The 54,737-nt window shown below is 46.9% G+C and overlaps 1 protein-coding gene across 4 annotated transcripts; it reads left to right on the top strand.

Moving 5' to 3' along the window:
- Positions 1-4,073: 4,073 nt before the first annotated feature.
- ZC3H4 (zinc finger CCCH-type containing 4) lies at positions 4,074-46,510 on the top strand. Of its 4 annotated transcripts, XR_006391220.1 has the most exons (18): positions 4,074-4,401; positions 13,887-14,097; positions 14,241-14,351; positions 16,294-16,513; positions 17,841-17,989; positions 26,134-26,221; positions 26,306-26,421; positions 26,959-27,060; positions 27,428-27,539; positions 28,707-28,816; positions 29,532-30,298; positions 30,391-30,611; positions 31,363-31,599; positions 34,055-35,113; positions 41,012-41,134; positions 42,858-42,981; positions 43,346-43,436; positions 43,716-46,510. XR_006391220.1 is itself a non-coding variant. In XM_044305557.1 (14 exons), exons 1-14 carry the CDS (start codon positions 4,310-4,312, stop codon positions 35,437-35,439), a joined length of 3,921 nt encoding a protein of 1,306 aa, XP_044161492.1. In that variant the 5' UTR covers positions 4,074-4,309; the 3' UTR covers positions 35,440-36,416. The 4 variants fall into 4 exon arrangements, 3 of the variants coding, with proteins under 3 accessions (XP_044161492.1, XP_044161493.1, XP_044161494.1); XM_044305557.1 differs by lacking the exons at positions 41,012-41,134; positions 42,858-42,981; positions 43,346-43,436; positions 43,716-46,510 and having other exon boundaries at positions 34,055-36,416; XM_044305558.1 differs by lacking the exons at positions 4,074-4,401; positions 41,012-41,134; positions 42,858-42,981; positions 43,346-43,436; positions 43,716-46,510 and adding an exon at positions 10,730-10,985 and having other exon boundaries at positions 34,055-36,416.
- The last annotated feature ends 8,227 nt before the right edge of the window (positions 46,511-54,737 follow it).

Genomic DNA, 54,737 nt, shown 5'->3' with positions numbered 1-54,737 from the left:
GAAGATAGGTCATAAAAATTCCGGAGAACCCCTTTAAAGTCTATAGTAAAATATAACACATGCCGCGTACAAAGAGGAATATTATCAACCCCCTCATACCAGAAACCGCGGGTTTGCCAATTTTTCAACACATTTTCCACAAATACAGTTTCGACACTGCCCTTACCTCTTTACGGATGGGGCATGGGCCTGGCTGATTTATCAGTTACATGACTAAAATCCGCGCTAGCTACGAGCCGCTCTTTGATTCCCCCTCTGCTGCTGAAGGATGCACCTAATTTATGTCGAGATATGCGCCTCCGTTCCCTTGGTGGTAAAATGACCCTAGCCCCTGACTGGAGTCGTTTTTCGCCAGCAGTTGCAGAGAAAGCAAAGCCTCTAGGTGTAATGACAACGCCCCCGTTGCTCCTAGAGGCTCATTTGCATATATTAAAGCATCATTTTTCTCAGCAATGCGGGCACATAGGAACATGGGACCAACACAGATGCCTTCAGCTGCACATGTAACATAGATGAGAACATAGTCCTACCACTTTACAAATCACTGGTCAGACCACACATGGAGGACTGTGTACAGTTCTGGGCTCCTGTGAACAAGGCAGACATAGCAGAGTTGGAGAAGGTCCAGAGGAGGGCAACTAAAGTAATAACTGGAATGGGGCAACTACAGATCAACATTAGGGTTATTCACTTTAGAAAAAAGACGACTGAGGGGAGATCTAATGACTATGTATAAATATATCAGGGGTCAGTACAGAGATCTCGCCCATCATCTATTTATCCCCAGGACTGTGACTGTGACGAAGGGACATCCTCTGCGTCTGGAGGAGAGAAGGTTTGTACACAAACATAGAAGAGGATTCTTTACGGTAAGAGCAGTGAGACTATGGAGCTCTCTGCCTGAGGAGGTAGTGATGGTGAGTACAATAAAGGAATTCAAGAGGGGCCTGGATGTATTTCTGGAGCGTAATAATATTACAGGCTATAGCTACTAGAGAGGGGTCGTTGATCCAGGGAGTTATTCTGATGCCTGATTGGAGTCGGGAAGGAATTTTTTTGCCCCTTAACCCTGGGTTCACACCTGAGCGTTCCTCAAACACGCGTTTTACGCGCGTTTTTGTCGCGCGTTTTTATGCGCGTTTTTTGTAATAGTAAACGCGCGTTTGCCGCGCGTTTGTGTCATTGACTGCAGTGTCCTATGGCCACAAACGTGCGTCAAAACGCCCCAAAGAAGCTCAAGTACTTGAGCGTCGGGCGTTTTACAGCGCGTTCGTACGCGCTGTAAAACGCCCAGGTGTGAACCCTTCCCATAGGGAAGCATTGGTTTTCATGTCTTAAGCGTTTTACAGCGCGTTTGAACGCGCTGTAAAACGCTCAGGTGTGAACCCAGGGTAAGTGGAGAAAATTGGCTTCTACCTCACAGTTTTTTTTTTTTCCTTCCTCTGGATCAACTTGCAGGATAACAGGCCAAACTGGATGGACAGGTGTCTTTTTTCAGCCTCATATAAACGATGTTATATGTAACAGCTCAGCCAGTTACGTAGGTACAAAGCTGCTGACAGATGCCCTTTAAGCAACTTTCTAAATATTCTTCATAAAAAATATAGAACTATTTTGTTTCAGGCATGTGGAAGTCCTGGACCTTCATCTAGCTGGTGGCGCTGCAGCATCAAAACCAGTGAAAGGGAGTGAGTTCAGGTTGGAAACCATAAGTTGCCACAAGGTCCGATATAGGGTCAGTTCTGCTAGGATCAGATCACAAACTGATTATCGGGGGGTCGGAGATTGGGTTGCCACCCGGCCGGTGTCTCAACAATATTTTAGTGGCCCTGCCAGTATTTTTTATACCCGCAATATTAATTGCCGGTGTTTTCCTATATGGACTGTTACTAATGAGCGCTTTCATTGTTGAGCGCTCATTAGTACAGCCTTTACCCCAAGCCCCCCTCCCCTAGGGTTAAGAAAAAATAAATAAATCACCTCCTCCATTTGATTGCGCCGCAGTGAACACTTGCTGCAGACTGGAGGACAGGACCTGCGAGACGTCATCAGGCTGGAGCACAGGTCCTGTCCGGAGCTTCCAGTCAGCAGCGAGTGTTCACCGCGGCGCAATCAAATGGAGGAGGTGAGGTTTTCTTGTGCAAAAGCAAAGAAGGGGGCACTAATGGGGGCACTACTCTTACTGGGGGCACTAACGGGGGCATTACTCTTACTGGGGGCACTAATGGGGGCATTACACTTACTGGGGGCACTAACGGGGGCATTACTCTTACTGGGGGCAATAATGGGGGCATTACACTTACTGGGGGGCACTAACGGGGCATTACTCTTACTGAGGGGCACTAATGGGGGCATTACTCTTACTGGGGGCACTACTCTTACTGGGGGGCACTAACGGGGGCATTATTCTTACTGGGGGCACTAATTGGGGCATTACACTTACTGGGAGGAACTAACGGGGGCATTACTCTTACTGGGGGGCACTAATGGGGGCATTACTCTTACTGGGGGCACTAATGGGGGCATTACTCTTACTGGGGGGCATTACTCTTCCTGGGGGGCACTAATGGGGGCATTACTCTTACTGGGGGGGCAATATTAATTCTGGTGCACACTAATGGAGACATTATTTTTTCTGGGGGGGGCACTAATGGGGACATTATTACTGGGGGGCACTAATGGGAACATTATTATTACTGGGGGGCACTAATAGGGGGGCATTATTCTTACTGGGGGCATTACTATTACTGGAGGCATTAATATTACTGGGGGGCACTTATGGGGCAATATTAATTATGAGGGGCAGTAATATTATTAGGGGCACTAATGGGGGGACTATTACTTCTGGGGGTGCTAATGGGGTCATTATTAGTACTGGAGGACACTGATGGGGGATTTAATATTATTGGGGGACACTAATGGGGGCATTACTATTACTTCGAGACACTTATGGGGGCATTATTAATTCTGGGGAATCATTATTAGTACTGGGGCATTAATATTACTGGGGGCACTAATGGAGGCATTATTAATTCTGAGGGGTGCTAATGAGAAGCATTATTATTATTGGGGGGGCTAAAGGGGGCATTACTATTACTGGAGGCATTAATATTACTGGGGGGGCACTATTAATTATGAGGGCAGTAATATTATTAGGGGCACTATTAGGGGGACTATTACTTCTGGGGGTGCTAATGGGGTCATTATTAGTACTGGAAGACACTAATGGGGGCATTAATATTATTGGGGGACACTAATGGGGGCATTATTAATTCTGAGAGGTGCTAATGAGAAGCATTATTATTATTAGGGGGCATTACTATTACTTTGAGACACTAATGGGGCACTATTAATTCTGGGGGATCATTATTAGTACTGGGGCATTAATATTACTGGGGGCACTAATGGAGGCATTATTAATTCTGGGGGCACTAAGGGGGTCATTATTAGTACTGGAGAACACTACTGTGAGCCACATTATGACATAGCCATGTTAAGCCACGCCCCCCCCACGCCCCCCCTTTGGGGTGTTGGCTCACTTGGCCAGTATTTGTTGTGGTAACCCTATTCCGAGATCAAACTAATGGGTGAGGATTACAGCCCGGCACTGCCCCCCAGCCCGCGTCCTGTGCACACATCTGTAACTCCATTCACTGTGGTGACGTCAGACACTCAGCTCTCATAACCAACAAGTCCAACAACACTTGTCTAACGTGACCTTCGGCTTATAAACTACAACGCCCCTGATGCTTTGCGTCGTGACGTCAGTCCGAACCCCACCCACCCCGACCACTAATCATCTTCTTTCTCCATAAGCTCCGCCCATCAGCCCTCGATGATTGGTCCCCTTCCACGCCACCCCTGAGCGACCCAATCACGACGCTCCCTCCGCTCGCCGCGCCCACCGTCCGGAAAGAACCGAAGCTGTTCGTCCCCTTCGGAAACCCGGCCTCGGTTGGCTTTGTGACGTCACCGTCGGAGCCGCCTCCTCCCAGTCCTGCGCGGTCGCCATCTTGAGTCTGTGTTCTTCTCACTGCGCCACGATACACGGAATCACCTTCTCCCAGGGACTAGCACCCCAAAACCCCCCCACCTGTTTCCCCCCTCGCAACCCCCCATCTCCCCCCTCATATCAACAACCCCTGCCCACCACCATCACCTCAGCAAAGTCTGTAGAGGGGCCGAAGTAGCCCCCCTCTCCTAAATTCGCCCCTTAGCCCACCTGGCCGCCGTGTTACAGTGCAAACCACACGTGGACTCATGTGATGTAGCCAAGTGACATTGTGTACAGACACTAAAGGGGGTAATAATGGCCGTGGAGGGCACCAGTGTCCATGAATCCTCCTCCCCAACATCAAACCATGAAAGTGAACACAACCTCCTCTTCCTCCCCGCCGAAAGGTCGAGTAACAACAGAGTCTGTGTCCAGAATAACCCTTGTGTCCACAGGTCTGGAGTGGGGGGCTGGGATGGGCTGAGGGGGGCTCCTCACGATTTTCAGGGGGTCTCACAGCAGGTAAAAAACTGTGCCATTGTCATGTCATGTCTCTCTTCCTGACACCATGGGGGTATTACTCCACGGTGTCTACCTGTAGTCATGGTGATCTTCTATGTCAGTATTTTAGTTTAGGGGGGGCAGCGAGAGGAGACCCCTGAAAGCTCAACCCATCCCCCTCATGAAGGGTTAATGTTAAATGTTATGTTGTGAAAAGGAAAAAAAAATTATATATTTATGGACTTGTTGGGGGAGGGGTGATGCAAGGGTTAATTGGGTGCTGGTCAATGTTGTACTCGTTTAATGCTGTAAATGTAAAATGGTGGAAAGGCTACTTTCACGCTTGCGTCGTTAATTTCCGGTATTGAGATCCGGCAGCGGATCTGAATACCGGAATTAAACGGATCCGTTTTGGATTTGCACGTCAGGAGGCGGTTGTGTGAAATCAGAAAAAAAAACAAAAAAAACGGATCCGTCCCTAAACACATTGAAAGTCAACGGGTGACGGATCTGGGTTTTTTAGGCTCCTGAACGGATCTCTTTCCATTACGAACGGACGAGGACTATTTCCGCTATTGAGATCCTCTGCCGCACCTCAATACCGGAAAACAACGCAAGTGTGAAACGGGACTTGAAAAAAAAAAATTGTGCGGTTTGATGATTGGAGATCACGATTTCCCAGGACTTGTCCGTGTACAGGACTGGAGGCTGGTTTTCGGAAGCAGCTCCGCTCCCGTCCACGGGTCATGGGTGATATTGGTTAAAGTAAATGGGCTTCAGCTGCAGTACCGCACGCGGCCTGTGGTCGGAGGGGGTCACTGCTGTTGGTTGATAGCAGACAAGTGTTTCTAATGACTTACTGTTCCTGGTTGTGGAGGACACCATACGGGTATGTCCATGCCTGCCCCGCGTCTAAGAGCAGCGACGAGGAGGACCCCATTAAAGGGTTTGTCCAGGGTTTTATAAGTGGCGGCCTAGGTGGTCGGTAGGGGTCTGACACCCTGCACCGCCACCGTTCAGCCGGTCTTTGTAGCTCTGTCAGCACCATCGACATTGTATCGGCGGGAGCTCGCCATACCGCACTGACTCCTGTGAGAGCAGCGCTGTAGTTGCAATGTAGGCATGGACATACCCTGGACGACCCCTTAAAGGGGTTCTGCAGTTTTCTTTAAACTGATGATCTATCCTCTGGATAGATCATCAGCTTCTGACCGTCGGGGGTCCGATACCTGGGACCCACGCCGATCAGCTGTTTGAGAAGGCAGCGGCGCTTCTCGCTGTTTACCGCCGGCCCAGTGACGTCATGACTAGTATCAACTGCCCTGGGTGCGGCTAAGCTCCATTCAAGTGAACCGAGCTTAGCCGCACCCAGGACAGTGATACTAGTCATGACGTCACTGGGCCGGCGGTAAACAGTGAGAAGGCCGCTGCCTTCTCAAACAGCTGATGGACAGGGGTTCCGGTTGTCGGACCCCTGCCGATCAGAAAACTGCAGAACCCCTTTAAGTGTATGTTCACATGGTTGAAAGGCACATTGGAAGTTGCCAGCATGTTTTTGCGAATCCGTGGTGTATCCACAGCGCCCTGCACTCGGGTTAATCCGCGTGCGACTCCTCGCGACCCTATGGTTTCCGCTTTAGGATGGGGATATGTCACAATGTAGATTTTCAACTTTGCGGCAGAAATCATCTGCACCATGTGAACTGTGGCGACAGTTCCCATTGAACTCAATGGGTCGGCGCATGCAAAATACCACTGTGTGAACTCCCCCTTATATGTTATATTCCATAATGTGACTAAGCTTGAAGCCGGCAACCCTGCCCCATGTACAATCTGACAAAATGCCAGTCGGTGGATTTGGATCGGGGCTCACTTTTACACCATTTATTCCAAAACGTTGTGCTCTGTTACCAGCTTGAATGCAGGATGTCAGAGTGACGGAGGTGCGTGCTGCAGCTGATGCCCGGATCGCTTACACCCTTCACATGACGCGTGCTTCCCCTTATATAAGGCCACTCCAGAGGGGCACAGAGGCCTTTTCTACTAGCACGATTCATGACCTTGATTGTTATTCACATGGGCCGGCACCCACCAGGGCACTGTCAGGGGTGCTGTGTGCGTGCCCATGGGTCGCCCAGAAGCAGTCGATTCCTAGAAATCTCTTCTGCCGTTATGTTTATTCTTTACATGATCTCATTGTTATTTCTGTAACATTGTAACAAATTGTATCTGTTCCGGGGAAAGCTGGTTGACAACGGACCCGGCCACCACCTCAGCTCCCGCAGGGTTGTCAGCCAGCTTCTGAGGGGATTTGGGGTGCTTTTTGCTTCCCTGTTCCGTTTTGTGGAGCTCACCCCTGGGGGCTGATGTAACCGCCGTGCAATAGTCAGGGCCTGGTGTAAGAGAACATGAGAGGCCGCAGAAGGAAGGAATCTGAATAAAGAGGCGGTGCAGAGATCAGAACCTGATTAAAGGGACGGTGCAGAGAGCAGAACCTGATTAAAGGGACAGTGCAGAGAGCAGAACCTGATTAAAGGGACGGTGTAGGGATCAGAACCTGATTAAAGGGACGGTGCAGAGAGCAGAACCTGATTAAAGGGACGGTGCAGAGAGCAGAACCTGATTAAAGGGACGGTGCAGAGAGCAGAACCTGATTAAAGGGACGGTGCAGAGAGCAGAACCTGATTAAAGGGACGGTGCAGAGAGCAGAACCTGATTAAAGGGACGGTGCAGAGAGCAGAACCTGATTAAAGGGACGGTGCAGAGAGCAGAACCTGATTAAAGGGACGGTGCAGATAGCAGAACCTGATTAAAGGGACGGTGCAGATAGCAGAACCTGATTAAAGGGACGGTGCAGATAGCAGAACCTGATTAAAGGGACGGTGCAGAGAGCAGAACCTGATTAAAAGGGACGGTGCAGAGAGCAGAACCTGATTAAAGGGACGGTGCAGAGAGCAGAACCTGATTTAGGGTTCATTTACACGTCTACAACTGTTTTGTGGTCCGAAAATTGCGCAAAACACGGACACCGGCCATGTGTGTTCCGCATTTTGTGCACCGCACATGGCGGCCACTATGATAGAAATGCCTATTCTTGTCCGTGGCTGCAGACAAGAATAGGACGTGTTCCATTTTTTTTGTGATGCCGCCCAACGGAGGTGCTGATGCGGCCCCATTGAAAATGAATGGGCATCCGTTCCGCAAAATTGCAGAACGGATGCGGATCCATTTTGCGGATGTGTGAATGGACCCTTAAAGGGACCTCGCTGTCAGTTACTGGAGGTAGCCCTCACACTGAGTTGTGCCTCTTCTGGTCTCTGTTCCCAAATACTGACAAGGTACTGACTGTGTGAAAGCAGACTAAGGGCTCGTTCACCCGAACGTATTTAGCGTTCCGTATACGGAACCATTCATTTCAATGGGTCCGCAAAGATGCGGACAGCACTCTATGTGCTTTCCGCATCCGTTGCTCCGTTCCGTGGCCCCGAAAAAATTGAGTCCTGTCCTATTCTTGTCCGTTTTGCAGAGAAGAATAGACATTTCTATAATAGGCCTCCTGTTCCGTTCCGCAAATTGCGGAAGGCAAACGGCCGCCATCCGTGTTTTGCAGACCTAAAAAAACGGCACGGTCGTGTGAACGAGCCCTAAGGCCCCTATCACACGGCGAGTTTTCCCGCGTGGGTGCAATGTGTGACGTGAACGCATTGCACCCGCACTGAATCCTGACCCGTTCATTTCAATGTGTCTGTACATTTTCACGCATCAGTTCTGCGTTGCATCAAAATTGCAGCTTGTTCTATATTCAGCGTTTTTCACATAGCCCTCACCCCATAGAAGTGAATGGGGCTTCAGTGAAAAACGCATCAAAGCGCATTGCACCCGCGCTGAAAAACCTGAATGCAATTGCAAACAAAACTGACTGAACTTGCTTGCAAAATGGTGCGATGTTCACTGAACGCATCCGGGCCTAATCTGTCACGCTCGTGTGAAAGAGGCCTTAGGGCTGACCTTTTATAGAAGTCCATAGAAAGCAGCAGGAAAAGTTAAAGGGGTTTTCCGGGATTATGGCCCTTGTAGTGCATGGTACCGAATATAAAAAAAATAAAATCACGCTCCGCAGCTCTCCTGTTCCAGCACCCTGGCTACCTTGGGCGATCTTCTGGTGCCGCTGCAGGCAGGGACAAGGCAGTGATGTCACACTTGGGGACAATTGGGAACATGCCGCCACTGAAGCCAGTCATTGGCTTCAGCAGTACAGGCGAACCCGTCTGGAAGTAAACGAGCAGAGGACTGGAACATCGCAGCTGTGGGTCACAAGCAAGTATGATTATTTTTTTTTTCATTGGATCTAATTAAAAAGGGTTATAATTTTGGAAAACCCCTTTAAGGGCCAGTTTCTTGCCGTAGTGGTTGCCTGACTTTTGGGATGTGGCCAGCACTGATCTTCTGCTAGTGTATGAGACAGGATCCCCTGACAGTAAGCGTATGAAACCCCAGCCTCCCCAATTATCCTTCAGGGAAACGGAGATCGAACGGGTTGCATTTTAACATGTTTAATAATTTTAGATAAGCGTGGCAGTGTTCTCAGGCAGCCCATTATCCCCCTCCAAATATGGCGTCTTATTTGTATTGGCAGATGTGCGCGGTAACCATTTACCTTGGCTCCTTTAACGCGGCAGAAGGTAATCTGCTATACGGGGATGGACGTAGCCCAGACAAGTGAACCGTCACGCTGTCAGTGAGCTCGGTGAAGCACAGGGCGGTTTTAGTTACCAGTATTTTTAATTTTTTTTTGCATCAAAGCCATCAGTAGGACCTAACGGAAGAGATGGTGATGTGTAGTACCGAGTAGGATGTATGATGGCGGACGGCGAGATGCGCAGGCCATTCCAGAGACGTTTCATTTGACCTTTCTGTTCTCATCTTTTGCTCAGGTCTCTGGCAGCTTCCTATATAGTCTCACATTAACGCTGGGTTCACACCTGAGCGTTTTACAGCGCGTTCCTACGCGCTGTAAAACGCACAACAGGCAAGAACCAATGATTCCCTATGGGAAGGGTTCACACCTGGGCGTTTTACAGCGCGTACGAACGCGCTGTAAAACGCCCGACGCTCAAACAAGTACAGGAGCTTTTTTTGGCGCGTTTGGGCCATAGACTCTTTGGACAACACTGCTGTCAATCACCCAAACGCGCGTCAAACGCGCGTTCACTATTTAAAAAAACGCGCATAAAACGCGCGTTTGAGAAACGCCTAGGTGTGAACCCAGCGTAAGGGCTCGTTCACACGGCCGTGCTGTTTTTTGCAGTCCACAAAACACGGATGGCGCCCGTCTGCCTTCCGCAATTTGCAGAACGGAACAGGAGGCCTATTATAGAAATGCCTATTCTCCTCAAAACTGATCATTTTTGCGGGGCCACGGAACGGATGCGGACAGCAGACAGAGTGCTGTCTGCATCTTTTGCGGACCCACCGAAATGAATGGTTCCGTATACGGAACGCAAAATACATTTGTGTGAACGAGCTCTAAAGCTGCATTCACACGACCGTATGTAATTTGCAGTCCGCAAAAAATATAGATGATGTCCGCATCACATCCGGAGAGGACATGCAGGGGCCACTGGACAGACGTGCGGATGCGGACAGCACGCGGAGTGCTGTCCACATCTTTTGTGGCCCCATTGAAATGAATGGATCCGCATCCGACCCAAAAAAAAACAAAAAAACGGATTGGATGCAAAGCAAAAATCCGACCATGTGAATGGGGACCTAAGTTTTAGTAGATCAGGCGGTGAATAGCGAGCGCCGAGTTGTGTTTGTCGGATTGTTGGGGACAATGTGATTTCCTGGGGTGTTTGTCCAGATCCCGGGCCGCCCAGGGGAACGCCCGTGGCCACGGTGTAAACTAAGGTGAAGATTTGGGCGCAGAAGTTAGAGCCGTCGGTGCTCAGAAGGGGTTAATCTGGCTCTCTGGTTACTTCTGCTTTTGTAAAATGGCAGCTGGGGGAGGGGGGGGGGCAGCTCATGAGATTGTCACCTCCCAGGCCTCCTCCTCCGCCCACCCTCCATCTTTATGACTAGTATTTGCAGCCATGAGGCCTCGCCCATGCCCACCGACCTTTGAACCAGCTTCTCCTTTCTTCTCTGATCCCTCCCTCCGAGCTGCGGCATTATTTAATTTTTTTTTTTTTTTTTTTACAATTTCTCCCTCCTTCAGATATAAGAACCAAGAAACAGCACCCAGCTATCTAAACCCGTGATTGCCCAACCCCACAGCTCCTGCTCTTATCACCCATTTGTCCTTCTGCTTGTCTCTCTCTTCTTTTTTTTTTTTCTTTCTTCTCTTTTGGTTAACCCTTGCCCTCCTGAATCTGTTTGGTGTCACTTCAGCCCCCTCATTCACCCCCCCACCCCCCTCACCTTGCCCAGATAACAGGAAAATCGAGAGGTTGCTAAACCCCCTAAGTGTTATTACTGTGATACTGAGGATGTGAGTATGTCTCCCCCACACTGAAATCTCTTTTCTCAGCAGCCCCCACATTGGTGAGAAGCGTCCCCAGCACCCAGCACCCACCACGCAGGGACCTGCCATGTTGCATGCCTCATCTCCTTTGCAGATTCCTGCGGGCGCGCCCCTGCAGCCTGTAATGCTGGATCGCTGCTTGGGCTGCAAAATAAAAAAAAGAAGTATTTATTAGGACAAGACCCCTGAGGAGGGGCAGAGCCAGCCTGGGGCTTGGATTTTACAGCGGACACCTAAGAGGCAGTCTTGTCCTACGTGTGGGGTGGGGGCAGAAATGTGCAGCTTTGACGTTACAGCACCCGGGTCCTGGTGATTTTCTGTCTTCAGTTACATGTATGAAGGTTTTGGAAGTGTAACGTGTCACAAGGCTGCGTGGTTTAACCCTGAGTGTGCTGGAGGATGCAGCAAACACTCCCCCTTTGGAAGTGCAATTAACTTGACGAACGCAGGCCGACGTGGCCCCCGCCGCGTTCGATTGGCAGGCTCGCCAGTGCATCGCTGGCTTCCTAGAAAGACCCGTGCGCTTTTGCACACTAGGCTGAGCCGCACCTGGCTCCTAAAGGAGAGTTATACATTCAACGTCTGATAAAATGCCCCTATATTCCGCAGCATGCGTTAGAGTATGTTGAGAGTTGTAGTTTCTCAACATCCGTAGATCGTTTACGCTAGCTTTAGTGTCCTATATGTGTGTTTCATGCTTTCCGGTCTTTTTGGGTCATTTTTGGCCAACTTTTTGTCCTGTGTATTAAGCAGCGTTTTGTTCTTGTGCCGCAAAATGAGCGTACAGCGACTTTCCCCTGCGGCGCCTCAGTATGTATGGGTGGACGCAGGCTTAGCTCTTCTGTTAGTATTCGAGGCATGTACAGTAAGGATTACACGGTGCAGCGTGCCGCGAGCGAGGCCCCTTTGCGCCTGTAATCGTGTGGAAAAGCGCAGCGATCCCGTCAGCCCGCCGAGACGTCCCTCTCTGTAGGATTGCTTATACTGTAATGCCGCCAATTAGCATAGGTATTAATGTCTTCACACGGGGCAGAACAATTTGTCTCGTTTTCCAGTAATTGAATAGCTTTTTCTCAGCAGCTTTTTGTGTCGCAAAGGAGCCGACGAGGGGAGCGAGCAGCAACAGCTGGATCAATGAGACACTTACGTACAGTTAGGGGGCGCACTAGTGGGGGGCTATATGGACTAAGCTGCATTGCATGATGTTACCACGTGCTCCTCAGCATAAGGCCTCCTGCTCATGACCGTAGCCGTTTCGCGGTCCGCAAATCGTGGATCTGCGAAATGCGGATGTGGTCCATGTGCATCTTGCAATTTTGAAGGGACCCACTGTAATAACAAAACAAAAAAAGAAGCCTATTCTTGTCCACAAGAAGGAACAGGACAGGGTCTATAATATGCGTCTTGGCCGGCCAGATGCGGGCAGTACACGGAGGACATCTGTGTACAGTCAATTTTCTTGTGGACCCATAGAAACAAATGGTTCCTGCAAAAAATGTGGATTGGACACGTTCCTGTGCGTAAGCCCTATTTTACACAAGCGATAGAGAATGACTCGGGGTCTGTTCAGGGAAAAAACGGATGGTTTTGCCTGCGTATTGAGTCTGTTTAGTCTGTGATTGCGTTCTCCAATTAATTTTTCTCCGCGGTGCTGCATTCCGTTTTTTATCTATTTTGATCCATTCTTGTAGAATATCCCTCAACAGCTCCTACTCCCCCCTATCGGTGAAAAACACATTGGATCCGGACAGCTTCTGTTTTTCACACAAGCCTCATTCACTTCTACGGAGCCAAATTGGTGAAAAACGTATAATATAGAACATGCTGCGATCTTTCCTGAACGCAGAGATGATCAGTGATAAACGACGCTCTGGTACACAGACCCGTCCGGGTGCTATCCGTTCGTAACAGGCATCGCGTCGCGGCCTCCTCCAATGACTGACTGCCCTTGTACATAATAACGTGTTGTCCGTAACGATCATCCCGCGCAGGAGGGAGCAGATGTAGTCAGCACTGGCATAAAGACGCAGGGGAATGTATTGTAGTTTTTTATATTTTTATTTTGGAGGAAAGCTGATGAAGGCCAAAAAGTTGAGGCCAACGCCGTGGTCGCTGTGAATGTCTTCACACGGACCATCGGAAACTTTTCAGTGTTCCAGACACCGTATACACGCGGGTGGCATCTGGGCACAGGCTGGTTTTCCTACAGAACCTATTCATCTGAAAATTGGCACAGGATGGTGGATTTTGCGATTTTTCTCTGCACACCTCAATGATCAACTTGTGTGAATTGCCCCATTGATGGTGGCCGTCCCAAACTCAGACAGCACCCGGACGAAGATATAGTTCAACCGAATGAGCCTGAGAGGCTTCCATGTCATAACTTAATTGTTTTTTTAACGCTAATTTGTATGGTCTGTTAGGCCACATGGATGTCCTGGTGGCAAGTCCTCTCCTAATAGCAAAGAGTCAGTGCAAACAATGGCACCCACTCCTGATTCCATGGTGGCACTTCGCATTACTGCATTACCAACCTCACGCTTTCCACAGCGGTGGTGTTCTTATAAGGTGTAGGGAATAAAGAAATGTTATTTGCTTGGCTTGGGAATGGTAAGCACGGGTCGTACAGTGGCTCAGTGGTTAGCACTTTTGCCTTGCAGCTCTGGGGTTTGGGGTTCAAATTCGTTTATATGTTCTCCACGTGTTTTTAGCTTGGTTCCTCCCGCACACCAGAAACATACAAATGTGATGACATTTTCTGTACAGGTCTGTGTGAATAAGTCGGCGCCATCTAACTGTATAAACTAAGTAAGGGTCACACCCTCTCCCCTGTATTGACTGGTCTTTTTGAACCTTCCTGTCTTATAGGGAAGATGGTGAATTGGAGGAGGGTGAGCTCGAAGACGACGGAGGCGAGGATGCCAGCCATGTTCCCGCCGAGCCTCTGCCTCCGAAGGAGAAGGAGGAGAAACATCACAGTGAATCTGAGGAAGAGAAGTCGCACCGCAAACTGAAGAGAAAACGCAGAAAGGAGAAAGAGAAGCGAAAAGCAAAGAAGAAAAGAAAGTCAAAGCATAAGGTAGGTAGATACGTAAAATGGCGGATGCCATGTTGACGCAGATGCGCATGGCACATATGGCGTGGCGGGTTTGCAACGTGGACGTTGTGAGGGAACCTAGGACTGGTACTTGTGTATGATGCACTGATTTTGTTCCTTTTTAGCGTCATGCATCCTCCAGTGAAGACTATTCTGACTATAGTGATGAGTCGGACTTCAGCCCGAGTGAAAAGAGTCATCGCAAATACAGAGATTACAGCCCGCCATACCCTCCGGTGAGTGCTATGTGCGTTTTTGTGACACACACCATCTCATTTCCAGAACATTTTATTGTACAGTACTCCACGAGATTACCACATTAAAGAAGCACTGTTTTTTCTTCTTGTGACCCCAATTTGTAAACTACACAAGGTAGAGGGGAGTGCATTTTGCAGAATAAAACGACTCTGTTCCCCGCTGCTGCATCACGTGGCCTGCGGTCCACTGGACTCGAACAGCGCCGTCTGTGTCCGATTAAAGTCTATGAGAGCATTGATGTGAATATCATAGACTTGCATCGCAAGCGTTGCTTCTAGCACAGCAGCTGCTGATGACTCCGGTGATCTTGGTTGCAAGTCGCATGATGCAGCAGTGATCAGGAAAACCTGGAAAAAAGAGCCTTTTTTAAAGTTCATTTAGGGATGAACCTTGTAAGTTGGAACTATTGTACCTTGAGACAATAACTATGGAAAACTAATAGTTCCAAAGCACCCAAAATGTCAACCCAGAATTTGAAAAAGTGAAGATAAGCAGGTAACTAACACAGATAAAGCAAGTCCGTACTTATACCTGTCAGGAATGACTGCTGGAAGCAAGAAATCACTCTGTGGAGGACAGGAGCTTCTTCAGGGTCCTGTCCACGACACACAGGATACCATAAAATGAAGGTGCCCTCAGCGGGCATCCACAGATGAAGGGCAGTACAGATCATGTAGTGCCGCACTGTATTGTAAGACAATCAGTGACTTCACTTCAGTAATACAGGTTTTCTACCAGTGAAATCCCCTTGCTGGGTTATCCCATGAAAATTATTTATCACTTATGGTTTGCTGGTGGGCTAACAGCCGGGACCCTCTGCAGTTCTGAGAACGAGGGGTCCTATCTAATAGAAAGTTAGTACTCAGGTCAGTCCACTGCTCCATTCACTTTTATGGGGCTCTGATGTTGTCCTAGCCTGTTCATAGGTGATAAAAGATTTTTTTGTGGAATAATCCCTTTTAATATCTATGGAACTGACAGAGATAGCAGAACGCTCTGCTCGGCTGTCTTTGTCAGTCCCGTAGACTGAAGGGAGTGGCATTCTGCTTATGTGAACACCGCTCCATTGTAACTCCTCCAGAACTGGAGCTGGGGACCCCCATTCTAGCAATTGGTGGGGCCTCCAGGAATCACACATTTGTCTCCTGTCCTGGGATAACACCTTTAAGTTGCCCATAGACATCAGGTTGAATTTGGCAAATCCACTGTTGTTTATGGTGATTAAAGGAGCAATTGAGTAACTAAAAGTTACCCCCTATATACTAGATGGGGGATAACTAACTGATCGTGGGGTTCTGACTGATAGGACCCCCACTCATCCAAAGAATGATGGTCCCGTACGCTTGTCATGATGAAGTGGCAGGTCATGTAGGCCCTTCTCTATGGGACCACCGGATAGACTGCTGTTTCCAGCAGTCCCATGCAGAGTGAATGGAGTAGGCAGGGCATATCCTTGAAATTAGTTAAACCATATACAGTGGCTAGGGGTTAACTTTTTAAGTACCAAAATACCGCTTTATACATAATTACTGGGGTTGTAGTTTTTCTGGGTCATAAGAATATTACTTGGTAAATGTTTGCATCTTTCTCTACCCGGTGAGTAGTAATGTGACATTGCTGAGGAAATGGTGCCAGTAAATGGTATTCGCTTGGCACTTTTCTTAGCACTGTCTGTATGGCTGCAGTTGGTCTCGCTCCATTTTATTCACAAAGGATGCATTTCCTTTCTTGCTCCTTTTCCAGGACCCATCAATATATGTATATTCTATATTCTGATGTCTATATGACATGCGTTAAGATAAGAGAGCGTTAAAGGAAGTGTGCGCAGCAACCAAAGGTCTTATAGCTAAAGCTGCCTATACAATATGTGTCCAACTCTGCTAAGGCTATTATTTTTAATATATTTAATTTCCTTTTAAGCCACACCAGCAGTACCCGCCACATAATGCCCCACCCCCCAAAAAGAGCTACCACAACATGGACAGCAAGAACTACGGCATGTACGACGAATATGAAAATGACCAGTATGGAGAGTATGAAGATGAGGAAGGAGATGATATGGGTAAAGAAGATTATGATGATTTTGCTAAGGAGCTGAACCAGTACAGAAGGGCCAAAGAGGGCAGCCATCGTGGCAGAGGTATAAAACACATGAAAAGAAAATGTCTTGGGATCAAAGTTGCAGCTTGCTGTTATCCTAATTCTCTGTCCTGTCTGTGATTTGGCCTTATCCAGCCTTGTCATAGAGACACATTTTGCTTGATGTCTCTTGTGTGTATTGGCATTGATTGATATGGCCCCCATGACAAGACTGAGTACAAAGCCTTGAGCACAGGGCATTACAGGGGTTTTCCGAGACTTCATAACTGATAACCTAGCCTCTGGATAGGTCATCAGTATCTGATAGGTGTCCGACCGTGGCCTTTTTTCAGGTTTCCCTAGGCCAGTGACGACACGTTTATCGGTCACATGGCCCGTGCGCAGCTCAGCCCCATAGAAGCGAATGAGGCTGAGCTGTGATGCCAATCACAGCCTCTGTACGGCGCTGTGCTTGGTGAGCACGAGAAGGCCGCAGCACTAACAGGAGTGCCAGTGCCTTCTCAAACAGCTGGGTGTCAGACCCTCACCGATCAGATACAGATGACCCATCCAGAAGATAGGTCATCAGTTATAAAATCCTGGAAGTCCCTTTTAATGAGGACCTTTCACCGCTCCTGACATGTCTGTTTTAATAGCTTCATGCATTCCCCATATAATACCAATTCTGGAGAATCTATTTGTATGATTCTAACTTGTGTTAATATTTTAGTATTTCTACTATAAGTTATTAATGAATTGCTATTAGCCTTCAGTAAGGGCACAGAGGGGCGGTAACAAGTTGGGTGTGTGTCCCTGACAGCACTGATTGGATAGAGTGAGTCTGTGCAGGTACACCCCCCTCCAACTGGTTACCGCCCCTCTGTGCCCTTACTGCAGACTGCTAGCAAATCATCCATAACTTCTAGTAGAAATAATAAAGGAAACGGTAGACCATAAAGCCATAAGAATAGATGCTCCAGAACTGTTATTACATGGGGAATGCATGACGCTATTAAAACAGACATGTCAGGAGCGGTGAAAGGTCCTCTTTAAGTACCTGTAGAATATAGTGGGCTCAAACTTTGATAACTAAAATTTCTAACGTGCACTAAGGGTACAGCAGAGTTTCCGCAGCAGAATTTCCACTGTGGATTTTGCCACGTTTCCGCAGCAGAAATTCCACCTTCAAATTTTACTCTGCATTGGAAAGTTTGAAATTTGCTGTAAAAATCTTGGCAACAGAAATTGACATGCTTTATACTTCAATAATTTTCTTTTGCGCCCTGTGAAGGAGATTTTTTATAAAATCTCATCTATTTTAGCATTAAATACAGCTGAATAAGTGTGTATAGTGCTGTATTGTAACTCCGTTACCGCTTTGCTTCTAGGAATGAGAGGACGGATTAAGTTGATCCGAGGTCGGGGAAGAGGGATGATGCGTGGAAGAGGAGGCTATAGGGGGAGGGGAGGCAGAGGGAGAGGTTACTCGGGAGAGGAACACCAAGAAGATGAAGAGATATATGATGAAGAAATGGAGGTGAGTGGCACATATGTTAGCGTGGTAACCCCTCCTATGATAAGTTTTTAATCAGTGTAAGAAATATCCCCTCTGTTTTAGTCCACGTGCACACGAATGTATTTTCGGTCCGTATTTGTTCTTCATTTTTTTGCGGATCAGATGCAGACCCATTCATTTCAGTGGGGCCACAAAAGATTCGGACAGTACATGGTCCATTCTGCGGTCCTGTAAAAAAAAGATAGAACATGTCCTATTCTTGTCCATTTTTTTTTTTTATTTCAATATTTTTTATTGAATTTTACATGTGTATATAATGCATAAAAGTAAAACAAAACCGTTACAGATGTACATAATGTCAATGGTAATAAATGACATTTGGAGAACTTGTACAAAGGAGAAATCATGATATCTGCAACTGTGAATGATATTACTGTCGTGTAGAAAAATACTGGGAATCAAAATAAAAGGTAATAAACAGTCAAAACAAATCTACTGGTCACAGAGGGCGTCTTGGTTTTGATTTAGTGCACTGTGTGCTGAGGATGTTATAGGCATAAAATTGAGCCAAGCCTGCCAAAACCAGTTAAACTTTTCAGGACTATGATCTTTGATAGCCACCATTTTTTCATATAGACAGTTTTGTTGCACCCGGTAGATAGTTTCTGACAAGGTCGGGACTTCGGTTGATTTCCAATACCTAGTAATGTTAAGCTTCCCGTTGGTATCCAACGGGAAGCTTAGTAACAATGAATAGATGAGCCATCGGGACCCTGTAAGGCCTTGGAATATCTTGCATATACATGAAAAGGAGGGCCCAATATTGTGAAGGTTCGAGGAGTAGGCCAGACCAAAGACACTGTCCCATAAGTTTGTTAGTTTAGGACAAGATCATAGGACAGAAGCGTACCTTTAGCTCCACATTGGCGCCAGCATAAATGGGATGTTCCAGGGAATATTTTGCTAAGCCTGTCAGGGGTTAAATACCACCTCAGGCAAGTTTAGATAGCTGCTTCATAGAGAGTCATACTGAAAAAGGTGGTTGAGATAAATCTCAAAGCTGGTATCCAACGGGACGCAGGAATTGAGTTATTCAAGTCCCTGTCCCATGCTAAAAAGGAGGTAGATTTTTGAAAGGATGATTTGTCACCCAAACTCATATATATTGGTTTAAGACCTGGGGCTTTCATGGATATTCTAGTGGATCCCCATAGCTCAAATAATTGCCTATTGTCGACAATTACACAAGGGTTATGTGATTGTAACAGATGACGGACTTGTAAGTATTTGTAAAAGTCAGTGCGGGGAAAAACCAAACTCTTGCTGAAGATCTGTAAAGGACTTAATAGTTGTGAAATCTACTGAAGACCTCGTCATCTCCAGGATAAGAGATCGGTATCGGGAAGTTTCATCTCTAATAATTGCAGGGGAGATATAGGTGATACATCGATAGTTATGGGAGCACTTCTGTGGTGAAATGTGTGCCAATGGTAGAGCGCCACTGCTAAAAGGTAGGGTAGGTTAGAAGATTTAGTTGAAGAAGGGTTCAAGCAGTCGATTAGTAGAGTTCTAAGATGTTTTGAGTGGGCTAAGGAGGATTCTATTTGAATCCATGGAATAGAAGGGTTCCTATCCAACCAGCCAAAAAGGAGGTTGACTTGTGTTGCCAAGAAGTAGTCTGCTAGATTCGGTAGTCCCAACCCACCTCCTCCTTTGGCTTTATTTAGTGATGAGGGGGATATTCGTGGTTTATGCCCTGTCCAGACAAATGAGTTGAGAAGACCTTGTGGTTTTGTAAAGAAGTGGGAAGTTATTTTGGGGACTATGCAAAAAATGAATAAAAGCTTAGGCAGAGTTATCATTTGAAAGGTAGCAATACGGCCTACCCATCAAACTTCAGATCTGCCATAGGTATCTTCTGTGATGATATCTAAAAGAGGGAGGTAATTGTATTGTAACAAAAGGGGAGTAGAGGCTGTTAGGTTGATGCCCAGGTATTGTATATGCGTGGTTTGCCAATCTAGTGGGAATTTAGACTTTAGTTCTAGTATTTGTTGGGAAGGGATATTAAAGTGGAGGAGTTGGGACTTATTTTCGTTCATTTTGTAATAAGATAGACGCCCAAATTCTTCTATAAGTGATAGGGCAGCTTCTAATGATGTTTGGGGAGAGGAGAGGGACAGAAGTATATTATCTGCATAGTGTTGTTTGTTATTAAACTTGACACCTGCGATATCAGTGTGTTGTCTGATAGCTTGAGCCAGGGGTTCAATGGCCAAAACAAAAATTCGGGGGGACAATGGGCAACCCTGACGGGTTCCATTAGAAATTGGGAAATTAGGGTACTTTCACACTTGCGTTTTTCTTTTCCGGCATAGAGTTCCGTCACAGGGGCGTTATACCGGAAAAGAACTGATCAGTTTTATCCCCATGCATTCTGAATGGAGAGTAATCCGTTCAGGATGCATCAGGATGTCTTCAGTTCAGTCATTCGTTGCATGCTACGGTTTTATCTCCAGTGAAAAATACTGAAGGCATGCCTGAATGCCGGATCCGGCATTTTTTCCCATAGGAATGTATTAGTGCCGGATCCGGGTATTCAAAATACCGGAGTGCCGGATCCGGCCTGCGCATGTGCAGACTGGTAAAAATGGGAAAAAATATACAAGACGGATCCGTCCTTGCAATGCATTTGTGAGACATATCCGGATCCGTCTCACAAATGCTTCCAGTCAGCGGCGGATCCGGCAGGCAGTTCCGACGACGGAACTGCCCGCCGGATCACACTGCCGCAAGTGTGAAAGTAGCCTAAGATGACACCGCTCCATTTACAAAAACTCTCGCTGTAGGGACTGAATACAAAGCCTTAAAGAGGACCTTTCATCAGTTTTGACATAGGCTAATTATGGTATTACATTGTAGGGCGGCCCCCACAGATGCCATGGGTGTTTGTTTTTTCTCCCAGCCAGGGAGAAGAATCTCGCCAGAACTTGAGCTCCTTCTCCCTGGCTGTGAGCGGTCCGCTCTGATTAGATCGCGCTCACAGCCAGGGAGAAGGAGACGCCCACAGCAGAAGACTGCGCCTCCTCCCCATTACGAGCATACTGCTCATTACAGCACCCCAAATCATCAGGGGGGCCACAGCGGACGAACAAAAAAATACACCCATGGCATCAGTGGAGGCCGCCCTACAAGGTAATACCATAATTAGCCTATGTCAAAACTGATGAAAGGTCCTCCCTAAGCCTAATTGCTCCAGGACCGAGAAGGCATAAGACCAATTTAAGCGGTCAAACGCCTTTCTCAGCATCCAGCGTAATCAAAAATGCAGGGCTCTTTTCACGCATAATGTGGTCAAGGATGTTCAGCGCCCTTGTGTTGTCTGTAAGCTGCCTGCCCTTAAACCCCACTCGGTCTATACCCACTAGTGTTAGGAGAATTTTTGAGAGTCTATTCGCAAGTGCTGTAGCATAAATCTGGATATCTGTATTCAAGAGGCAAATGGGTCTGAAATTTTGGGGTTTATCTCGTGTCTTGCCAGGCTTAGGTAAGGTCACAATGGTGGCAGATAACATTTCTTGTAGAATTGCTCCCTCTTAAAATGCCTGTGTAAACCTTGACATCATATAAGGTAATGGGGGGGGGGGGGGGCAAAGGCTTTATAATAAGCATTAGATAATTACTCAGGGCCGGGGGACGTATGCAGAGGCAGGGATGAGATAATTTGAGATATTTCTGTTATTGTGAAGGGGAGCGATATCGAATTCTGTTGTTGTACATTTAATGTGGGGAGGTTAAGGAAGGACATAAAGGAGTTTATCTCCTTTGGGGTGGCCTGATGGGTTTGCTGGGATTTTTTCAGGTTGTGTAGGGATGAATAATACTCCATGCATTGATTGGCTATGTCTTTAGGGTTTATATCATTTACTTTTGTCATCTGAGTGTAATAAAAAGTGGATTCTGGATTTAGCTAATTTCTTTTTAATCCGACCGGCTAGTAATTTCCCTGCTTTATTATTCTGGGAGTAGTAACGGGCTTTCACTGAGAGGAGTTGTTTTTCATAGCGATGGAGAAGACATTCTGTGAGTTGTAATCTCAAGGAGTTAATCTGTGCCTTACGTTCTTCAGTAAAGCAGGTTTTGTTCAGAGTTTCTAATGTGGATAATTGGGAAATAATAGCGTCTACTTGTCGCTCCCTTTCCTTTTTCGCACGGTGTCCCAACTTAATAAAAATACCCCTTATAAAAGCTTTATGAGCATTCCAGAGGCTGTATGAGCTAGACACAGAACCCATATTTAAAGGGAACCTGTCACCGGGATTTTGTGTATAGAGCTGAGGACATGGGTTGCTAGATAACCGCTAGCACATCCGCAATACCCAGTCCCCATAGCTCTGTGTGCTTTTATTGTGTAAAAAAAAAGATTTTATACGTATGCAAATAAACCTGAGATGAGTCCTGTATGTGAGATAAGTCAGGGACAGGACTCATCTCAGTTTTTTTTTTACACAATAAAAGCTCACAGAGCTATGGGGACTGGGTATTGTGGATGTGCTAGCGGCCATCTAGCAGCCCATGTCCTCAGCTCTATACACAAAATCCCGGTGACAGGTTCCCTTTAAAGAAAAGTACTCTGATACCTCTTTTTCTAGAGCACATTTATGAGTGGGGTTGGATATAAGAAAGCCGTTACAACGCCACAGAGTATCTCTGACATTATAGGTTTCTGTGATAGATAAGGGGATCGCGGCATGGTCTGACCATTTGATAGTTTCAGTGGTGGAGTGAGAGGCTAGCTGTAACAGAGATCCGCCTAGAAGATCTCTATGCGAGAACACATATTGTGCACAGAGGAGAAAAAGGGGAAATCATGCTCTTGGAGGTGGCGAATCCTTCATATATCATGCAATTCTTCTCTATGCAACAGAGGACCCAGGACTGCCCTGTGGGCCCTAGAGCGAGCTGTAGAGTCCACTGCTGCATCTGGGACCATATTAAAGTCACCACAAAGTAATACATGGCCCTGTTTTATCTTGGGCTACTTTCACACTCGTGTTTGGTGTGGATCCGTCATGGATCTGCACAGACGGATCCGTTCAGATAATACAAACGTCTGCATCCGTTCAGAACGGATCCGTTTGTATTATCTTTAACATTGCCAAGACGGATCCGTCTTGAACACCATTGAAAGTCAATGGAGAACGGATCCGTTTTCTTTTGGGGATCTGTCCCCATTAACTTACATTGTGTGCCAGGACGGATCCGTTTGGCTCAGTTTAGTTAGGCGGACACCAAAACGCTGCAGGTAGCGTTTTGGTGTCCGCCTCCAAAGCGGAATAGAGCCAAACTGATGCATTCTGAGCGGATCATTTTCCATTCAGAATGCATTAGGGCAAAACTGATCCATTTTGGACCGCTTGTGAGAGCCCTGAATGGATCTCGCAAACGGAAAGCCAAAACGCGAGTGTGAAAGTAGCCTTATTCATTTTTGCTAGGAGTTTGTTAAAAAAAAATAGCATCTGTTGTTTGTTGGGGGCATAAACTGCTACCACGTATAAATGGTGTTATTTAGACCACACACATTAATAATAAACCTACCATTTGGGTCTTCAATAGAGGCAATAGGTAGGTAGGCAATTGAAGATTTAAAGGCTAACACAACCCCTCTTTGTTTTCTATGATAATGAGCTTGTATGATATAGGGTAGTGAGTGGTGGGTTATTCTATGGGCATCTTGAGGCACAATATGTGATTCTTGAATACATAGGACATCAGCAAGCCATTGAATCGCTTCTCTCCATACATAAGAACGCTTTTGAGGGCTATTAAGTCCTTTGGCGTTGAGAGATACTATTTTAATCACCATGATGCCGCCATAATGTGTTGTACTTGCCTAATAAGTGTGACAGACATCACAAGCGTGTAGAAAGTGTGTAAGGGGGAATCTCTTTTCTGAGACAAGAATTGCCCAATGTGGCCCAGTAGTAAAACTGCATTAAAAGGGAAATAACAGAAACGAAACAAAGGAACATAATTCTTAGATGTAGAAGTAATAATCCAGACTGTAGTTGACCTGAATTAGTCATCCTAGTACTGGATGAATAGATAAATGGGGATCACAGTTTGTGGTATTGCCACTAACCAACATGGCGCTCTACGACACTGATGAAAGATCAAAGCGGTCAATGTTCGGTCCCTCAGCGGGCACCAACCGTTCACCACCCTGGCTCCAGATGGTGCGGTAGTTGCTTATGAGATGCAATAGCTTCCGCAACTGAAATGTTCCAGGATTTCAGTAACTTTTGACCCTCTCCCACTATAGTAATAATGTATTGTTTCCCATCATGAAGGAATAAGATTTTCACTGGGAACCCCCACTTGTACGCCATTTTGTGTTCCCTGAGAGCCGTAGTGATTGGGGCTAACACTCGGCATTGGCGCAAGGTTGCTGCTGAAAGGTCTGCATATAATTTTACCGTTTGATAGGGTGCCGGCAAGTCTGGCATTTGTCTTGCTGCAGCTAGGGCGGCTTCTTTCATCATGGGAGTCAATAAGTTGATTGTGAGATGTGGCAAACTCACCCATCTTAGTGTCAACATGCGACACACGTGTCTCAATTTCTGCAATGGAGGACTTGAGAGGGGTAAGCAAGGAGGAGAAGTCCTTGTGAAGGGCTGAGCTGAACGCAATCAGCATGTCTTTCAATAAATTCCCAGAGGCAGGCTGATCAGATATGGGGAGAGTCTGGAATACACCAGCAAGGTGGCTCGCTGGGAGTGGTTCAAAAACTGGGCCTACCTTATTTACGATCTCTTCTTGGAGCTGCGGCCTCTGTTTCGCCGGACTTCTGGTGGATGGAGAAGGCGGTGAGATAAAGGACTTATGGGCCCCATCTAAAGGTGAGGAGTTCACCGATCTCCGCTGCGGCTCGGTGGGAGAGCCGGAAGATGAAAAGGTGTGATGGTCCCGGCGGGGAGAATTGGCCTCTATTGAAGTCAGAAGCGGAGATGCTGGTGGCTGCTTGGAAGATGGCGGGAGGACGCCAGAGCCCACGTTTTCTGCTTCTTTATCAAAGTAGAACTCCAGCTTGCCTTGTTTTTGGGGAGGTCTTTTCCCTCTAGGCATCTTGAAGGAGTCTTTAGATTCGGAATGGAGACAATCAAGTTGGCGATAGGCGAGGCACCACACTTAGGCTACTTTGTGAGTTCCGTTTGAAGGCTCTCACAAGCGGCCCCGAACTGATCCGTCCAGCCCTAATGCATTCTGAGTGGATGCGGATCCGCTCAGAATGCATCAGTCTGGCACCGTTTGTCCTCCGCTCCGCTCAGCAGGCGGACACCAGAACGCTTCTTGCAGCGTTCTGGTGTCTGCCTGGCCGTGCGGAGGCAAACGGATCCGTCCAGACTTACAATGTAAGTCAATGGGGACGGATCCGTTTGAAGTTGACACAGTATGGCTCAATTTTCAAACGGATCCGTCCCCCATTGACGTTCAATGTAAAGTCAAAACGGATCCATTTGCACTATCCGTTTTTGTTCATGGTAATGCAAACGGATCCGTTCTGAACGGATCTAAGCGTTTGCATTATAGGTGCGGATCCGTCTGTGCAGACACCAGACGGATCCGCTCCGAACGCAAGTGTGAAAGTAGCCTAACAGGACGCTGTGTGCCGGAGCTGAAGGATTATGTGGCCATTCCGCTCGGCAACCAAACCACACCCCTATTCTTGTCCATTTTGTGGACAAGGACTGGACATTTCTACAGGAGTTTGGAAAAAAAATAGTGACACGCACACGGCCAGGATAAATGTAGATCTGCATTTTGTGGACTGCATAACGGATACGGTCGTGTGCAGGAAGCCTTATACTACATCTGTCTGAGGAAAGTAGCAGCCTACCAGAAACAATGGTCTAAGCTAAATGTGCTTTACCGGTGTTGGAGCAAACATGCTATTGTCTTAAACCAGATGTAGAAAATGTTGAATCCTTCCACACCATGCCCACTTCTTCAGACCTGGTTTCCACCTGTGATCAGGGAAAAGTCGCAAAGGATCTTTGGCCCGTAATCTGCGCCAGAAATACACCTTGTTACAGTTTCACATAAGGGGTTGGGGCTTTGAGCTTCTGCTACTTTTTAGTAAACTTGCTGGTATTACTTTGTTCTAGTACGGCGATGAGGAGATGATGGGCGATGAAGAGTATGATGACTACTCAAAAGAGCTGAACCAATACCGCAAATCCAAAGGAGGCCGAGGTGAGCCTCTACTTCTAAATGGAGAAGCTGGAGATTATAGAACACTGTTAGGGCTTTGATCACATTGCTATATTCCACTTTCAGGTTTCTATAGGCCTAGAGGACGTGGGCTCCGTGGGCGAGGATTTAAGGGCATGATTCGTGGTAGAGGAAGAGGCAGAGGAAAAGGAAACGATGAGGATGAATACTATGAGGAAGATGTAAGTACAATTCTTTTCGATTATTTGACTTTAGAAGTCAGGGCCAGGCGTGATGACATTTTTCACTGGCTGGCCCTGTCAATCAAACTGAAGAGGGCGCAGCATTTGCAGAGAGAGCGGAGCCTCTTGGAGTAACGGCCAGACCCCCGTTGCTCCTAGAGGCTCTTTTGTAGATGGTAAAACATCATTTTTCTCAACAATGCGGGCACATATGAACATGGGACCAACATATATGTCCTCAGCTGCCAAGTGCACATGTAACAGGTCAGCCATTGTCATAGGTACAAATCTGCCGACAGATGCCCTTTAAGTGCACCCATTGGAATTAGAGACTGGATGATGGATGGAGTTTTTGAAATATGACAGGAAGTTCAATAGAATGAATAAACCTATATGGTGAAACAATGAAAAAGCCACTTATGAGCGTTACTTGGGACTCCGGGAAATCAGCTTTGAACTGACACAAATATTCCTGTATACTGTAGTTGTGTATATCAGATATAGACGAGTCTTCTCACAATCCTTTTTGTTGACTAGGATGGAGGAATGTACAGAAATGACTACGATAAGTCGTACCACCGGCATGACAAGAAAGGGAGAGTCATCTGTAAATACTTTGTGGAGGGCAGGTGCACCTGGGTGAGTATATTTAGTTGCCCACATTTTGTCTTCTTCTTTGCAGAGTCCCTTCAGTTCAGTGGACTTTAATTGTCTGACTATTAATTTAATAAATGACCATATTTATAATGTCATCGCCTGTTACTGCAGTGTGTCTATAGTGTGCTTGGAAAGGGTAGTCTGCTTTAGGATGGTCATATTTAGGTACACTACTAATACTGTATATGGTCGTCTGTTTTCTTTTTACTTTTAAGGGGAGTTAGCCATAGACTATAGATAACTGTGGGACACATCCTTCAGCTCGCCAACCCTGATTCTCTCAGCAATATGTATGTTCTGCTAACCTCCGAAAAATATTCCTGATTGCTTTTATCTTATTTTCCTGCAGGGGGAGCATTGTAATTTCAGCCATGACGTGGAAGTACCAAGACGTCGTGGGCTTTGCAAATTCTATATGACGGGTTACTGTGCCAGAGCAGATAACTGTCCGTACATGCACAATATCCTTTCCAAGTTTCTTGGTTGTGTGTATCTGCAAATGGTTGTAATCTCATCTAATTCTGGAAAAAATGTTTATATATATTATAAAAGCCTGGGACCACTGCCAGTTCCAGACAGTGGCACTTCCATCTGCTTTGCTCTGCCTGTACAAACAGTAAAGGGGCCATAGCTCCTCTGCACTCCTTTGTTCTGATGATCATCATGGTTTAAAGTCCTGCGGATCCGAAGGCTAATTCATCAGTTGAAAAGCCCCAAATAACCCATTTCAATTTTAATATTTTTTGGTTAAAACAATCCCTTCCTGCATGCCCTATGACGACAGATTTCAGCAGACACCCGGCATGCATAGAAACAATTTATCCCTTCCCCAATATTAACTTGATTTCCTTCAGCAAGATGAAACTAGGGACACCTCCCTTAGGCTACTTTCACACTCGCGTTTGGTGCGGATCCGTCATGGATCTGCACAGACGGATCCGTTCAGATAATACAAACGTCTGCATCTGTTCAGAACGGATCCGTTTGTATTATCTTTAACATAGCCAAGACGGATATGTCTTGAACACCATTGAAAGTCAATGGAGGACGGATCCGTTTTCTGTTGTGCCAGATCCGTTTTGGACCGCTTGAGAGAGCTCTGAGCGGATCTCACAAACGGAAAGCCAAAACGGCAGTGTGAAAGTAGCCTTAAAAGGGTTTTCCAAGAGTTTTTTTTTCCGTAGGGGTCCGACACCCAGGGCCCCCACCAATCAGCTGTTTGAGAAGGCACTGGCTCTCACAGTAGCACTGCAGCCTTCTCTCAGCTCACCAAGGACAGCGCCGTACATTGTATAGCGGCTCTGCTTGGTATCGCAGCCCAGCCTCATTCACCTCAATGGGGCCGAGCTGTGCCTAGGCCATGTGACCGATGAACGTGATGTCAGACGGCCTAGGAAAAGCTGGAGCGCCGCTGCCTTCTCTAACAGCTGATCAGTGGGGGTCCCAGGTGATGAATCCCAACCGATCAGATACTGATACCTATCCTGAGGATAGGTCATCAGCAAAAAAAACACTTGGAAAACCCTTTTTAAATGTTGAAATTTACACTGCCCTGGTTTAGCACTTGGTTTGTTTTTTTGATCTGATCTGTGAGATGCTTATAGTTTGTTCTCCTTAACATTTCGCACATGACTTCCCCTGTAAGGTATTTCACACTACAGGCGGCTGTGTTAATGGCGACGAGTGCATGTTTTCTCATGAGCCTCTGACGGGTGAGACCCAGGAATTGCTTGATAAGGTGAGTAGAATAGTGAAGGGTACACGGCGGGGAGCATATAGCTTAGTCTTCATGTTAGTAGTTCAGTCGTCTTTGTGACTTGCTAGTTGTCAATCAATTTATACATTTCCTGGAGGAATGACAGAGGAGCGGCACAGTGCAGAATTGTTAGAAAAGTTAGTCCAGAATTATTTTATGAGAACTACAATTATTTACTACAAGGACAGGAAAGGTGACAGGTCCCCTTGATAGAAATAAATTAGTTTGTGGGTAATTTGTTTTTTGTTCATGAATAAGCCCACAATCTTAAAGGGGTTGTCACAATCAAATGGTAATAAAATAATATACGATTTCAGACCCCCCCCTCCAGTAATGCTCCTCTGAACCTCACTGCCTCTGCAGCCAGGGCTCATGACGTACCACATATAACCTCTGCAACCAATCACTGGCATGAGACTGCTGAGGCCAGCAATTGCCTGCAGCAGTCACATGTGGTATACGGGCTTGTCACCGCTGCAGCCGTCTTAATAAAGCCCTGCTGTGTGGATCAGAGTGGCAGCACTGGAATGGAAGGGGCTCAGGGCGGTGAATGTAATATATTGTTTTTAAAGCTTGCCATGCACTTTACAATTTTTTTTTAATAGTCTGATAACCCCTTTAAACTAGTTAACTCAATCTAAAAATGACCATATTGCATAAGTTCAGACCATGCTAAGAGTATATTATTTCTCATCAGATGTTGGCTGAAGATGCAGAAGCTGGTGCAGAGGATGAGAAGGATGTGGAGGAATTGAAGAAGCAGGGAATAAATCCTCTACCTAAACCACCCCCCGGAGTCGGGCTCCTTCCTACACCGTCTGCTCCTACGGGATCTTCTGGGCAGTGTGAACCATTGTCCCCAACATCTATTATACCTAATGCACCCATATTGACCTCTGACAATTCTAACTCTGCCCCACTTCCTGGTGGTCCTGTAATAGGTGGTCCAATTCCTGGAGGACCAGTTTTAGATATCGAAATGCCTGGAAGTCCTTTGTCAGGAGCTTGTGGGCCAGTTGATGAAGGCCCTATGCTTGGAGGTCTCGGTGGCCCAATGCCTTGTGGCCCTATGCCAGCTGGACAGATGCTTGGTGATCCTATGGTTGGAATTCCAGTTCCTGGAGATCCCATGTCAGGAGACCCAATGCACCTGATGCATTTTGAGCCTGGTGAACCCTTATCACCAGAAGGCCCAATACCCCCTTATCCAGGAGGCCCTATGCATCCCTACCAGGGAGGCCCTATGCCAGTTGGACCTGGAGGTCCAGTCATGCCCCCAATGCCGGATGGAGCTGGTGTTACAATGCTTGGAAGCCCAGGTTCTGGAGGCCCAACAATGGAGCAGATGCCAGGAAGTCCCGATTCTGGCTCTTTGGATTCACAAATGTGCCAACGAAAAATACCTTCACTATTTGAAATTGTAGTGCGTCCCACTGCCCACTTGGCTCACAAATTAGGTGTTAGGTGAGTTATGATAAATAGGTTGGCTTTTTTGTTATATGTATGTGAGATCTTCCAGCGTTTTGATGTCTAATTATTATTTTTATTATTTTTAGACCACCTGGTCCACCAGGCGGGCCTCCAGGACCACCTCCACAAAGATTTCCTGGACCATTGCATCCTGAAATGGGTATGGAAGAAGGTCCCCCTATAATGCCTTATGGACCCGAAGAGGGCTCTGAACTTATAGGCGATGGTCCTCCTGCCCCAGACTTTTACGGCGAATATTATCAAGACCCCAGTATGGAAATCGGCCCTAACATGATGGGAGACACAGGTATGTAAACCTTTCAAACTCAGGTCGTTACAAATATTTAATAGTTTGAAGCTTTTATTAGACCTGTTCATTAGCCAAAATTTGTTGAAACTGCCAACACAGGCTAATGTACTGGCATCTGGATATGTATACCAACACAATATATTACATTAAAGAGCATCTGTCAGCAGATTTGTACCTATGACACTGGCTGATCTGATATATGTGCACGTGGCAGCTGAAGGGATCTGTGTTGGTTCCATGTTTATATGAAGTTTTTGTATTTGCAAATGAGCCTCTAGGAGCAACAGGGGAGTTGCCATTACACCTAGAGGTTCTGCTCGCTCTGCACTTTGATTGGGTCAGGCAGTAAAAACATCATCAGGCCTAGTCCTGTCAATCAAAGTGCAGAGAGAGCAGAGCCTCTAGGTGTAATGGCAACTCCCCTGTTGCTCCTATAGGCTCACTTGCATATATTAAAACATTATTCTCAGTAATGAGGGCACATATGAACATGGAACCAACATGGATGCCTTCAGCTGCCAAGCGCACATGTAACAGGTCAGCCAGTGTCATAGGTACAAATCTGCTGACAGAGATACCCTTTAAAAAAAGGTATCCCATCATATACCAGACCAACAGTGGCTATATGGACTCTCTTTTCACCTCTGTCAGATAAATGGGGCCTCCTGGATACTTTTATCTTTGTGACAGGAGCAGCTACATTTTTTTAAAAACATATTTTGGTATTATATATATTTTATGTTATTAGGTGTCTATGAAGATTTTGGTGGGATACTGGAAGACCCCCGACAGTTCCTTGATCAGCCTCCAGAGCAGGGATTAGAGAATCCTGATGCACCATCCAATTTCAACAAAGGAAATATCCCTGACTTTTTGCCCTCTGCCCAGCGTGCCCTTTTCTTGCGTATCCAACAGAAGCAGCAAGAAGAAGAACGAGCAAAAAGGTCGGCTGGAAGCTCCCTGCAAGAAAAGGACAATGAAGAAGGTGAGTAAAATATCCTTTTTAACAATTGGCAATAAACTGGAAAAAAAAGTCCTGGATTTAATTAGCACTGACACCTGCTGGTGATTATGGATACTGCACTTTAGGCTACTTTCACACTTGCGTTCGGGGCTCCGCTTGTGAGTTCCGTTTGAAGCTCTCACATGCGGCCCCGAACGGACCCGTACAGCCCTAATACATTCTGAGTGGATGCGGTTCCGCTCAGAATGCATCAGTACGGCACCGTCTGTCCTCCGCTCTGCTCAGCAGGCGGACACCCGAACGCAGCTTGCAGCGTTCGGGTGTCCGCCTGGCCGTGCAGAGCCAAACGGATCCGTCCAGACTTACAATGTAAGTCAATGGGGACGGATCCGTTTGAAGTTGACACAATATGGCTCAATTTCAAACGGATCCGTCCCCCATTGACTTTCAATGTAAAGTCTGGACGGATCCGTCTGACTAATTTTCAGACTTAGAATATAATGCAGACGGATCCATTCTGAACGGATCCCATCGTCTGCATTATAGGAGCGGATCCGTCTGTGCAGACACCAGACGGATCCGCTCCGAACACAAGTGTGAAAGTAGCCTAAGTTTGATCACCCTGTATATTAGTGTACAGCAGGGATGGCCATCCTGCAGCTCTCCACCTGTTGCAAAACTAAAACTCCCAGCACGCCCAGAGTAAAATATTCCCACAATGACGATATTAAGAAATTTATCGCGATAACGATATATATCGCAATAAATGCCCATTAAGAAAAAAAACACACTCAAAACATGTACTCGTGTTTTCTTGGTGCCCCCATACATTATAATGTCTCCTTGATGCCCCCATGCAGTAATATGTCATAGTTGCCCCCCCCCCCCCCCCCCCAAATCTGATGGATCAGCCATCTTCACTGCTCCCACAGAAAATGGGACATCCTAGCTGGAAACCCTGATAAGTAGGTTGTTTAGAGTGTGCCCATGATAGGTGCACATTGTCAGGAAGGGCACTTTGGAATCATAAAGATGCCGTTTAGTCAAATAAAACATTGGGGATCATTTACTAAAGACTGGGGCTTCCCATATGGGTTTTAGTCCCTACACACTACAGCCATATTACCGCAGCCCCCAGAGTGCAGCGACTGTTCTCAGCCCCGGCCTCTCTGTGCAGCAGCCCCTAGAGTGCAGCGACTGTTCTCAGCCCCGGCCTCTCTGTGCAGCAGCCCCCAGAGTGCAGCGACTGTTCTCAGCCCCGGCCTCTCTGTGCAGCAGCCCCCAGAGTGCAGCGACTGTTCTCAGCCCCGGCCTCTCTGTGCAGCAGCCCCTAGAGTGCAGCGACTGTTCTCAGCCCCGGCCTCTCTGTGCAGCAGACTCCAGAGTGCAGCGACTGTTCTTAGCCCCAGCCTCTCTGTGCAGCGACTGTTCTCAGCCCCGGCCTCTCTGTGCAGCAGACTCCAGAGTGCAGCGACTGTTCTCAGCCCCGGCCTCTCTGTGCAGCAGACTCCAGAGTGCAGCGACTGTTCTTAGCCCCAGCCTCTCTGTGCAGCGACTGTTCTCAGCCCCGGCCTCTCTGTGCAGCAGACTCCAGAGTGCAGCGACTGTTCTTAGCCCCAGCCTCTCTGTGCAGCGACTGTTCTCAGCCCCAGCCTCTCTGTGCAGCGGCCCCCAGAGTGCAGCGACTGTTCTCAGATGCGGCACCCAGAGTGCAGCAGACTCCAGAGTGCTGTGACTGTTCTCAGCCCTGGCCTCTGTGCAGCCATGGATGGCTTCAGTAGCATCCCAGCTGCTGTGGTAACCGATCGGAGCCCTGAGATTTCACTGCTGGGGCTCCGATCAGAAGATGGGAGGGGATCCTGTGGCCACGGCCACCAATCATTATAATACTGGGGGCTTGGGTGCACTGCACCACCAGTGATTATAATTTATAATACTGGGGTATGGGGGGCGCACTGCTCCACCAATGAATGTAATTAACCCCATAATACAAATATAGACTGCGGGTGCCAGCCATTTAGAGGCATTCAGCACTGTGATGTGTGTCTGCCCCATGATGTCACTAAATTACAGCAGTAATTAAGAAATGGCGATATCGCCGTTTCTTAATACCACGGTATATCGTGAATACCGATTTATTGACCAACCCTAGCCCAGACTGCCTACAGCTTTCAGCCTACAGCAGGGCATGGTGGGAGTTGTAGTTTTACAACAGCTGGAGAGCCGCAGGTTGGCCATCCTTGGTCTAGAGTGCGGTGGCAATAGAATAAATATCCATTGCAACTGGAAAACCTGCTGCTGTAGATGAGATGAAGTATGTATGTATGGAGGCATTGCCTATCAGATTCTAGATCTGCAGGATTTCCTGACCTGTCGCCTGTTTTCAGCTTTCCTGCTGTTGTATGGAGAACATAGAACATGGCCGTCTCCTCACCGTCTCCACTCACTAATCGCTTCTTGCTTCTTTCTTTTGCAGGTGATACCGGTAACTGGTACTCCAGTGATGAGGAAGAAGGCGGAAGCAGTGTGACTTCAATACTTAAGAATTTGCGGCAGCAGTCTTCTAACCGCACTGCCCAGCAGGTCCCTGCAAGAGACGCTGGTGCAGGTGTTCATGTTGATCCCCGTTTGCAAAAGAGTCAGGCCAACACAGCCAGCCGCCCCACTGACCCACGTATATCTCGCGATCCTCGCCTTTCGCGAAACGTTGAATCCACCCCAGCTGAGGCAGGACCCACTGACCCAAGACTGGCCAGACATGCACCCCAATCCAAACAAGACTCCCCAGTTGGTAAAGTGTCTGCAGAAGAGGATGAAACGGAGAGGCTTCTGCGTGATAAAACCGTTACTATACCTTTGGATCCTCTCCCCGGCCAGACATTGAGAGACCCACGCTCCCAGTTACAGCAATTCAGCCACATCAAAAAGGACGTAAGTTTGAGCAAGCCAAGTTTTGCCAGGACTGTTTTGTGGAGTCCTGAAGACCTTATCCCGCTGCCCATTCCCAAACAAGACTTCATCCCAGTGCCAACTACACTACAGGCTATACCAGTTGTTGATCCTCGACTGAACCGTCCCGCCACCTCAGCTGCTCACGACCCACGTCAGCGGGCATCTGCCCCTGATGCACCAGCAGCTAATTCTAGCCTCCCAGATTTCGAACTGTTATCTAGGATTTTGAAGACTGTCAATGCTGCCTCTGTAACGACGACCCCTGCACCAGCACCTGCCGAGAAACCTTGTGACCCCCGAACACGCAAACCACCGGCTGACCCGAGGCTGCAGAAATCAGCAGAACCTCCAAGGCCTCCTGAGCCCAGTCAACCCCTCCCAATATTACCTGCTGCTGAAAGCACACCAGCCATCGCCCCCTATGATCCCCGTCTGCTGACTGCGGGCGGGTTGAGCAAGCCTAGTGGTCAAAGTAATGTTCTGAGCAGCATCAGTTTGTATGACCCCAGGACAGGGAGCAAGACCTCGACTGAAGCCGCGCCGAGCGAAACGGCATCTAAGGGACCAGAGAACAAAACTGCCAGTAAGTCAAAGGAGCCGCTGTTTGTGCGCAAGTCTGCCCTTGACCAGCTAGACACTGACAAACCAAATTCGGAACCTGCCACGGACCGATACAACAGTTACAACCGGCCACGCCCTAAGGGCCAAACCGCTCCTGAGAGCAGCCAGCCCGCTGTCCACAACTTCCCCGTGCCACCTGTCTATGGGCTGGTCAAGCAGGCCGCCAAGTCCGGCAGCGGCAGCCCATTTGCAGGCAATAGCCCGACGCAGGAAAGTGAGCAAGATGCTGGTTCCTTGAAAGATGTTTTTAAAGGATTTGATCCCACAGCATCTCCTTTCTGCCAGTAGTGTTCAGAACAACCCGAGCGCATAACACCTATATACCTTCTTTTTTTATAGCCTTCCACTACTGCTTGCGTTAATCCTTCTGTACATAAACCGAAAATGTAAAGTCTCGGCAATCTGTTTTTAATGATTAATCAGTGTCTTGTGTTGTGGCCGATGATTTTCTTTTTGTACATTATTTTAAAGTTCCCTCTCGCAGTATACATCTATGTGTATGTATATATTCCAAAGAACAAAGCAACGTAAAGAGGACCCGTCAGCTCTCCCGAAATTTAGTAAATTCCCCATAAACTCACAATCCTGGATCATCTTTTCCCAGACTCTGCATTGCGCCATTCCTGTGTTATTCCTACTGGAAATGTATGAATACCGTCCCTCTTTTCTGTAGCATGCGTCTCTACCCACACTGGCACTGTCAGCACAGCATGAACTGTGTGTGTAGGGATAGCACCTATCGACAAGGGGAAGAGTAAGGCTAGGGCTACCCGGCGACGTGTTGCAGAAAAGTCGCGCGCCATATTTTTTTTTTTATGATGAAAGACAATGGTGTTGCACTGCGACACGACAGTTGCAAAAAATCCATACAAGTTGGCTTTCTGTTAAACTGTCTCGCCGCAGTGCGACACCATTGACTATCATTACAAAGAATGTGCGACACATCGCAGTTTAGTTGTGCCCTTTTTGTGGCGCGACTTATTGCTGCACCACACTTGTTGCCGTGTAGCCCTAGCATAACACTCTGTTATCAGTACACTTCCAGGAGGAAGAACAGAGGGATGGCATAGTGTGAATTCTAAGAAATGATGCTCCAGAGTTGTCTTTTGATGTGTAATGCAGATATTTACTAAACCAGCCATGTCGGGAGACAAGTCCTCTTTAAAGGGGTTGTCCGACTGTTTTTTTTTTTTTTTTCTTGATTGGTGGGGGGTCCGACACCAGTGTTCACAGCAGCGCTGCGGCCCTCTCATAGCTCACCAAGCACAGTGCCGTACATTGTATAGCGGACATGCTTGGTATCGCAGCTCATCCACATTTAAACAGCTGATTGGCGGTGGTTCCGGGTGTCGGACCATCACCGATCAGATACTGATGACCTATCCGGAGGGTAGGTCATCAGTAAAAATGTCTTGGAAAATCCCCTCAAAAGGAAGAATCCCAGTCTGTATAGTCCTCTTCCGTCAGCGCAAAGCACACATTGTGTGAACAGGCAGCTAAGTTCCTAATTAACTGTACAGAAAGCTGGTTACGTTCCCTCATCTGAAGTCTGAAATGCTCTGATTGTCCATCCTACCAGCCGGGGTTTGTGAGAGGCTTGGACTGGATGTGACAGACGCACCACTGTACATATATATATATTTATATATATAAATATCATTTTATACCACATTTATGTATTTGCTGTACTCTACAGAGAAACAAGTAGACAAAACCAAAAAAAAATAAAAAATGAAAAAAAAAGTATTTATAACCCAAACCATGAATCTTGCCATCTGAGTATTGTAAATTCGTTATTTAAGAGTCACCCCAACCCAGCGCCATCTATTTTTTATTTTTTTTTCCTTTGAATGCACTCAAGAAATTTTGAGTTGTTTTCACATATCGCAAGACATTTTTAAAGACGTAATTGAATAAAATGGGCTTCAGGCTCCATATATATCTTTAGGGTCATTTCCAATCATGTGGGTTTCTGCAGCTATCTGTACAGGATCAGGGTGATGAGAAAGGTTAGTCTGTCTGAATATCCCCTTCCTCTGTGTATAGGCCATCATCGCAAGTGCATATTTCCAAGTATTAGGGAAAAAATGGTTCATGTATTAATAGATAATAATGCATTGTCTGTGTGTAAATATCAGTGAATGACCGGTGCAGAGAATAAATGGAATTTTTTCATACTGATCTTGTATTGCTTTTGACTTCACATAGGATCGGTGTGTTAAAGAGGCACTCCAGCCATGGAGTGTGCTCACTGGTGTATGGCGTCACTTAATGACTAATGAAAAAATAATAATACATCCTATAGGACACGGCAACCTCTTTCTAACAAAGCTAGAACCATCCCTGTACCTCACATGGGTCCAGAGATCTCCCCATTCATTGCTCCGCTAGATTGATATCAGCACAAAGGGAGTGTCCTCTCTGCTACAGCTCAGGGGGCGTGTCCATGCTCTCCCTATCACAGCTCAGGGGGCGTGTCAATGCTCTCCCTATCACAGCTCAGGGGGCGTGTCAATGCTCTCCCTATCACAGCTCAGGGGGCGTGTCAATGCTCTCCCTATCACAGCTCAGGGGGCGTGTCCATGCTCTCCCTATCACAGCTCAGGGGGCGTGTCCATGCTCTCCCTATCACAGCTCAGGGGGCGTGTCCATGCTCTCCCTATCACAGCTCAGGGGGCGTGTCCATGCTCTCCCTATCACAGCTCAGGGGGCGTGTCCATGCTCGTGATAAGGACAAAGAAATAATAAGAAAACAAACAGCAGGTGGCGCTATACAGATACATTTTATTGAACTCAGTGGCTATTTAGTTGCAATTACAAAAGTATTCAGATCCGGGTGCTGGTTTGAAAGCTGTAGAATATTTTTCATGGGACAACCCCTTTAAGAATCAGTGATGAGAAACGCCACCACCTCTCCAGCTCAATTTATTTGCCTACATGGCGCCAGTCCCGACCAGGTCCTGTGTAGGATGTGCAGTTCAGCCCCATTCACTTTAATAAGTTGCGGTTCCCTGCATGTCAGTTCTTGACACGGAAACTGCAGCTTGATAACTGTGCGGATTAGCCCCATTAGCGCGAGGATCTGCAGCGTGAAAATACTGCGTATCCGCAGAAGAAGTTCGAGGGTCAACCTTGGATTTCTGCTATGGGATCCACTCCAAATACTTAGATTTTTCGGTGTGAACGTAGACACAGTATATCCCTTAGGCCTCATGCACACGGCCATATTTTTGTTTTCTGCACATTTTTTGAGGATTTATTCATTTCAGTGAAGCCGCAAAATATGCAAACAGCACACCGCATCATCATCTCCATCGTGTGCAGAAGGCCTAAGGTGAAGATAAACATATGGTCTGCTTAGGGTACTTTCACACTAGCGTTAGAAGAATCCGGCAGGCAGTTCCGTTGCCGGAACTGCCTGCCGGATCCGGAAATCCGTATGCAAACGGATATCATTTGTTTCTGGATTCTGACAAATGCATTGAAATACCGGATCCGTCTCTCCGGTGTCATCTGGAAAAATGGATCCAGTATGTTTTTCACAATTTTAAAGGTCTGCGCATGCACAGACTGGAAAACCAGATCCGTCAATGCAGCAATTTCATGAACACTTGGTACCGGATCCGGAATTAATGCATTTCAATGGAAATTTAATGCCGGATCCGGCAAGTGTTCCGGAATTTTAGCCAGAGAAATTACCGCAGCATGCTGCGGTATTTTCTACGGGCAAATACCGTAAAAGAGACTGAACTGAAGACATCCTGATCTATACTGGACGGATTGCTTTCCATTCAGAATGCATGGGGATGAAACTGATGCGTTTTTTTCCGGTATTGAGCCCCTATGATGGAACTCAATACCGAAAATCTTAAAACTAGTGTGAAAGTACCCTCAGATGGGCTATTGACTGCTGATGTTTTGGGAAAGAGTCAAGACCCTTCATCTGCGAGCCTTTTGATTTGCCAGTATTAAGGGTACTTTAACGCTTGCGTTGTTTGATTCCGGCAGGCAGTTACGTTGCCTGAACTGTATGCAAACACATGTCATTTTTTCTGACTGATCAGAATCCTGAAAAAGAATCAGTCTGAAAAATGCATTGCAATACTGGATCCGTTTTTCTGGTGTTATCTGGCAAAACGGATCCGGTGTTTATTTTTTTTCCACATTTTTAAAGGTCTGCGCATGCGCAGACCGGAAGGACGGATCCAACATTGCGGTATTTTGAATGCCGGATCCGGCACTAATATATTCCTATGGAAAAAAAATGCCGATCCGGCATTAAGGCAAGTGTTCCATTTTTTGGGCCGGAGATAAAACCGCAGCATGTTGTGGTATTATCTCCGTCCTGAGCAGTCAAAAAGACTGAAGTGAAGACATCCTGAACAGATTGCTCTCCATTCAGAATGCATGGGGATGAAACAGATTTTTTTTGTTCATGGTAATGCAAACGGATCCGTTCTGAACGGATACAAGCGTTTGCGTTATAGGTGCGGATCCGCACCTAACGCAGGTGTGAAAGTAGCCTTAAAGGGGTTATGCCACAACTGATGTAAAAAATTTAAATTGGTCATCATATAGGACATGACCATCACTAATAGAGCTAGAACCAGCCCTGTACCTGACATGGATCCAGAGATCTCCCCATTCACTGCTTCAATAGCTCTGTTAGATTTATTTCAGTATGACAGCTCGGGGGGAGGGAGGGGGGCATGTTCTTTCTGCTGCAACTCACTCCCTGGTGAAATGTATGGCACTGTGCTTGGTGAGCGATGGGAGTGCCAGCACTTAGACCTCCGATGTGTTAGGATTTCATGGACAACCCCTGTAAGATTACGGTATCTGTATGTCCTTGGCATGTGGGAGGAAACCGGAGCACACAGCAGAAACCCACCTAGACATGGGGAGAACATACAAACTCCATGCAGATATTATCCTTGGTCACATTTAAACCCAGGACCCCAGCGCTGCAATTGATTAGAATTTTCAGGAGGAAATCACAAAATAAATCTGCTCCATTTTCTAGACTCGCGTCTTGTTAAAGGGGTTATCCCATGATTTAATGTAAAAAACAATCAGACATCAGACAGTACATGACAGTCTTCTAATCAAAGCCAGAACCAGCCCTGCACCTCACATGGATCCAGAGATCTCTCCATTCATTGCTCTGCTAGATTTATATCAAGCTGACAGCTCAAGGGGCGTGTCCTCTCTGCTACAGCTCAGGGGGCGTGTCCATGCTCTGCCTATCACAGTTTAGGAGACAGTTGAAGGATGAAGAACTAAGAAAAGAAAAAAATGTAGAATTTTTTTCATGGGTCAACCCCCTTAAATCCAAAATTATATTGCAGCTCTGTGCTGGATTATCTGACTTTCTGGATTACCAGTTGCCAGATTAAAGCTAGACGGGTGTGTTCACTGCGGGAAACGCACTCCGTGTGGGAGCGTTATTTCTCGGCCTCAGCAGTGTTCCAGCATGCATCAGATGTTTTTCCATAGACGTCTTTATATGAAGACCAAAACATGAGGACGCACCCTCAAATGAGTTAAATTCAAAGCAGCGCCACCCTTATCTACAGGCTGAGTTAGGTATTGCAGCCCCCGTTCACTTCAGTTGAGATGAGCTACAATACCAGACACAGCCCATGGAAAAAATGCTATTTTAAGAGATAGAGAAGAAAAAAAAAATATGCTTTTTTTAATCTCATTTGTCGTAGGTTTGCTTTAGGCGAGGTTTATTTTTCCAAGATTTCTGACAGATGACTGTACAGATCTGCAACAAATACCTTTAGAAGACTGGACTGACGAGTTCTAGGGCTGCAAACGCAGGTTACTTACTTTCTTTTTCCACTGCTCTTTCCAGGCTGCAGCAGAGAGGACCTGCCGGGCTCCGGTCCAAGCTGACAGTGCAGGATTGCATCCGTAGTTCTGGAAGGGGAAGTCCGGCAGCTTGTAGGACCATCATTCCTCTGCATGAGGAGGAAAGGTAAGAAAGGACAGGGTTACATGTCGGATCTGGGCTAGAACAAGCATCTACAATAAGTAAGTGTGTGGGAGTAGGGCGGCATAGGTAGGTATGCTGCGATCTTGGCCGCGACTCGTGCAATCAGAGAGTGCCTCAGTCTAGCTGTGCAGCCATTGAAATGAGTGTTTTTTGCGATTCTCAGGGTTCAGTCGTAACAACTTGTGAGTTGCGATGCGACAGTGTTCATTTCAGCTGCCCTGCTACACCGTGATCATTGATTCATCTCCGTACAGTATTACAATGTATGGGCTCAGATGAGCCGAAGTTATTCACAAAGTCGTGCGAAACTTTGTTGAATAACTTTGGTAATTGATTATTACATTGGAAAACCTGAGAACCGAAGCTTTGAAGTGGTTTTTCACTGTAATAATCAATTACCGAAGTTATTCAACGAAGTCTCGCGCGACTTCGTGAATAACTTACTTCGGCCCATCGGAGCCCAAACATTCTAATACTGTACGGAGACGAATCTCCATACAGTATTGTAACTACATTTTTAGTGAAGCGGCTTCGGATGTAACATCCGAAGCTCGCTTTGCTCATCTCTAATTGTGAGCTAAAACCAGGAGGCTCCACAGAGATACCGTATAATTATAAGATCTGCACCCGGTTTTGGTGGAAATCACTGATTAAACACTGACCAAACTCTGACTGTGTGAAAGCGGCCTTAAAGGGATTGTCTGAGTTGAGCAAAAAATTGACCAAGGGGATGGGGAATGTGATAAGACAATAATATAAGAATTAAAGGCCTATTACACCGCCCAACTTTCAGGTCAGTTATCAAGAGTAAATGCTTGTAAGAACGCTCCTTCCCCATCCTTGGCCCATGTTATTGTGCTGCATTTCAGCCGACAAATGAGCAAAAACACGTTTGTCAGATGTTTGCATCTTATATGCAGCATGAAAGATGCTCAATCGTGGTAGCCATCGTCCCTTACCCATCATACTTAGCATCTGACAATGTAACCGATGCAAACACGCACCAAGCAGTGTATTCCCGCCCTTACTTACCCATATATTCCCCCACTGTTATAGCGTCCTACTCCAGTCTACCCCACCAGTCTCTGTATACTTGGCTGCAGCGGTGCCCTGCCTGTATACTCACGTGAGCGCTGCAGCCAATCAAGTGGTTTAGAGCATAAGGCTTGTAAAGCAAGTGATTGGCTGCAGTGGTCACATGGTTTATACAGGGAGGTCACTGCTGGAGCCAAGTAAACAACAGAGCAGCAGGGTGGATGGTGTGATGGCATTGGAGTGGTAAAGGAATACATGGGTTAGCAATTGTCATTTTATTTAGTCACATTCCCGCCGACCTCCTTGTCAAAATCCGACAACTGCTACAATAAACGCTTCTGTTGAATGACAGCAAGGAGAGATCTTGCAACTGTGAGGAACTGATACAGAAATGTCAGTGCTGCCCATAAGAAGCAATCAATATTGTCTATGCCGTATTTTTCACCCTATAAGACGATTTGATTGGGGAACTGATCTGAGGTCTGACTGGGGGAATTATTAACATTGGGGGCTCTGAGTTGAGCTCTGATGAAAACTATTTTTTTTTTCTTATTTTCCTCCTCTAAAACCTAGGGGCATCTTATGGGCAGGTGCATCTTATAGGGTGAAACATACATTGTATATATATATAATTATTATAATTATTTTTTTTTACAACCTCAATAAACAGCGGCTCAGAGCATACAGCTACAGCATCCTTGGATTGTACTGCACCTTCCATTTGGCCTGAAGAGGGCGCTCTTTCTCTGGAGTCAGTAAAATTGTTTTGTGGATAATTTCACATTTTCTATACGGTATGTTTAATATATAATGATTGTGTGAATTTTTTTCCTTTTTTTTTTATTTTATCAAGTACTTAAATTCAAAGGGATGGTCCATAGCACTACCGTTCCTCACATAACATGGAATGTATTACTTAGGCGTCATGCATACAACTGTAGTTTTCATCCGTGCGCTATGCACTTTTTTTGCGGCTAGCACACTGACCCATTCATTTCTATGGGGCCGTGCACATATAAGTTATAGAACATGTCCTATAACTTCTATTGATGGGAGGGAGAAAAATACAGACTGCACACACGGAAGGTATCAGTATTTTCCAGACTGAAATACGGACTTGGCCACGGGCATGAGGCCTAATATATTCCTTTTTTTCAGGTTGTAGGGAAAATTGTCTAACCTGTCATAGCTGAGCCCGCTCTATACACAGAGGATCCCGTTATATAGCTGACACCTGCCAGGATCGGAGGTAAGTACGATTCCAGTTGTTTAACGCCAGTTAAGAGCGACTGTGGCATCTGAGCGGTTAAACAGGGGGACGCCCTCTGGCTTCAGCGGTATGCATGATACTGTCTGTCCGGAAGTTGATCGGATGAGGACTGGAAGACCACTGAAGGGAGCGGAGATTTTAGGCCATGTCTCCCAGCCCTAATGTAAATGTGCTGTGCTCATTTTATACTTTATTAAAATGAGTTTTAAAAAATCTATATACAGCATTTTTATGTTTGTTTTAAAAATTTTCTATCAGATCTGTAGATTCCCAGCAGAGCACATGGAGAAATTCAGGCAATCGTTATCTCATTACCCACTTCCCAAGCTCGGTGTAAGTGCAAAGGGGGATCGAGGTTGGATGATGAACTTCAAGGGGCCGGTCACTTTTAGCTCCACAGGCTCTCAGCTTGGGCAGAGTCTTCATCAGATGATGTCCTCTGTGGTAAGCCTCCTGATGGCTTGCGGCTACGTCTTCTTCCTGCTTGCGCACCTCTTTCAGGCCTTTTATGAGATTGTGGCCTCGGTCCTGAGCTTCGTGCTGTCCGTGTGTCACATAATCACGTTTATCATCATGTACTCATCGGTTATCATAGTCAGAATCTGGAATTTTCTATTCGTTGACCCAGGCCTGGTTTACTTTGTATTGGACGTATGCTGTGTCGTCCTACGTGGAATACTTGGCGCATGCTTTATTATAATATTGTTTTTGTCTGTTTTTTCTGTATTTATTGTTATGGTATCAATCGCATATCATTCACGCGTAACAGAAGAGAAACCTCACCACAATAACTATTATTATGGTGGAATTAAGTAGAATCACATTAAGGTTTTTAGACAAACACAGCAAATTGCACCAAAAGAGAGCAAAGAAAACTACTTCACAAACTGCAGCCAGGACCTGTACATACAATATCATGCATGGTTGCCAACACTCTCAAATTTACAGGGACTGTCCCTAATTTTCAGAGACTTTGGGGAAGATTTAACAAAATTGGTGTAAAGGAAAACTGGCTTTGTTGCCCATAGCAACCAATCAGATTGATCCTTTCATTTTTCACAGCTCCTTTGGAAAATGGAAGGTGGAATCTGATTGGTTGCTATGAGCAACTAAGGCAGTTTTCATCTTGGCAAAATTCTGTCCGTCTCAGGCCAAAAATGGGCAGGACTTTGGTAGTCCCCGCCTATGAGTGGGTGGTCCTGGATGTTCCCAGGACTGCAGAATATGTTGGCGCTATATAAATAAAGATTATTATATGTTCGGAAGAAAGGCATCAAAGTGGGACAGAGTTATCAAAACTGCCCATAGCAACCAATCACAGCACAGTTTTCATTTTACCAGAGCCAGTTAAGAAATGAAAGCTGATCTCCTATTGGTTGCTGTAGGCAGCATGGACAGTTTTTTCTTTAGACAGCTTTGTATAAATGAGGCCTATACATTTTCTTTTCCCTTCACACAAAGGAGAAGATTTATTACAAGTGTCTAAAAGAAAGTCTCTGTTGCCCATAGCAACCTATCACAGAACAGCTTCCATTTCTTATAGTGATCGTGAAAAATTGAAGCTGTGCTGTGGTTGGTCACTATGGGCAACAAAGATAATTTATCATTTAAACACTTTTATAAATCTCCCTCAAAGTGTTGACCTCTTAAAGGGGTTGTGCAGCACTAGTCTCCTCAGGATACATACTTACCAATGTTTCAGTTGGTAAAATCGGGACATATAATCCCCGACCCGCACGGGAACACCTATTTATGGGCAGGGTTATGTTAGCCACACCCATTTTTGGCCTGGGGTATTGCAAATTTGCCGTGACTGTCTCTGAAAATCAGGGACTGTCCCGCCAATTTCTGGACAGTTGGCAACTATGAGGATAGGTAATCAATATCTTATCAGTGGGGGTCCATCTCCTGGCACCCCGCTGACAGGGTTGCCAACCATCCAGAAATTTCTGGACAGTCCATAAAAATTGGTCACATTTTTCCTCTGTCCGTGAAAAAAAAAATGTGTCCATGATTTTTTTTAAACTGGTGGTAATAAGCATAATTTTACAGCGCACAGTAAATGCTGGTAATGAAGTTTTATCATGTAAAAAATGTTGTCCATAAAAAAGAAAAATTATGGTTGGCAACCCTGCCCGTCGATCAGCTGTTTGAAGAGGTGAGCACCACGGCCTCTTCACTTTTTAACTGAGCGCCAGGGGTGCACCACCAATGAGGCCAGGTGAGGTGATCGCCTCAGGGAGCACCAGGTAGGGGCAAGAGGGGGGCAGCAGAAGGGCCATGGACAATGAGCTCTTTCATTGTGGCAATGGAGTTAGGTTAAGAAACTGGCATTGGGGGGGGGATGGGTGCCATTTTAGTTTTCGCCTCAGGCCACAGAAAGGCTAGGTGCACCCCTGCTGAGCACCATCTAACTTGTAGCAGTCGTACAGAACTGCTCGTCCCGATTAGCAGGCAGCTGCCATCTTTGCAGGGCCATTTAGGAGCGACCTTACAGCGATAAACACGGGCTGCCTGGGCGTATATAGTCAATGGATGACCCGAGAAGTGGAAAAAAATAGGTCAGAATGAAAAATTCAATGTAGTCTTACTTACCTCACTGATCCCTCACCGCTCCCATTACAGTTCTGTTTGGTCTCTACTTCCTGGTCCCTCTCGACACATGAAATGTGACCGCTTACCAATTACTGGCTTCTCTGGTGACCACCATAGCTATTGATTAGCTGAGTGGTCGAGCACGACCAGGAAAAAAGAAACCAGGGGGGGACACGGGAAACGTTGGAATGGGGGCAGCAGGGTTTGGTGAAGTGGGTATCACTACTTTCTGACCCATTTTCGGTACCTTCCGGACAAACCCTTTAATTAGAGAGCTGTAGACCTTTTTATTGTGCATTGCTGCCAGGGGCCCCTCAAGTCATAGGGACCCCGTTTTGATTACTCCATCTTCACCCTTTATACTTATGTTAGTTTATGTATCTTGTTTGCTTTAATAATAATAATAATGATTTCATACTATAAAAATTTTAATAAATCACCAAACTGTGGTCATACCACCTTGTTTCTGTGTATTATTTATATACTAATGGGGAAGATTTACCAAAAATGTTCTACATATTTCACACCAGCACCTGGATCTGAATACTTTTGTAATTGCCTGTAATTTAAGATTTAGCATAGCCACTGAGCTATTCAGTAACATGTATCTGTATAGCGCCACCTGCTGTTTGTTCTTTTCTTAATCTCTGTGTCCACCTGAGGTGGTTGCACATGCTCCGTTCCATCCACTGCCACCAGCTATATCTACTGTTAGAACCTGTGACAGTTACAGGCAGAGAGCCCCCCGAGCTGCAGCAGAAAGGACACGCCTCCTGAGAGAACATGTCCCATCCATGACCTGCCAGTCTGAAGAGTATTTGGCAGAGCAATGAACGGGGAGATCTCTGGACCCATGTGAGGTACAGGGCCTGTTCTAACTCTGATAGAGAGATATTGTCATGTCATATATGATCTTTGATTATTATTATTTTTCCATTAATCCTGGAATACCCCTTAAACAAAGAGCACCAAACATCTCTTATATATATAAACAAATTAATTTATTTCTGTCTGTTCTTTATGCACGTCCTAATGACTGGACCGATCTGCACCAAATTTGGCACATAGCTGCATCAAGTGTCCAGGAAGGTTTTCGTAATGGTCTCATCTCTCTAGAATGTACTGTTCCTGAGATATTCCCAAAAATCGTATTAGTCAATAGGAGCTTGCAGCTTCACTCACATGACCCTTATTTGCCAATAGAAGCTCCCAGGTCATTCAGTCTTGACATACACACAGCTACACCAGGTTTACATAACAACCCAGCCCTTTTCTTCACTGTTATAGGTCACTGTTAATGGGGCAGGGTGCTGTGGAGGTCACTTAAGGGAGTAAGGTGATGTGGAGGTCATTGTTAAGGGGGCAGGGTGTGCTGTGGAGGTCTCTGTTATGGTGGAGCAGTGCTGTGTAGGTCACTGTTATGGTGGAGCAGTGCTGTGTAGGTCACTGTTATGGTGGAGCAGTGCTGTGTAGGTCACTGTTAAGGGAGCGGGGTGCTCTAGAGGTCACTCAAGGAGGCGGGCTGCTTTGGAGGTCACTGTGAAGGGGGTGGATCGCTGTGGAGGTCACTGTAAAGGGGGTGGAACGCTGTGGACAGTGGCGTAACTACCAGGGAAGCAGGGGAAGCGGCTGCTTCGGGGCCCGGGCTGCCAAGGGGCCCGGCGCCCAGCGTGTGTGTGAAAGTTTATTTTCAACTTGATTAATGATTCGATTCTCATTCTTCACAGCAGGCACAGCAGGCACAGCAGCGCAGCGGCGGCGGCGGCCGGGCCCCCCCCCCCCCCCATGTGATCGGATCGGATCATGATCTTTCATCTTTCTATTCTTACTGTCTCCAGTCTCCTGAAGTCTGCGCCTCCTGTCACTTACTGCTGCCGCCTGCCGCTCCCTGCTCTGCTCTTAACCATCAGTATGTGGGCGGGCTTAATACAGTCTGCGCGCTGCGCAGACTTCAGGAGACTGGAGACAGTAAGAATAGAAAGATGATTGAAAGATCATGATCCGATCCGATCACATTGGGGGGGGGGCGGCCGCCGCTGCGCCTGCTGTGAAGAATGAGAATCGAATCATTAATCAAGTTGAAAATAAACTTTCACACACACGCTGGGCGCCGGGCCCCTTGTCTGCGCAGCGAAGTCTGCGGCCCCGAAGCAGCCAGGAGGACAGGAGGAGCTGCGCAGGCGGCAGCAGTAGAGAAGAAGAGGCAGAGCACTGAGAGCAGCACCACATCCATGTCAGGTCCAGCACCAGCAGTCCAGCGCCCAGCCAGCCCAGAGCCAGAGTGTGGTAGCTAGTAAGTTGAACTTGTAACTACTTTGTCTTTGTGACTGACTGAGGTTGGGTACTAATGGAATATGGCTACTCTGTGGGGGCTGGGGCAATAAAGGGGCAATGGGCATTCATTGATTGGCATAACTAGTGTGTGGACACTAATGGGGAATAATAATAACATTTTACTGTGTGGCGTGGGGGCAATAAGGGATGCTGGGCCTGGGAGCATAACTACTGTAAAGGGGAAATAATGGAGCATAACTACTGTTTGGGGGTACTAAGGGGCATACATACTGAGTGAGTGGGACATCCGACGTTGTGTGGAGAGTGTAGGAGTCTTACAAGCCGCTGCTGAGGGAGGGGTTATGGGGAAGTTCCTCTGGGCATTCATAAATTTGCTCTGGCTGGGGCTGGGGCCCATACATTTCTAGCCATTGTCTGCGCCTCCCTGGCCCCTGGCCCTTATCTGTGCCCCCTGCCTTTGTCTGCGTACTGGCCCCTGTGTGCACCTCCCTGGCCCTTTCAGTGCAGCCCCTGGCCCTTATCTGCGCCCCCCCCGGCCCTTGTCTGTGCCCCCCTCCCTCCGGCCCTTGTCTGTGCCCCCCTCCCTCCGGCCCTTGTCTGTGCCGCCCTGACCTGTGCCCCCCTGCTTGCTGTTCTGCCATCTACTACTGCTTATTTTATTGCTCTTATATATGCAGAGGGTGTGCGCTTATATGTGCCATAATAACCACTAGTACATGACAGAACTGCGGGAGAAAGGGGAGGCTGCCATGTACTGCAAGCTAAAGACATTATCACCCCCCTTGCCAATGTTTTATATAAAGATAAATAAATAAACAAAACAAAAAAGTCTTCCCTTTTAAAATATAAAAAATACTAAAAACATGGTTTTGGTGACCATAAACCCCCCCCCCACTCCTCCCCAACACTCACACGCACACACCAAACAAAAAAAAAATGAATAAGGGCCCATGCACACGACCATATGCCCTTATGGTCGAAGCGCGCTGAGGGGGGCCCTTACAAAAATTTGCTGTGGGGCCCAGTCACTTCTAGTTACGCCCCTGGCTGTGGAGGTCACTGTAAAAGGGTGGAGTGCTGTGGAGGTCACATTTAAGGGGGTGGGACATTGTGGAGGTCACAGTTAAGGGGGTGGGCTGCTTTGAGGTCACTGTTAAGAAGGCGGATCCTATAAAGGTCACTGTTAAGGGGGCAGGTCGCTGTGGAGGTCACTTGAGGGGTCAGGTTTCTGTGTAGGTCACTGTTAAGGGCATTGGGCGCTGTGGAGGTCACTGTTTTGGGGATGCTGTGGATACACACCAACATTAAATGAAATAGTTGAAATATACCCGTGTAAAGCCAATTGATTCTGCTAGTGCAAATATGGCACATGACCCGTATTAGCCAATTAAAGCTAGCACATCTTTCACTTATATCCTAACTGCCATACACACGGTCACATGACCCTTATTAACCAATAGAAGCTCACAGGTCCTTTAGTCTTGACATACACACAGCTACACCAGGTTTCCATAACAACCCAGCTATTTTTCTTCCCTGTTGTAGGTCTTAGTTAAGGGGGCAGGGCACTGTGGAGGTCACTGTTACGGGGGTAGAGTGCTATGGTGGTCACAGTTAAGGGGGCAAGACTCTGTGGTGGTAACAGTTAAGGGTTGGGCCGCTGAGAAGACTCTGTGGTGGTAACAGTTAAGGGTTGGGCCGCTGAGGAGGTCACTGTTAAGAGGGTTGATCGATATGGAGGTCGCTGTTAAGAGGGTGTGCTGCAGTGGAGGTCACAGTTAAGGGAGTGGGGTACTATGGAGGTCACAGTTAAGGGGAGGGCCATTGTGGAGGTAACAGTTAAGGGGTGGGTACTGTGCAGGTCACTGTTAAGGGGTGCAGCACTGTGCAGGTCACTGTTAACAGGGTAGGATGCTTTGGAGGTCACTGTTAAGGGGCAGGACACTGTGGAGGTCACTGTTATGGGATTAGGATGTGGTGAAGGTCACTGTTAAGGGGTGGGGCATTGTGGAGGTCACTGTTAAGGGGGTGGGGCACTATGGAAGTCCCTGTTATGGGGGACACTGTGGATATCTTTTAGCCATACACACAAACATTAAATGAAATGGACAAAATTTACCCGTGCAAAGCCGGGTCATCCTCCTAGTATATAAGTATGTATGGGCAACACGGTGGTCAGTGGTTAGCACTGTTGCCTTGCAGCGCTGGGGTTTAACCAAGGACAACATCTGCATGGAGTTTGAATGTTCTCCCTGTGTTTGCGTGGGTTTCCTCTGGGTTTTCCGGTTTCCTCCCACACTCCAAAGACATACTGACAGGGACCTTAGATTGTGAGCCCCATTGGGGACAGTGTGATGATAATGTCTGTAAAGTGATGCAGAATATGTCAGTATGTGAGTAACAAATAAATATCTATCTATATATTGTGACACAATGAGAGGTTTGGTCTGGGAAAACTGGTATTTTCCTCCAAGCATGTGCTGCTGGGCTGATTTACAGCCAGGTGAGGTAAAATACCGGACTGGATTTTAAGTGCCAGTCTGGGTTTTGGCAGCACCTGGCTGTCCTTAAAGAGGACCTTTCACCGATCCTGACAATGTGAACTAACTATACAGACATGGAGAGTGGCGCCCGGGGATCTCACTGCACTTACTATTATCCCTGGGCGCCACTCTGTTCTCCCGCTATGCCCTCCGGTATCTTCGCTCACTAAGTTATAGTAGGCGGAGATTTCAGTCACTAAGTTATGGTAGGCGGAGTCTGCCCTTGTTCTGCTGTAGCGCTGGCCAATCGCATTGCTCCTCTAAGGCTGTGAGCTCTGCGCTGCGATTGGCCAGCGCTACAGCAGAACAAGAGCAGACTCCGCCTACCATAACTTAGTGAGCGAAGATACCGGAGGGCATAGCGGGAGAATGGAGCAGCGCCCAGGGATAATAGTAAGTGCAGTGAGATCCCCGGGCGCCGCTCTTCATGTCTGTATAGTTAGTTCACATTGTCATAATCGGTGAAAGGTCCTCTTTAACCGCCTCCCGACCGCTGTACGCACGGATGCGTCCGGGAGGCGGTTGATTTATTCCTCTTTGACGCATCAGTGCGTCATCTCGCGAGAGGCGAGATTTCTTGTGAACGCGCGCACACAAGCGCGCGTTCACCAGAACGGAAGGTAAGCGAGTGGATCTCCAGCCTGCCAGCGGCGATCGTTCGCTGGCAGGCTGGAGATGCGATTTTTTTAACCCCTAACAGGTATATTAGACGCTGTTTTGATAACAGCGTCTAATATACCTGCTACCTGGTCCTCTGGTGGTCCCTTTTGCTTGGATCGACCACCAGAGGACACAGGTAGCTCAGTAAAGTACCACCAAACACCACTACACTACACCCCCCCCGTCACTTATTAACCCCTTATGAACCCCTGATCACCCATGATCACCCCATATAGACTCCCTGATCACCCCCCTGTCATTGATCACCCCCCTGTAAGGCTCCATTCAGACGTCCGTCTGATTTTTACGGATCCACGGATACATGGATCGGATCCACAAAACACATACGGATGTCTGAATGGAGCCTTACAGGGGGGTGATCACCCATATAGACTCCCTGATCACCCCCCTGTCATTGATCACCCCCCTGTAAGGCTCCATTAAGACGTCCGTATGGTTTTTACGGATACATGGATCGGTTCCGCAAAACACATACGGACGTCTGAATGGAGCCTTACAGGGGGGTGATCAATTTCAGGGGGGTGATCACCCATATAGACTTCCTGATCACCCCCCAGTCATTGATCACCCCCCTGTCATTGATCACCCACCTGTAAGGCTCCATTCAGACGTCTGTATGATTTTTACGGATCCACGGATACATGGATCGGATCCGCAAAACACATACGGACGTCTGAATGGAGCCTTACAGGGAGGTGATCAATGACAAGGGGGTGATCACCCCATATAGATTCCCTGATCACCCCCCTGTCATTGATCACCCCCCTGTAAGGCTCCATTCAGACTTCCGTATGATTTTTACGGATCCACGGATATATGGATCGGATCCGCAAAACACATACGGACGTCTGAATGGAGCCTTACAGGTGGGTGATCAATTTCAGGGGGGTGATCACCCCCCTGTCATTGATCACCCCCCTGTAAGGCTCCATTCAGACATCCGTATGATTTTTACGGATCCACGGATATATGGATCGGATCCGCAAAACACATACGGACGTCTGAATGGAGCCTTTCAGGGGGCTGATCACCCATATAGACTCCCTGATCACCCCCCCTGTCATTGATCACCCCCCTGTAAGGCTCCATTCAGACGTCCGTATGATTTTTACGGATCCACGGATACATGGATCGGATCCGCAAAACACATACGGACGTCTGAATGGAGCCTTACAGGGGGGTGATCAATGACAGGGGGGTGATCACCCATATAGACTCCCTGATCACCCCCCTGTCATTGATCACCCCCTGTCATTGATCACCCCCCTGTAAGGCTCCATTCAGACATCCGTATGATTTTTACGGATCCACGGATACATGGATCGGATCCGCAAAACACATACGGACGTCTGAATGGAGCCTGACAAGGGGGTGATCACCCCATATAGACTCCCTGATCACCCCCTGTCATTGATCACCCCCCTGTAAGGCTCCATTCAGACGTCCGTATGATTTTTACGGATCCACGGATACATGGATCAGATCCGCAAAACACATACGGACGTCTGAATGGAGCCTTAGAGGGGGGTGATCAATGACAAGGGGGTGAAAACCCCATATAGACTCCCTGATCACCCCCTGTCATTGATCACCCCCCTGTAAGGCTCCATTCAGACGTCCGTATGATTTTTACGGATCCACGGATACATGGATGGGATCCGCAAAACACATACGGACGTCTGAATGGAGCCTTACAGGGGGGTGATCAATGACAAGGGGGTGATCACCCCATATAGACTCCCTGATCACTCCCCCCCCCCCCTGTCATTGATCACCCCCCTGTAAGGCTCCATTCAGACGTCCGTATGATTTTTACGGATCCACGGATACATGGATCGGATCCGCAAAACACATACGGACGTCTGAATGGAGCCTTACAGGGGGGTGATCAATGACAGGGGGGTGATCACCCCATATAGACTCCCTGATCACCCCCCTGTCATTGATCACCCCCATGTAAGGCTCCATTCAGACATTTTTTTGGCCCAAGTTAGCGGAAATTATTATTATTATTTTTTTCTTACAAAGTCTCATATTCCACTAACTTGTGTCAAAAAATAAAATCTTACATGAACTCACCATACCCCTCACGGAATCCAAATGCGTAAAATTTTTTAGACATTTATATTCCAGACTTCGTCTCACGCTTTAGGGCCCCTAAAATGCCAGGGCAGTATAAATACCCCACATGTGACCCCATTTCGGAAAAAAGACACCCCAAGGTATTTGCTGAGGGGCATATTGAGTCCATGAAAGATTTACATTTTTGTCCCAAGTTAGCAGAAAGGGAGACTTTGTGAGAAAAAAACAAAAAAGAAATCAATTTCCGCTAACTTGTGCCAAAAAAAAAAAATTCTATGAACTCGCCATGCCCCTCATTGAATACCTTGGGGTGTCTTCTTTCCAAAATGGGGTCACATGTGGGGTATTTATACTGCCCTGGCTTTTTAGGGGCCCTAAAGCGTGAGAAGAAGTCTGGGATCCAAATGTCTAAAAATGCCCTCCTAAAAGGAATTTGGGCCGCTTTGCGCATCTAGGCTGCAAAAAAGTGTCACACATCTGGTATCGCCGTACTCAGGAGAAGTTGGGGAATGTGTTTTGGGGTGTCATTTTACATATACCCATGCTGGGTGAGAGAAATATCTTGGTCAAGTGCCAACTTTGTATAAAAAAATTGAAAAGTTGTCTTTTGCCAAGATATTTCTCTCACCCAGCATGGGTATATGTAAAATGACACCCCAAAACACATTCCCCAACTTCTCCTGAGTACGACGATATCACATGTGTGACACTTTTTTGCCGCCTAGGTGGGCAAAGGGGCCCACATTCCAAAGAGCACCTTTAGGATTTCACAGGTAATTTTTTACACATTTTGATTTCAAACTACTTACCACACATTAGGGCCCCTAGAATGCCAGGGCAGTATAACTACCCCACAAGTGACCCCATTTTGGAAAGAAGACACCCCAAGGTATTCCGTGAGGGGCATGGCGAGTTCCTAGAATTTTTTATTTTTTGTCACAAGTTAGCGGAAAATGATGATTTTTTTATTTATTTATTTTTTCTTACAAAGTCTCATATTCCACTAACTTGTGACAAAAAATAAAAAGTTCTATGAACTCACTATGCCCATCAGCGAATACCTTAGGGTGTCTACTTTCCGAAA

This window comes from Bufo gargarizans, chromosome 9 (assembly GCF_014858855.1).
Source record: "Bufo gargarizans isolate SCDJY-AF-19 chromosome 9, ASM1485885v1, whole genome shotgun sequence".
In the NCBI taxonomy this organism is placed as follows: domain Eukaryota; kingdom Metazoa; phylum Chordata; class Amphibia; order Anura; family Bufonidae; genus Bufo; species Bufo gargarizans.
Note: the sequence above shows the minus strand (reverse complement) of the source record. Positions and strands in the feature narration are given on the sequence as shown.

Excerpts from the sequence above, each read along its gene's own strand:
- ZC3H4 (XM_044305557.1), top strand. The coding sequence starts at position 4,310 with ATGGCCGTGGAGGGCACCAGTGTCCATGAATCCTCCTCCCCAACATCA. Across the intron at positions 16,514-17,840 it reads GGGCAGCCATCGTGGCAGAG|GAATGAGAGGACGGATTAAG; the intron begins GTATAAAACACA and ends CTTTGCTTCTAG. Across the intron at positions 30,612-31,362 it reads TAACATGATGGGAGACACAG|GTGTCTATGAAGATTTTGGT; the intron begins GTATGTAAACCT and ends TTATGTTATTAG.